This window comes from Sceloporus undulatus, chromosome 3, assembly GCF_019175285.1.
Source record: "Sceloporus undulatus isolate JIND9_A2432 ecotype Alabama chromosome 3, SceUnd_v1.1, whole genome shotgun sequence".
NCBI lineage: Eukaryota > Metazoa > Chordata > Lepidosauria > Squamata > Phrynosomatidae > Sceloporus > Sceloporus undulatus.
Window position 1 is genome coordinate 9,638,380 of NC_056524.1, and position 72,089 is coordinate 9,710,468.

The window sequence follows — 72,089 nt, forward strand, 5'->3', positions numbered from 1 at the left end:
AACCCTAAGGAGATCCTATTATGGGGTTTTCTTGGCACAATTTTTTGAGAGTTTTGCCATTGACTTCCCCTGAGGCTGAGAGCATGTGACTTGCCCAAGGTCACCCAGTGGGTTTCATGGCCAAGCAGGGAATTCAACCCTGGTCTCCAGAGCCACAGTATAACATTCAAACCAGTATGCCACCAAGGTTAGGAAATGTAGACCGTGGCATAGAATCTCACCCACATTTCTTTTGAGAGGACTGGACTATGCGGCTCTCTTCAAACTCTTAAGACTTGTGTTCACTCTGTTATTTCCCCCCAGCCCTTTTAATGAATATTACTGCTTGGGGATACTGACGTGAAAGATGCACTCACTGCTCATGTACAGGTGGTTTTAACTTCATTTCCTCCAACTTGGGTGCCAAAGAAATGTACTTGGTTTTATGATAAATTTGGCCAGTGGAAATGGCTCGGCAGTGATATAGCACACAGGGAAGTTTGATGAATGTGTTTGCATGAAAAGAAACACGACAGCTGCAAGGAAGTAACATCGGGCAGGAAAAAGATGTTCCAGTTTGTAAGACAGAGCAGCCTTCTACTTTTTCTTTCTTTTCTTAACAATTCCCTGCCAATGGATATATCACCATACACCTTAAACATACTGAATATAGCCTCATTTTTAGAAGCCAAACAGATTCAGAACAGGTCTGCATTTGGATGGAAGTCCATCAGGGCACATCAGAGATCTTTAAGGGAGATTTAGGAAAGAATCCAGCTGCCAATCAGAGACCCATCATTAGTGGTTGACAATACTAGGATTAGAGGGACCATAGATCTGACCAAGTATGAAGTGGTTTCCTAGGGGGTGTCTACACTGTAGAAATAATGAAGTTTGACACCACTTTAAGCACTGTAGAATCATCCTATGGAATGCTAGGGTTTGTAGTTTTGCAGGGATTTCAACCTTCTCTGCCTCACAAAACTACAAATCCCAGAAGTCTATAGGATGGAGCTATGACATATAAGTGGTGGGTTCAATATGGTAAAGCATGATGAGTCTTCCCTGATAATTATTACCATATATACTCGACTATAAGTGAAGTTCATATAAAAGTCAAGGGCAGGGTTTGGAGCTAAAATTATGGATTATGATATGACCCATGGATAAGTTGAGAGTAAAACTTAGGGGCATGCAATGAAAGATGTAAAGGACAAAGCAAAGGAAAACAATGCCAAAGAACTTCCAAATTACAGCAGGCATAACTATTTGTACTCATACTAACAGCTGGATGGAGGGGAGAGTAGAAGAGGGTCAATGCTTCCACGGCCAATTAGACTCTTGCCTTTCAGCAGGGGATGGATGGATGGATGGATATACATATACATATATGAGTAAAAGTGCAGTACTTTATTTTAACTTTCTGATTTTTATATTGCTGTCCTTACATTCTTTTGTATTGTTGCCGTTTTCATATTTTATTGCTTTGTAGATTATTTTGTTATTGCCTTGCCTTGCCTTATCACTAACATTCCAAACTGCCCGGCTAGGCCTCTTTAGCAAGCTATCATCTACTAAACTTTTCTACTCTCTACCCAACCCCCTCCCATTATAATACCTTTAGACAGAACAGGAATATAAACAGTTATATGAGGGAATACATATACTGTAAATGAATTACCATTATAACTGAACCCAAATGACTGGTTCTGACCCCTTGCCTCTCTGATTGGTGCAAACTGTAGTGGGAACCACACTCTGCTGCTGAACTGAATCATTGATTTGGTTCAGAAACCAACTCCAAGGTAAGTGGGAATGAGGTCAAAGTTTGGCATCAGTTTAAGAGCTGTAGCTTCATCCTATGGAATCCTGTAATTTGTAGTTTACAAGGTCTTTAGCCTTCTCTGCCAAAGTGTGTCAGTGCCCCTATAGGATTCTGTAGGATGGAGCATGACAGATAAAGTGGTGCTAAACTGCATAATTTCTTCAGTGTAGATGTACACCTACTCACTGTGATGTAGTGGTTTGGATTTTGGACTAGGAATTTAGGAGGACCAGGGTTCACATCCCTCCTCAGCCATGGAAATCCACTGGGGGCCCTTGGACAATTCACACTCTCATCATCCTTATAGGAAGGCAGTGGCAAACCCCCTCTGAACATATCTGGCCAAGCAACCTCCATGATAGGTTTGTCTTAGGTGTGTCATAATTTGGAAATTACTAGAAGACACACAAGGGCAACCAAACTCCTCCTCTTATTGCTCTTCCCATTTCTTGGGTTGCTTGAATATTGGCCTTTATACTTTTTCCAGTATATCTGGTATTCTGAAATACATACCTTTACTTAGGCAGCTGAGATGATACCAACCATCTACACATTGGAGGGTACTCAGGTTTGCAGACATATAAGAAATGTTTCTTTATTTTTCCAGAGAGGGACACCAAACTGCCTGCAAGTGGCTGTAATGGCTGGAAGAGTATGAGAATTGTTCTCCAAAAGAAATATTTTTTTTCTCCCACCCCATGCAGCAAAGATGTTTGTTCAAATGCTGAAAGTGCACAGTGGCAATGATGGAGAACATTTGGGAAAATCAGCATCCAGTTCTCTGCCCTGGTTTCTGCTCATCTCTCCTGTAAAATTAATTCTTAAACTGCCAATTGGAAATGAGAGGTGCTGGAACAGAGGAGCAGGCAGCCTGCCTCCCCTCTCACACATTCATTGTTTGCTTTTATTCCATCAGATGTATTTATATTAGACAGTTGAAGGCCTATCAGAAATGAAGGGCAAGAACCCAAACAGAGCACATGCGAGCATAACGTCTTCCCTCTGCCGACCCCTCTTGGGTTGCATCGTGTGGCATTAAGAGGTGTCACGTCACATCATGCTGTACATCAGAGATATGGTAATGCAGCAAGACAGGCCAGATGTAGATAGCAGGAATCCAATCTGAATTCATTTGCATACTGTGATCAGAGATATTAAGTGGTTGGGAGGGTGATGCAAATCCAGGGCAAGTCATGCCAGTATGCAAAGGGCATAGCTGGGAATTGGTGAAGAACAGGAAGTTTACCGAGGGAAGTGGAACCAAAATTCCAAAAAAATTACAGCAGGATATTGCACCATAGCAAGAAGAGATAACAGGAACTGGTGACAAAAAATAATGAAACCAAAAACCAAAAGAATGACTCAGAGACTGGAATACTGTTGCACACTTTGCACTTGTTCCAGGATTGTGCAGCAGTGGGAAAGGAAAGTGGAGTCATGGAGGAGGCCTCCTTGGATGTAGAAGGGGAGGAAGACTCCCCAGTTGAAGCCAAAGGACATTGGCAGCCCTGTTAGTGCCACTGGCACAGGAAGAGCCTGCTCAATTCCAGAGAAGTATTCCCAGGCATTGCATGATTGTTACTTGCTATTTGATGTTCTTTTGTTGCCTGTTTCATTGAATCATTTCCTGTATTGCTATGTATTTTATATGTATTATCCTATTATTTCTTAGACTGTATGCCATAGGCAGGTTTACTCTTTTATATTTATTGTTTTTATGTACAGCGCTGTGCAAATCTACAGCGCTATATAAATAAGGAATCATCATCATCATCATCATCATCATCATAGAGCTAGAAGAGACCTGAAGGCCCATCAAATCCAACCCCTTGTCTTTCAGGAATAGAGAATCAAAGCACCCTCATATGGTGGCAGCAGTAGCAGACCTTAATACCCTGAAGCATTTGCAATCTTGTGGAAGTCGACAGATGCTGGCAAAATGTCAGGAAGAAAATCTTCTAGAACATGGCCACATAGCCCGAAAAACTCACAAAAAACCAAAAATCTTGTGGAAGCTTTTGGACTGACGAGGTTTCCCCTGCTGGTTCCTGCTGACTGGAGGTGTACTTACCTAGGCACTCACTGACTTTAAACAGGACCGGTGAACAAAAGCTATCAGACTCAAGTAGTCTATTTCTCCATCGTTTTGCCCACATCCTTTTTCTTCACGCTGTCATTGTCTAGGGATGCAATTTTTCACTCTTTTCATTCTTGAAGATAGCAACAAATAATTTCAGAAAATTTCTTCCTGCACAGTTTTAGAAGGCAATTTACAGTTTGGGACTTAGAAGATTTTCATACCTGGCTCCATCACTGCTAAAATATTCTCCAAACGTCCCTAAAAGGTGGGGGAAGTGCCTGTGTCTGAAAGCCAGGTGTGCTTCCTGAATCATCATGGAAATATGGCTCCCCCTAGCACCCTTGAGTGGTTGCAAGGGGAATGGATTTCCTATGAACGCAATCTTTGCGTTCATAGGAAATCCTCTCCCAGCAATGTTTCAGGGACGCAAAAGAGGGAGCCACGTTTCCATGATGATTCAGGAAGCGTGCCTTGATTTCAGACACAGGCGCTTCCCCCACCTTTTAGGGATGATTGGAGGATGTTTCAGCAGCGATGGAACCAGGTATGAAAATCTTCATAATCTTTGCATAATTTGCATGTGCATTCCCCCAAACAGACAGAAAACAGCATTTTCTGTGCACAAAACACAGTTTCTTGTGCACAAAATGCTGCTTCTGCAGAAAATAAACCCCATGTCAATTTTGCACAGAAATGAGTCTTGAACAATTATGATTTTCATCAGTACCAGATTCTCCTGATCAGGGTTTCTCAGCACTAAAGAAAGTATGTTATTAAAAGAAATTGGTATATTTTGAACATTCTTTGGTTCTCTAATATTGCCTGTACTGGCATAGTTATGCACTATTTATTCTTCTTGCCCTTTTAAAACAAGAAATGTACTTGGTTATATATATATATATATATATATATATATATATATATAAATATAAAAGTTAACCTCTTCTAGTTTTTCTATTGCTGGTTTTTTCTCTCTTACCCTCTTGACCTATTTTTGCTATAGCTGCATGTCAATTTATTCAAGAGTGCTCTGAATATCACTGTTCAATTAAACACCCATGCCTACTTTTCAAAAAGCAAATGTGAACCACTCAATGGCCCATTGCGACCAATTTGCATAATAGTTAGCACATAAAATCACTTGTATCCATGCTGATTTGGGTTGGAATTGTAATGGTAGTACTTCTCAGAGGGCTGTGCTTCAGTGGTGAAAGGAGGTATATGGCATTGCTTTGAGCAATTTATTTCTTCCATATATCTTACTTTCTTGATGGCAGCTGAGCTCGAGGCCTCCTCTCTCCTACTATCATTGCATAGTTGTGTCAGCATCATGCATCTACAAAATCCTAAAATGCAAAGGTATAAAACTGAAAGACTGTCAGGGATGCTTTGATTTTGAATTCCTGCATGACAGGGGGTTGGACTGGATGGCTCTTGTGATCTCTTCCACCTCTTTGAATCTATGATGCTATGAAAGTAAGGATAGTCCAAGCTATTGTATTTCCCATCACCATTTATGAATGTGAGTGCTGGATAGTGAAGAAGGGTAAAAGAAAAAAAATCAACTCATTTGAAGTGTGGTACTGGAGAAGAGTACTGAGGATACCATGGACAGTCAAAAGTCAAACAAATGCATCCTAGAACAGATCAAGCCTGAACTCTCTGTAGAGGCCAAGATGACCAAATTGAGGTTGTTGTACTTTGGCCACACAAAGATAAGACCTGACTCACTAGAAAAGGCAATAATGCTAAGGTGGAAAGACAGAAATAGAGAGGAAGGTTTCATATTAGATGGATAGACTCAATGAACAAAACCATGGTCCTGAGCCTGCAAGATCTGAACAGAGCAATTGAGGACAGGAGTTCTTGGAGGCGGCTCATTCGTGGGGTCACCATGAGTTGAATTGAAGGCAACTTACAACAACAACAGTGTACTTACAGGACTCCACTGACTGGACTATATCCAACAACAACAAAAATTCAAAATACATTGACAGAACAACTGAATGAAATATTTATAGATAAGATCACAGTAGCAAATACAAAGAACGACATTTTCTTCTCATATGAAGCAATTAATGATTCTAGCACTTTCTTCTTGCTATGAGAAAGTCTTCAAAACTGCACAATTTTCAAAGATTAATTACAGATCAAGAACTTTTTCTGTGTGAAACAATTGCACAGTGGTTGTTTTGCATTGAAAACAGGATTTTCTGGACAAAATTGGGGTGTTTGTTCTGCGGGTAATAAAATATGCAGAAAAACACTATTTTGCATAATAGTCTTGTGCAGACACTTTATTTTGTGGAGAAAAAAGCCATCTGGCATCCTGTTGGTGACTCCCTACTACTGTAGGCCCATAGAAACAACTGACGAATAGTGAATTGACACAGAGGTAAATCTACTTTAGTTAGGACTAACAACAGGATTTAAATCATTTTTTTCTGCTCAAAACAACCTTGTGCAAAGAATTTTCCCACCACCACCATTTCTTTTTTAATACTTTCAAAAGTTCTCCCAATCTCTACTACTTGGAAAATGTCATTCAGTTTTAATCATTTTTATTTTTGGTAATATGATGAAAAATTAAAAATTAAAAAGAAATAAAAAGGAAAGAAAAACAGCCTGCCTGGGAATAGCAAAGGAGATGGGGGAAGCGAGGAAGAGAAGGAGAATAATGCCCACTGGTGCATGTGAAATTGACTTGGAGGTGACTTGGAAGTCTCTCAGTCATAGGGTCACCATACATCAAAATTGACCTGAAGGCAGTTAACAACAATGGTTGCAAGCTACAGGGAAAGAGATTCTACCTCAACATTAGGAGGAACTTTCTGACAGGAAGGGCTGTTCGACAGTGAGTGGAACAAACTCCCTCAGAGTGTAGTGGAGTCTCCTTCCTTGGAGGTCTTTAAGCAGAGGCTGGATGGCCATCTGTCGGGAATGTTTTGATTGAGAGTTCTTGCATGGCAGAATGGGGTTGGATTGGATGGCCCTTGTGGTCTCTTCCAACTCTGTGATTCTATTATTCTAACAACAAGAGTAGAATAATGAAATCAGTTGGATGTAGGGCTGCCAGGTCACGATTATTTGTGCCCCTGAGGCTTCCAGACCAAAACCTGAGATGTGGGGACAGGCTGTGATGATGTCATTAAGCACAACACATTAAGTACCAACCACAGTGGCTCACCGCTTGGCATTTAAACATATGCACATTCAGATAATATATTTTCCATTTTGGAAATTAAGAAAGAAATCTTAGCTAAAGGGGCTGTTCCGAGATCAAAGAGAAATGAGGGGATTATTCTTTCTCACATCCTTAGGGAGATGGGACATTTAAATCTAACTGGCATACCTCCAGCCAAAATGTGGATGCAGAACAGAAGGTGAGCCCTGGCACCACAAAGACTGGCAGTGGAGAAGGCAGGTAATTAAGTCAATAATAGTCCCCCAGAGAGACTTTGCAAGTTATAGCAACCACTCAACTAGGCCTTGTGAATTGTAGCAGGTTGTTGCTCTACTAGCTGTCTTGGAGATTTGCACAAAGTCTTTTTCTTTTGCCTGGAGTGGAGCCCTTCAAAACCTGGTAATTTGCACCCTTAGGTCCTGCCTAGAGAAGACCCCTGAAAATTGGAGACTCAGGACCAGGACCTGAGATCTGGAATCCTAATTGGATATTATTATTATTATTATTATTATTATTATTATTATTATTATTTCTTGCCTGCCTCTCCCCATGGATTGAGTCGGGAAACAACAACAGTGAACAGATAAACAACATCAGTTAAAAGACATCAGTTAAAATACACATCAGTTTGAAATGACAAATAACATAAAGACATATTTAAAAGATCCATGTTTAAAATTCATCATTTAAACTATTCAACAGTTGATTGAATGAATCTACTTCAGAATCCTCTCCACAAGCATTCTATCCATAGTTCATGCTGCCTGTCTGCCTGTCTCTCTGTCTCTTTATTTTTCTCTCTTTGCAACAGGAGAAATTACTTGCTAGCAAATGTTAAAGTTGATAAAAAGGGCAAGGATGACTGACACAAGGCCTTTCATCCCACTCACAAAAACTGACTCACATGCCTGCCTTTGAATCTTCGAGGAACACCATCACATCAATTTAGCCCCTGATTTGTCAGAGGCATGCTTCTGAGCCAAAACTGAAAGCTTATTTTATTTCCAGCCTAAATTGATAAAACATGGCAGCTCGATCTGGGTGTTTGGTATAATGGGTTTAGGATTTCAAAGACTACATAGACCTCCTGTGTGAGTGTGGGAGGTGGGATGGTGGTGGTTGTTGTCATATTTATTTCTATGACACTTCTCCCTCCCCAAAAATGACAATCAAGATGACATATGAGTCAAATACAATACATTTAAAATACACAAAAATTAAAGTGGAATTAAATTATTAATAGCAATTTAAATTAAATAGTTCAAACCATTTAAATCATAAAGTTACAATAAAAAGTATGGTTATAGAACCCTCCTAGAAGCTCCTCCTTTAAAAACCTCAGTTCTCAAAAACCATCAGAACCAAAGCATATACTAATTGAAATAGAAATGAAAGGGACTGCAATGGCTACCAAGTCTGACTCCCTACAGTGCAGGAATGCACAGCTAAAGTACTCCTGTCAGGTGGCCATCCAACCTCTGTTTAAAGATCACAAGGAAAGCAAGTCCAACATGCTCCAAGGCAGTCTATAATACTGCCACACAGTGGCTACAGGTCTGTTTCTGGGCACAATTGAAAGTAATGTGGGAACCAACATCCTACATCAAAGATATGTAGGATGATCATTTTGCATTAATGATTTGCAATAATGTGCAACAGACTGGACAACCAAATGGGAAATGTGTGATTGGAATGTGCCAGGTACATTAGCACATGCAATACAATATGCAATGACAGCTCAGGTTCTACAGGCTGAGTCTGCCTTATCCAGAATTCCAGATTCCAAAATATTCCAAAATCTAAAATTGTCCATATGGATGGCTGGTAGCTGATCTAGTGACACCTCTTTTGTGATGGTTCAATGTACACAAACTTTGTTTCATGCACAAAATTACACACACACACACACACACACTGTCTATAAAATTACCTTCAGGCTATGTGTATAAGATGGATGTGAAACATAAATGAATTTTAATGTTTAGACTTGATCCCATCTCCAAAATGTCACATTATGTACAGGCCTCCCTAAAGGAACTGAGCCCTTCCCAGAAGGCATCCAACTCCATCCTGGCCTCTGAGGGGAAGAGAGGGTGGGCCAATGACATCAGGCCTATCCTTAAGAAACAGAACCCTCCATCTGTCCATCTGCCTTGGTCCAGGCCTCAGAGGGAGAGATGAACTCCAGGACCTCATCCCCTTCCCCACAACCATTCCCTTCTCCTTTGGTGTCGTGAGTTCTTAGATTGTAAGCCTGAGGGCAGGGAACCGTCTAATTAAAAGATTGTATGTACAGTGCTGTGTAAATTTACAGTGCTATATAAATAAAGCTTAATAATAATAATAATAATAATAATAATAATAATAATGTACATCTATGCAAATAAAGGTATTTCAAAATCCAAAAATATCTATAATCCAAAACATTTCTAATCTCAAAACCCATTGTGGGAGAAAGGCAGGATATAAATCCTGGAAATAAATAAATAAACATTTTGGATAAAGGAGACTCAACCTGTACAACCTTCAACTGAATATGGACTTCCACATCAGACAAAAATGTTCAACTGCTTCTGCAGAGGAACCTAATCATGAGTAAGTCATAAATAGGGTGGCAGCCAAGATTTCATGAATAATGCTTCATGTGGGCCAATTACCTTTAAAAATGTTTCAGATTTCATGGTCAGGAACACTTATTTTTTTTGGCCATATGTTGATATGGGTCTTGGATACTAACTAATTGTGACAGGGTAAACTGTTGTTATTGCTGTTGTGTGCCTTCAAGTCATTTGTGAGTTATGATGTCCCTAAGATAAACCTATTGTAGGGTTTCCTTGATAAGATTTGTTCAGAAGTAGTTTGTCTTTGCTTTCCTCCAAGGCTGAGAATGGCTTGCACAGGGTCACCCAATGGGTTTCCATGGCTGAGTGTGGATTCAAACCCTGATCTCCAATCCAGTGCTTAAACCACCACTCGATGCTGGTTTTTCAGGATGCACCTGCTGAAACCTTAGAAACCACAGTGTGTGTGTGTGGGGGGGGGTGTAGGTGTGTATGAGAAAGCTGTATATGCTTTGGGGAAAGTTTTTTTTTCTTCTCTAATATAAAATTATGCAAAACAGTAACAATGCAAAATTATGCTAATAAAATGCAATCGTGCAGTTTAGCAATACATACATAACAGAGCAGGAATAACACAGCAGAAAGATAGATATCAAATTGTAAATTATTTTGGTCTGAAATACACAGAACAGATGTTCCTTTTCATTCTTGTGACCTTTCAAAAACTGCAAGGAACAGCCATTTCAATATCCAAAAACAGGCACAGAAAGTCATGCAGCACATGATTTTGTGATGGGTTTTGGTGTGCCTCTGAAGCCACCTGTAATATGCACAAAATCTGAACAGCTTGCTCGTCTCATCTGATGTTATGTCTGCACTGGCCAATGGAATAGGTAGGCTATACAATACAGGCATGAAAATGTTTTCCACAAGAGAAATGTTACAGTTGCACCCAGTGTTAATCATATTTAAGGCCACTGAAATCAATGGTCTTAAGTGTGCTTAACTTTTTGGCTGGATTGTGGCCAGCATATGTAGGAAGGATTTAGCTACTAAATGTGTATTATAGTATATGAAAATAAATATGTGTAAACTGCACATCTGTTTCCTTTATGCTTTCTCCACTATGTGCAAAAGTGGGTTCTTTTTGCAATGTGTGTGTGTGTGTATATTCACATAATGCTGTGGACTCTTTCTCTTTCTGTAAAAAGGTGGAAAGTTTGTGCTGAAATTCATATACCGATTCTTTTTATTTTATTTTGGACAGGGTCCAAATTACAGAGACTTCGTGATTGTACATTTTATCTTTCAGTCCTCTGTATAATACCAGGTAGAAGGTTGGTGGATCACCCATCAACAATGAAGGACAGCAATTCAAAAATAAACTGACACATCATGGACTCAGCAATGTTCTCTTAGCATCTAACCGCATGTGCCAGAATATATTGAAAGATGGTAGATTCACCACTTCATCCAATCTGTGTTTGCTCAGAGGGAGGGATGAAAAGGAAACTTGTGTGCATTGAGATTTTTTTTTTTTTGCAAATGTAATTCATGTAATTTTTTTGCAAATGTAATTGCAATTCATTGTTTGTGATGTTATAAATGCAACAATGTTCACTAGTTAAAATAAAAGATGTCTTAGAGAGAGAAGCAATGATGGAAATGAATACGTTTCTGTGACCCAAAGTGTCCAGTTCTCTGTTGTTTTTTGTTGTCTACCTTCAACTCAATTCTGATTTATGGCACCCTAAGGAAAACCTATTATGGGGTTTTCTTGCAAGATTTGTTCAGAGGAGGTTTGCCATTGCCTTTCCCTAGGGTTGAGAGCATGTGACCTCCTTGGGTTTTATGGCTGTGCAGGGAATTAAATTCTGGTCTAGAGATAGTCATAGCCCAACACCCAAACCATTGCTCCACATTGGCAATCCTTCAGTTCTCTACTTATCCCTCCTCTGGTCACACTCCAGCTTCTCAGTATCCTTTTTTAATTGTGGTGCCCAGAAGTAGACACAGTATTTCAAGTCAGGCCTGACCAAGGCAGAATAGAGTGGCACTGTTAGTTCCATTGTTCTAGACACTATACTTCTATTAAGGTCATTTTGAATTTTGATCCTGTCCTCTGGGCTATTAGTTACTCCTCCTAATTTGATTTCAACTACAAATTTGATAAGTATGCCCTCTTTTCCTTCATCCAAGTCATTGATAAAGATGTTGAATAGCACTGGGCCCAGGACAGACCCCTGTGGCACCTCACTGGTAAACTGTCTGCAAGATGAAGAGAAGCCATTGCTGAGCACTCTTTGGGTTTGGCCAGTCATCCAATGACAAACCCACCTAACAGTTGCATTGTCTAGCCCACATTTCACTAGCTTGTTTGCAAGAATATCATGGGGGACTTTGTCAAAATCAAGATATGCTATTTCTACAGCATTCCCTTCATCTACCTAGCTGGTAATTTCTTTTAATAAAAAAGAAAAGAGATAAGATTCGCCTGGCATGACATGTTTTTGAGAAACCCATGTTAACTTCTTGTGATTATGGCATTCCTTTCTAAATGCTTACAGACTCTCTGTTTAATGATCTGCTCTAGAATCTTTCCTGGTATTGATGTCATTCCCATTGTGCATTGGTACCATTGTGCTTTGGGACACTTGTCTAGGAGTGCTGACGTACATTGGGACACTCTTGCTGGCATCCTGTTCTTCATCTTCTCAGTTTACTAATAGGGTTTCTTAGCATCTCTACAACTTAAGTATGCATAAAGTTACATAATGTAGACAGTGGTTGAGGATTCAGACCAACAACACCAATAACAATAACAAAAGAGAAAATGAACTGACAAGTTTTCAAACCAACAAAATTAAATCCTAAAACTGCAGGAAAATCCTAGGAATGGCCCGGTTTGGTTCTGGAATAGATTATGGCCAAGATCACACTACACTATTATAGTGCTATTACAGTCACCCCTCTGTATCCACGGATTCTATATCCACAAGCATCCAAGGATTGAAAATATTGAAAAAATATAGAAATTTCATCACAAGAACCTTGGTTTTACACTTTTATATAAGGAGCTCTATTTTACTATGTCATTCTAATTAATGGAACTTGAGCATCCATGGATTTGGTTCTGGAACCAAACCCCAGTGGATAACAAAGGGCCTCTGTATTCCACTTTAACTGCTAGGGCTGCTGATTTCTCTGGAATCCTGGGGTTTGTAATTGACTCCTAAGAGCCATCTGACTGAGAACTCTAAATGTTCCTCCCTAAACTTCAAATCTCAAGATTACACAGGATGCAGCCATAGCTGTTAAAGTAGCATAATAGCACTATAACAGTGCAATGTGATATTTAGCTTAGTCAAGATAGAATCATAGAAAGATAGAAATGGAAGAGACCCTAAAGGCCATCCACTTGAAGTCCATTCTGCCATGCAGGAAGACACAATCCAAGCATCAACAGAGGACCTTCCAGCCCCTGTCTGAAAACCTCCAAAGAAGGGTTCATGGTGGTCCATGAGAGATAGCTCTCCTTCCACATCTCTGACTTTATGCTACACTAGAGGAAGACAAAATGCTCCTCATTTGCTTCTGTAGATCTCAGCATGCCTGCCACCCCCATGTCACCCTACTGTGCAGAGATTAAAGAAAGCAAATCTCTCCTAATAGTACGGGGGTGGGCGGGATAATATATACTGTATCACAAATGTGCTAGAAGCTTTGTTGTTGTTTTAAAAAAACTAAACAAAATAGCAAGGGCATTTGAGAATGGGATAATTAAAGATCTTTATGGCAGGTATAAACCATCTTCACTGCAAAATGTGTGATGAAAAAGTTAACATGTTAATCCCGAACTTTCATTCAAATGTCACTGGGGCTGTAATCATGCTGGTTAGTCCCAACTAGAATAGTTTTATGGAACCAGTTGTTGGCAGGTGAGTCAACATGGAGGTAAATCCAAAAGATTCAATGGGTCAACTCTAATCAGGACTAACTGTAAGATTTAGGCTTATATCTTTTGAATGCCTGAGGTTGCCTTTGCACCATAGAAATAAAGCAGTTTGTTGCCACTTTATCTGTGATGGCTCAATGCTATGTAGTTTTGTGAGACATTTAGCCTTCTTTGTCAGAGAGTTCTGGTGCCACAACAAACTGCAAATCCCAGAATTCTGTAGCACTGAGCCATGGTAGTTAAAGTGGTGTCAAATTCTTTTATTTCTGTGGCTGAGACAAAGCCTTAGTCCCCCACCAAACTACAAATCAAAGCATACCATCAGATAAAGATATAGCTGTTAAACTGGTATCAAATTGCTAAACGTATGCAGTGTGGATACTGTTCTAGCGACAGTCAGATTACTGTTATTAATGTCAGGTAAAGAAAAGAAGCAACTCACAGTAATATATTTTTATTTATTTTGTTTCACGTACATGCCTTGATATTCTGCCATATACAGAGATATTTTGTATTGGAACATAGAAGGGATGTACTTGATGTGTTAAAGTCTTGAGTATATTAACATGCTCTTTGATAAAGAAGGCACACAAATGATCATCCAGTATTATCTCTCAAGACAAATATGTATTTTTAAACTCAATCACCTTTTTTTTATTAAAAAAAAAACTTGACTCCCCTCCTCATTTTCAATATATGAAAAAAATAAAGTAGGGTTATCTAATTCATGTCTGAAATCACCTATTTTACTGTGACTGGCTGTCTTTGTACTAAATGATTTTTTCATAGTTTTACATCATTGCATGCCCCATGGTCTTTTGATTTGCTTTCAAAGGGGCCTTAATAAGGTGAAGGAAGCTGTTGGTTTTCCATTAGCTCTGCACATTCACCGAGGATGAGAGGGAAGACAGGATAAATTGGAAATGTAACTGGCTACCTCCTCATAGCCAGTTGCACAGTATTTACAGAAGCTCCGAGACCCTCTCTCCATCTTCCTCAGGACCTCTATGGATTTTAGCACTGTGCATTTGGTTATGGGGAAGTAGCCAGATGCTTCTGTGATCCTGCCTCCTCACTGCAAAGCATGGAATGGTCATGCAGGATGGCTTCTAGGGCTTTATATAGTAAGTAAGGTGGGCTTTGGGCACTGCAGTGGGAGAAAGGGAATACCAAATGCTGCAGGGCCTGAAAGAGAACATCTGCATACATAAGGGAGTGTTACTTACGTATACTCCCTAACAGAATTCTGGCCATCATGTTATTGTAACCATTTCTCTGACCTCATTGTACTTCCCCAGCTGCCATTTGCAAAGATGAGAAAGGGAGGAGGCACAAACCATTAGGTTGCGTTACATATTATTGAGAGGAGGGAGGGAATGATCCTGAGGTCTGAGAGCCTTGACTGTGCTTGTGTTGTGTTAATCTGCACCAGTGGTGTAATTAGGGTTGGCATCACCTGGTGTGGTAAGTAATGGTGCCACTCCACCATTGACTTCCTTCCATACAACACCAAATGGAATCCTTACTATTGTGTTTTGTACTAATGTTACTCATAAATAGTGGTTCCCATATGTCAGTGAATGTAATGTAGTTTTGATGTAAATAACTAACAAAATTAAAATTATACCTCCTAAATTACAACCCAAATGTACTGGCATGTACATTGTTTCATGTAGTTTAAGTGAAAATTTGGTAAGATGTTTTTGGTGATGTTATTCAAGAAATTTTTAAAAGAATATATTTTCATTTTTTATTTGATCTATCTATCTATCTATCTATCTATCTATCTATCTAAAATTTAAAAATAATAAAATTTTATTTTTTAAAAACCATGGGGCTTCTTCTTTCTCTTCCTACTGAATCTTGCCCCACTCACAGAATCTCTTCAGCATTTTGTAGGGATACAGGCAATTGCCACAGCCTATTTCTCCCATCAGGCAGATGTTTGGGGAACAGTAGTGTTACCACCCCTTAGGGCAGTGGTCCATAAACTGTGCCCTTTAAGAGATTTTGGACTTCAGCTCCCAGAAGCCTCAGCTATGTTGGCCAATGGTCTGAGATTCTGTGAGCTGAAGTCCAAAATCCCTTAAAGAGCACAGTTTGGGGACCACTGCCTTGGGGTGTCATGTGGGGTGGCCCATACCCCCTGCACTCCTTAGTGATGTCGCTGATCTGCACTCATATAGTTATATTGAGATTATGCTATAGCAGCCTTCTGCTGAATATTGGCAGTGTGAAACGGATGGTGTATCTACCCATGTTTATTGTCTTGTTGTATCATGGAGAATCCACAGGAGCCCAGCTAAACAAATGTGCCTGCTTATTATCCTCTTTAGCAATGGAGAATGTGGAGTGGTTGTTTGTACAATCACAGTGAATCAAGCGGTACACTGAAAGCACTGATGAATCGTTACGTATCATTGAAGAAAGCCCAACTACATGGCTAAAATCCTGTGGGTTACTCCCAACTACAGTGAACCCACTGAACTGTGTCATGGAACTTTCACAGCTATATACCAACAGGCTTCCAGGCTAGATCTTGCCTTGTATTTAGCTTTTGTCTGGCCTGGTACATTCAGGGCTTAACCAACACTGTCCCTTTCACCCACATAGTATTGCTCTAGAGTCATGCTGCTACTGCCAAATGACACTTTTCTGAGTGAAAACAAATTTGGGGAGAAGATCACATGGCCAAGGAATGAACATTGTGGATCAAGAAGATAGCAGGTCAGGGGCATGATTTTAAAAGACAAAAACAAGAGCAAGCAAACAAAAAAATCTCCATGTTTAGATGAGCCACACACTTTGTCATATATGCATGGCACATCAAAATCGTCAAAACAGATTTCATAATCCATATTTTGAAAGCAAATGGATTTTTAAAACACTTTTTTAAATGCAAATTTTTATGTAGGAATTTTTAAAAAATATAATAAAAATTCATCTGAATGTGGAAATGGCATGAAACAGATATAAGAGTGAAGAGACCCTGACAGAAAAAGATGATATTCCCCTTCTTGCTCTGGACTCACACAGTTTAGACAGGCCCAAAATGCAAGCCTATGTTTGCTGTTGCAGTTTCTACTCACTTTGTCCTTTGAGGAAATGATTTCTGGGCAAGTAGCTCCCCAGAAAAGATTTAACTGCTTCCTACTAGTTCCTTTTAGAAATGAAAGGATGTATTTCCTTGAGTGCTTTACCTGCCATAAATAATCTTCAGTTCCATAGACAGGAATTATTATGTTGGTGCATTTGATTTACAGAGCCATTAAAAGCATAGCTTCAGCACTAGGAAGAAGACAAAAAAGCTCACAGGTTTCAGTGCACAGAATACTGAAGCTGGAGGTTACAGGTGCTCCAATGGTTCCTATTTAGTTGGATTATTTTAGATTTTGCAGTGGAGTGTGAATTTGTTTTTGGAAATAATAAAACATGGAACCCAATGGGAGCCATTTGGTTCCATTTTTAAAATTCATTCTTGAAACAAATGCCAAGAATACCAAGGGGCTAGAAATGGAATTCAATGTTTTTTTCATATCCCATTCATCAGAGCTGGGGACTTGTATCATTCAAAGTAAAGAGAACTCAGGTCAGTGGCTGTTTCCTGATGACCAAATTGCACTGAAGGGCAGCAGTTATAGATCCCTTCCACACTCCATTATAACACTATGATTCCATTTGAACTGCCATGGTTGCATCTTATAGAATCTGGGGTTTGTAGTTTGGGAAGGCACTAGAGCTCTTTGTTTTAAAATTCTAAACATCCATCTTTAAACTGCAAATCCTATGATTCCATAGGATGGAATTATGGCAGTTAAAATGGAATCATAGCATTATAACTGTGTCATGTGAAATTACCCTTTAACAAAACTGAAATAGAACAGCTGTCATTCTCTTCAGTAGCTATGAGATTGATAAACCAGATTTACAACCTTGTAACTTTTGGGAGTCATGACTGCAATTGTTAAGAACCGAACATGCCCTCCCCAAACCTTCCTTTTCAGCAAGGCAGTTCCCGCAACTGAAGGGTTTCTGAGCTGCTGCAGACTGCATCACTGGCACACAATGTTTGTAGTAGTTTCCTAGTCGTGGGGCACAGTAACAGAAGCAGTTGTGGCAGGGCCCCATGAGGTCTGTCCAGCTGCCTGTTCTCAATGTGCCTCACGACTCCAGATTAATACATCTTTCCAGATTAGAACATCTTTCCACCTCCTCCCCCCACTTTTCGTGGTACTCTTATTGATATCTTTTTCTGTTTTAATTCTGATTGTATATTAATGGTTTTATACTCTTTCTAGGATTAATTTCTTTTTGGTGTTAACTACTTTTAAGATTGGGACGAGGAATGGGATTTTGCATTTTTAAGCATCTTTCTTTTAACTGTATTTTGCTATTTTTATTGTTGTAATCCACTTGGATTCCTTGAGATTAAGTGGAATATAAATATATTATTATTATTATTGACTCTGAGAGATGTGCCTTCCCAGTTCCCAATCTGTACACTTTTTTCCTGGTACTGTGAATGGCATCTTCTGCACACAAAAATATACTTCCTTTGCACTATGAAAAGAAACCTTCCTATGAAAAGAAAACCCAATAATTTGTATTGCAAATAATGGGCTTTGTGCACAAAACTTGTTTTCTGTGCAGAAAATATGTTTCTTGTGCAAAAAAACCAAAACCCATATATAGAGAGAGGGGAGGTGCAGGATAAGTGCCAAACTACAAAGATTCTCATCCATCTAAGATCCACCTCATTAGGACTTCCCAACCCTTAAGAAATTCTCTTTTGAAACATTTCTGAACACTTTTTGAATATTCCTTCCATCTCTGGAGCTGTACAATAATATCAACAGCAGGTGTCCTGAAGCATTGTGGGAAATCAAGTATGAATGGTCACAGCCACCTCCTGTTGCCACCAGTTAATTCTGGAAGGTCTCCAAAGTGAGAAGGGGTCTGTGGAGGGCAAACCCCTCTCACCAAACCTCTCCCACCACATTGGAAACAACCCTGTCTTCCACCATCTGTTGCATTGAAATTGGAACAGAATCTGGTGGATTTTGCTTTGAAGCAGCAGGCAGCAAATTGCTTCCCAGATTAAAAACAGAAATAAAATAAAATTGCTAAGAGTGAAGCATATTTTTTGTTCTTCTGCTGCTTTGAAAGTGCAGGGGTGTGGACAATCTCAGCATGATTCAAGAGATACAATGCTGCAGGAAAATTCAGTCTTGGGTCTCTAATCAGTCTCTCATATAATGCAATCTCTTTCTGTTAGATTTGGGGTATGTGTGCTTTCCCCTCTGAAAAAAAAGTTGTCAAGACAAACTTTACTGTTGCAAGGTGTGGCTATTGAGGAGGCCATTTAAAGCAAAATGCTTTTTGTATGGGCAAAAATGGAAATCTTCTCAAATACCAACAGAGGAGGAATGGTTGGAAAACGTGTTGGACATGAAAGACTTAGATTTACTGTCAAGGAAATTAAAAGATGAGGATGACATAAAGACACAAGAAGAGTGGAATTTAATCACCAAATACTGGAGAAGAGCAAAGAAAAAAATAACAAAGAAAAATAGATGAAATCGAATTAAAGAGAAATAATAAAATTAAAAATTAAATGACTATAGGTATATGTACAAACATTGGTGTGTGTGTGTGTGTGTGTATAAAACCACCTCTCTCTCTCTCTCTCTCTCTATATATATATATATATATATATAGGTGTGGTTGTGCAGATAGGGGTGTGTGTATATAGGTGTATCCATTACTACATAGCTATCTATTATTAAAATTGTATGTGTAGAATGTTAGAAAGGAATGAATAAGGGAAAAAGAAATACTTAAGGAGGTAATGAATTAGGAGAAAAAAAGGTTAAGTGTCAAGATGTAGTTGAGCTTTAGAGATAAATTAGAAAGCTAAAAAGAAATACTCAGGAAAAGGTAAGGGAAATAAGAAGACTTATCAAATTATGTTGAAGATGGACAAAAGCGAATCCATCTAAGATAGGAAAAACAGGAATTATCAGTTGAGAAAGATATATAGGAAGTGTATGTAAGTTTATTTGTTTAAATGTTTGTGTTTTGTGCTTTAGGTTTCATGTTGTATGTTTATGTCAGATGCCCTAGAGGAGATAGACATAGGATATGGAAGGTAGAGTTTATGTTTTGTATGTGAAATCTGTCAAGTTAAGTGTTTTTCAAGATGTCCAGAGAAGGTCAGTCCACAGGTGGTTTCACAATGTTGGTAATCAGCAGCGGGGTTGTATAACATGAGTGTCCATTTACATTATGTAAGCAGAGACTCATAATGATAATCCCAGGAAAAGCTGAAGGCAGTAGGGAAAGAGAAAGTGGCTCAATAAAGGAAGCAAGTGCCTGAATTTGCAAGACCTGAGGAGGACGATTGATGAGAGGGTCTCTTCATGGTCTCTCATTGACAGAGTTGTTGTGATGACTTGATGATACAAGAAAAAGAGCAGGAAAGATGTAAAATCTTGGTCCAAAACACACTACAGAAATAATCCAGTTTGAGATCGCTTTAACTGTCCTGCTTCAGTGCTAGGGAATCTTAGGAATTGTAGTTTGTTGTGGCACCAAAGCTCTCTGACAGAGAAGGCTAAATGTCTCACAAAACCTTAGTCCCCAGAATTCCCTAGCATTCAGCCGGAGCAGATAAAACAGTCTAAAACTGCATTATTTCTACAGTGTGTTTTGGACTTTGGAGCACAGAGTCTCAAGCTTTGACCTAATGAGTTCAGAAATTGAATGTAAAAAGCATATTTTGTATTACCTAGGAAGGTTTGGTGATCTTATAACAGAACATGCATTGAAATAAACTGGATGCAGACTATCTAAAAGAACATATCTCTCTATATCAGACAGGCTGAGATTTAAGATCTTGTGGGAGGGTGTCCTCTTGGTCCCACCACCATCACAGTCATGTTTTGTGTCAATGTGCAAGAGAGCCTTCTGGGTTGTTGCTCCCAGGTTATGGATCTTACTTCCCCAGGAAACCTCTTATCCTGGCAGACATTTCATTGATTTTAATCATATGGCAGAATAGTGTTGAAAGTGGTGTGCCACTTTTTAATATCTTGTATGGTTTTAATTATATTTATTATTATACTTTATATAGCACTGTAGATTTGAAATTATTTAAACGATGTTTAGCTACCAATCACACCCAACTCTGTGCTGGATAGTGAATTTTGTCCTTACAACAGGCTTGTGAGGGCTATCGCGGGGATAGGGACAGAGACCCTCTCCTTATTAAGTGAAGTGCTTCAATCTCTATTTTCCAAGTATTATTCTTTGAAATGTCTTTCCTACTGTGCAAATAGAGCTCAACAGAGTTCCAGCATCTCACAAAGGGCTCCAATGGCGCATCAGATATAACACAATAAAAAGAGGGGGGGATATGGGCTACCTGATTCAGTGTTTTAGATTCTGCTAATAACATTATCTAACTGCAAACTGATAAACTGGTACAATATCTAGGATACATTGGTATGCATGTTTGTGAGGAATGACTTTATTTATTTATTTATTTATTTATTTATTTATTGAATTTATACCCTGCCTTTCTCCTGAGATGGGAATCAAGGCACCTTACAATATATATTTACAATATATATATATATATATATATATATATATATGCTAAATTATCTGTTTACAAAAGTTTTTTTAAAAAAGAACAACCCCCCAATTAAAACAGTTAAAACACATTTTAAAAACATGGGCTTCTTATTCCATTTTTAAATAACTTTTATAATATAATATTTGAGCCAGTTTCTATTTTAAATTATTATTATTATTATTAAATTATTTTAAATTATTATAAGCTGCCTTGGGTCCCTTGGCAGGATAAAGGCAAGGTATAAATTGAATGTATGTATTTATGTATGAATAAACAAATAAACAAACAAACTTTGTTTCTTTTGGTATTATTTCTTCCACCCAGTTCAGTATTTACTGAAGGCTACCTTAAATCTGGAGGGATTAATATACAAATCCCAAGTTCTGTCCCTCACTGGGTGAGCTTGTCTATCATTGGGTTTTTCTTTCCACAATGTGGCAAAAGATTAGAAAAGAAAAAAGCCAAGCCAGCTGCTCATATAACCTGGCAATGAGCTGAAACTAAAGGCCAAAGTAGAAATAGAGCAGAAGATTTGTGCCTAGCTTCACAACAATGTCTTTGGTGTTTTAATGAAAAGGATCTGTAAGTATATAGAAAGGGAAGGCTTTTTAACTTTTCCCCTTGTAGCTTCTTTCCCCTTTCAAATCTGTTTTGTCATTCACCACAGAAACAATCCAGTTTGACACCACTTTAACTGTCATGGCTCAATGTTATGGAAATCTGGGAATTGTAATTGTGGCACCAGGGCTCCCTAACAAATAAATGTCTCACACAACTACAGTTCCCAGAATTCCATGTCACTGAGTCATGACAGTTAAAGTGGTGCCAAATTGGATTATTTCTGCATTGCAGATGCAGCCCAAGAAAATGTTCTGGCATAGCATCATTTCTGCAGTCATGAGAGAAGACAAAACTAAAATATGTTACAATGGGGGAGAAGTTCCACAGTGGGAAAGGGTTCTACATGTATTGAATACATATGTTGAGATTCTACACTAGAGATCCAAGCAAGTATTCATCTTGTATGGATGTGGCCTATGGTTGTGTGCATCCAGGTACAAAGTGCATGGAATATGATAGCAGTTGGAAGCTACTAAGTTAAAGAGGTGTGGGAAGCAACCCATATCCAGGTTGATCCCACAGTTTCAATCCTTGGACTCCTATCAGTCACCTTTCCCTGTTATGCTCAAGCTATCTCCCTGGAGTTGGTATTTGGGCCTGAAAGGGTCACAGTCTTTACAGAGCCCCACACACACTTCTGAAACTGCCAATAATCCTTTGCCTGTAGATATTAAGTTCTTCGATGGTACAAACCAGGCCAGCCAAGTTGCAAGGCACCAGGGGAGATTAGAGTGCATGGTCTTAAATATCAGGGCCAAAAGCTTATAATGAGCCCTAGCCTAACTGAACTGAACAAATATTGTCAAGAAAACCTGTGATAGGTTTGCATTAGGTTCAACCATAAGTTGAAAGTGACTTGAAGGTACACAAGAAGAAGAAGAAGAAGAACAAAAGGAATTATTTTACAGGAAGTAAACATATCAAGTACAGCTAAAATGTCATGGAAATAGATGTTAGGGCATGGAAAGACGCACTGTGTCCACCACGACCACCTACAGAGTTGAACCACGTCGACAGGACGCCAGGGAGAAGGAATCTGAAGAGATGTCTACAAAGGTATTCAGGCCAAGAAGGAAAATATTCCTTCACCACTGCAAACGGCCTTAAGCTTCCGGCTTGAGAAATAACGACAAGAGCACTTCAAGCCTTCACTCTACACGAGGGCTTTAATAAATAAGTTACTTTGCCAACCAAACAACCATAACAACAAAAACAGAGAGGCAGTTACTCTAACACCAACTGTCATAACTGACACTCTCTCTCAGAAGGACTGACAACATCAACATTCCATAATACAAATGTCAACTGTCAACTGCCACTGGAACTGTAATAGGTTCTGCTACAGCTCTATCTTGTGGTCACATAAATGTCATTTCCTAACAATAGATCCTTGAATAGAGTAATCCTGAAATACTGCTAGAAGCCAAAATGATCCAAACCGAGGCCATCATACTTTGTCCACATCATGAGATGGCATGACTCACTAGAAAAGACAATAATGCTAGGAAAGGTGGAAGGCACTAGAAAGAGAGGAGGACCACATGCCAGATTGATAGACTCCATCAGGGCAGTCATGGGCCTGAACCTGCAGGACCTGAGCAGAGCAGTAGAAGACTTGGAGATGTCTCACCCACAGGGTTGCCATGAGCCAAGGTTGACTTGAGGACAGTTAACAACAACAAAGTGAACATCTGGCCTTAGACTGATTCCAGACAGAGTACAAAATAACACTTCAGTTTCAATCAAACCAACACTTCCCACCCAAACTCCTTCCACATCCTCAGCTCCCCCAATCCTATTCAGATCTAATCAATTCCTTTCTTCCTGTCTGTCACAATCCTCTTTCTAACTGGCCCTATCTAACTCTTTAACAGACCAGCTTCCATGTACTGTAGCTTTCCTGTAGCATTCCAGCTTTCCTGTAGCCCACCCTTTACAGTAATTCATGAGCAGAGGCTGGCTGATTCTACCCAGGCTTCTCCCAACTTCTTCATAAGGTACTAGTTTGAAGGTTCAGTGAGCTATCAGGCTGAGCCATTTGTCCCAAATATGTTGACCACCTTGGATAGTTCCTTGAAAGATTAGGCTAAAGCCTGGAATAGATTCACTACCCAATTGATCTGAAAGCCTCTGGCTGATGCCATTTTAGTGCTCCCTCAATCCACACCCACTCAAGGGCACAACTAGTGGCCATTTAATTGTTTCACGGTTAACTCACTTCTATTGTTGTGTCTCTTCAGGTCATTTCTAATTTATGGTGACTCTAAGACAAAGCTATCCTGGGGTTTTCTTGGCAAGATTTGTTTAGAGAAGGTTTGCCATTGGCTTCCCCTGAGCATGGGACTTGCCCAAGGGTTCCATGGCCAAGTGAGGAATCGAATCCTGATCTCCAGAGGTGTGGTCCAATGCGGCAGGTAACCAGTAGTAGCTAGGTAAAGTAGCTTCTATTGCCTTCTGTTAAACACACACACACCTATAGGGAATGGTTGTGTGTGTGTGAATGGCAGAATGAGAATGGCAGAAATGGAAAAAATGAGCCAACTCAATTAAAGCGAATGCTATAGATTTTTTAAAAAGGCATTTGGAGGCCCTTTACAGAACATATGAAAAGCTATCAAGGAGATGTAACTATTTATGGATTCAAGAATTAGCAGGTGAGGCATGTACTTTATAATTTATATATAGAAAGGAATTTAAATTAAGCAAGGCAAGGTTGCATGATAATGGAGATTTGTTTAAAGTGAAAATTAGAAAATTGTACAAGGGATATGTATTAATGAACAGTTTATGAAGACACATTCTGAAACAAGAGGGAAGTCAGTATTTTAATCAAAAGGGGAGTATTGAGTTTAGGCATGGAAGCCAGTTTTATAAAGGGGGTGGGTGAGTGGTAGGGGTTGATGTTTAAATCTGTGCTTCCATGTTTTAGGTCCATTAGGTAGAGGTGTGTGTGTGTGTGTGTGTGTGTGTGTGTGTGTGTGTGTATATAATCTTAAAATTTCAATAAATATTCAATTTATAAGACCTAGGGATTGAAACTAAAATTATTACCAGCATTCCTAGTACAAACGTTATATTAACAATGTTAGACATATCTTTAACTACATCTTTAAGTCCTTTCTAAAACCATTCCATAATTCAGTCATCAATTGGGGACTGCATAGGTTCTCTTCATTTTGTACCAAAATGCATTGTTTAGGAAGACAATCATTGATATAATAGTTGTCAGGGAAGTTTTTATATGGAACCTGTGCTCTATTTATGTGCATAACTTGTGTGTCACGTGTGATTTGAAATGGTTATAGCATGATGATTTTAATTGTTTTAAAAATTTTATTGTAAAGTTTTAAAACTATTTTAACTGTGAGCCATCTTGGATTCCTTTCCAAGAGAAAGGCGACATGTAAATTAACTACCTAATTAATTGAAAATACAATAGTAATAGCAACACATAAAGGGAGATGAATCAAGGTTTCATCTAAAATTAAAAGGAAGTATGCTTGGGGATGAACCCAAAATAGTTTCCTCACTTTGTAGAACTGCTTTTAAGTTTGGACTAAAAATCACAGTGGATTTTCCACTCTACTTACATGAACCAGGGAGAACATTCTGAGCAATGCCCAGATTTGTATTGAAAAAAACCTGGAAATCAAATGTTTCTCCTTGTCTTTATCTCAGCAGTCTTAAGGATGGCTCCAGATAAAACCTGAAGCCATTAAATTGCTTTTGAGAATTATTTGAATGTCTGGGGGCTGCTCTGTCCTCATTTATTCTCAAGATTATGTAGATGGGAAACACATTTGGCTGGAATCCTGTTGCTGAGCCTCATCCAGATTACACCCATTCTGTCAACTTTTAAGGTGGTTTAGGCCATTTGTTGTGTTTCTGTTTCTGAAACAAAATATTAAATTTGCACTCACCACACAACTGGCAATGGGATGAAGCACATAATGCCTCAGATATCTATACATTTCAGAAACTTCATAGATTTGAAAGTGTACATGATTAAAAATCCATATACTGTATATGAAAAATGGCATACCTTCTCTGAACAACTCTTGCCAAGAAAACCCCATGATGGGTTTGCCTTGGAAGGCACACAACAACAACAACAACAACAACAACAACAACAGAAATTCATATGAACAAGTTTTAGAGGAAGGAAAAATGAGTAAAGAACAAAGTATATGCCAGGGAAAATGTACAGAAAGATGCATGCATGAATATGGATTTCCATGTGGGAAGAGTTTTTAAAAAAGGACTTGCAACTCAATACAAAACTGAAATGGAATGAGAATGCTAACTGGTTTCTGAGAAATACAATGCAACTGAAACTGACAGATTTTATGTCTCTTTTCAAGACTGTGATTCGGCAATCACTATAATGTCAAACTCAGCTTCTTTCCATTCCTTCCCCAACACTGTTTTTCTAATATCTTGTCTCATGAAATCATATATACAGCTTTGAAGCTCATCCATGTTCATTGACCTAATAAAGGCATCACACCAATACAGTTTCTCAATATAGGCTGAGACTATACTTGCATAACATTCGTCTATACTCATGTATACAAAGGAACCTTGTACCATGTTTGAGACTAACTTAAAGGGAGAAGTAAGTAACTTGAGTTTATGTAGACTTGAGGCCCTGTACACATTGGCACTTTGCGCCAGTCTGGGGACAGAATTAGGGTTTTGTAGGGCTGGGAGTCTGCATGCACCCAGCCCTACAATCAGTGTGCAGGCGCCATGATTCCAGGCGCCTGGCCATATGGGGCATGCAACGATGACGTCCACAAGGCAAAGTGCTCAAACAGTGCCATGATGTACAGATGTCATCGTGGCGTACGAGCATACCAATGGCACCCCGCGCATGGCACAAAAATAATGCACCAGGAGTGGGTTCTTTTTAGGCCTTACGGAGGCCACCGTGTTTGTCTGCTGCAGCCTCCATTCATTGGAGAAAAGGGTGGCCTCTGGCTGCCCCTTTCTCCCAAACTGTACAGCCTCTTGAGTCTACTTCCTCAGATACTCATGAAGCCACTAAATGGTGGCTGTTAAACCACCCTTCGACTAACTGCCAGCATTGTGTCTCAAACTGTGAACCTGCCTGTTCTCCTGCTGATTATCTAATTGTACAATGGGCTATTCTTGCAATTCCAGTGAATCAAGTGGTACAGTGAAGGCAATGGAGAATAGTTATGCACCATCCAAGAATATGGAACTGAATATCTAGAATGCCCTTGGTTTGTCACAAATAGAATTGACCCATGCAATCAATTGATGGATAATGAGTCAACACATAAGTAATTGTTTCAGTTATTCTACTCTAGTTGGGACCAAATGTGGGAATTTGGACCATGCAAAATAGTTATATCTGAAGAAATCTACTTATTGCAACCTGTTTTCTTCTTGGTGTTTTCTAGGCAAAAGATATTTGGAGATTTGCAATTGCCTTCTTCAGATACACTGAAATGCTAGGGAAGTAAATCTTCATTTATTTCATCCTCACTTGAAAGAATAAGTAATTTCACAAGGTTTTTGCTCCTTCCTGGGCAACATTACAAGAGCTTTGTCACATATTTAAATGATTTTAATACTTCAGGACTTCTTTTGCAAAAAAAAAAAAAGAGAGAGAGAGAGAGAGAGAGAGAGAGAGAGAGAGAGAGAAGAAGTTATGGAACAAATCTTGTTATACCCACCAAAAGAAGAGGGAACAAAAGAAAAAAATGCTGATTATTGTGCAAACGGGCATTTGCTGAAATGACTTTTTTCCACCAAAAAAAAAAAAAAAGACTCAATGTGAAATATTTCACAATAATCAATTATTTTCTTGAGTATTGCCTCAATGTAGTGAGACATCGTTTCTCTTCAAGAACAAATAAATTTGCAAGAGTTCTCTATATTATTATCATATACACAAAGAGATGGTTCCTGGGAATCTGTTTCATTTGTGCTCCCAACAGCATTCTGAACCAAAGTCCAATAATTAATCCATCAACTAAATTAGGTCTATTAAATCAATAAGAGTGTGGTAAATCAACAATAATGTAACTTCCATTGATTCAATGGGTATACTTTGTTTGGGGCTAAAATGGGACTTAGCTCCCCACATACTGTCTTCCATAAGGAACCTATGGTGGCAGCAGTGGTATGTGCAAGACAGAAATTTAGTAGAAGACCCACGGAGAGCAGCTTGGGATCTCCAACAAAGTCAGATGATGTTGTTGTTGGTCTGTGATCATGGATTTTCCATAGCTTTCTTACTTAAAATCTAGGTAATGAAATGGCCTCTTCCCCCCCAGAGAGAGAGAATCAGAAGCTATTTTCAATTAAACACTGAATTTAGGATGTAATATTTTCTCTCTACAACTTAACATATAAGTACACTAGCCGGCATGGGAGAATGGTTTGAACATTAAACGACAACTCTAGAGATCAGGGTTTGATTCCCTACAGGTTCATAGAAATCCTTGGCCTTGGATAATTCACACACTCTCCGCTTCAGAAAACCCCATGATTGGTTGAACCGCCTTAAGATCGCCATAAGTAAGAAATGACTTGAAGGCACACAACATCAACACCATCATCAGCATCAGCATCAACAACATATTTCAAAATACTTATTTCTGAATTGCTGAAAAATTATATTCACAGGTATAAGGGAATTTATACATGTTCATGACACCAACAGGTTTATAGCTCTGATCTCATCAATCCGTAGAAGAAGCTACATTCACCCAGAGAAAGCAGTAATCAAGGACAGGCTTATTGGAAAATATCTTCCCCTCAAGGCAAATATGGACCAAATATACAGAATTACAATCTCATGGGATCAAATTCCTTTTCAGCTAAAATGGGTGAGTTGCCACCATCTGTAATTTGTTTACTATAGTGCTAGAGCCTTAAAAATAACAATGAGATGCTATTAAGAAAAACAAATAATAAAGGAACTTTTTAAAGGAATTCCTTTTTGACAAGCTGTAGTATGTTTCCCAGTCAAGCGAGAGCACAGAGCATGTTCACTGATTTTTAAACTATTACCCCCAATAAAATGTAATTATAGTGATTAATTGCATAATGATGACTGTAATCACAGCCTATTCTTAGTTGATTAAGAAAGACAGAAGAAGCTTGTTAAGGGGGGGGGGGGAGGTTCCTAGGAAGAAAAGAAAAGAAAAAGACTTGTCTATTTTTATGTTATACCGCAGTTGTAATTATTAAATCTCTGACATTCTTAAACATATGAATTTCAAAAGTAAGTGTCACACATGCTCTTTTATATGTCCTCTAAGCCATCTGAGATTCCAGTTTATTCATACATGGTTGCTCTTGTTGTGTGACTTTAAGTCATTTTAGACTTATGACAATTGGAAGGTGACCCAATGGGTTTTCTTGACTGAATGGGAATTCAAACTCTTTTCTCCAGAGCTGTAGTTCAGTACTCAAACCTCTATGCCATGCTGGTTCTCTCATTGCAACAACTATTGCCTGGTAAATCAGGATGGAGGGAAGGGGACAGTTGGTCAGACCAAGATCCCATACTTGGTTAAGTATACATTACTATACTTACTTAATTAAATATACAGTCAACCCTCTACATTTGCTGCAATGATTTTTGCAGATTTTATTATTCATGGTTTGAGTAATATGTTCTCTCTAGAAACCACTAGGTTTTTCAGCATGACTCTGCCAGACGTTGACCACAGAGTCACAATGGAGGACCTAGAGATTCCTAGGGAAAACAATTCTGTAGTCATTTGTAGGTCTTCCTGAAGGATTCTATGGTCAGCCTCTGGTAGTTGTTGACTATAGAGTTGCACTTGAGGACCAAGAGCAGTGATGGTGAACCTTCCCACCCCCTGGAAGGTCTGCCCGCCCCCCAGCACCAGGTGACACCCAGCGTGGGAACGCCACTGAGTCTGGGCACTCGGTCTCTAAAAGGTTCATCATCACTGCTCTTAGTCCTCAAGTGCCACTCTTTGTCACTCCTTTTTTGGGTGGCTTCAATGCAGATTGGGACCATGGCGTGCGGTTGCCATGGCCCCAATCCACCTTCATAAGGGGCAGTTTCAAGCTACCCCTTCCACCATCTATTTCAGCCCTAAGTTAAGTAAGACCTGACCCAATTTAGCTCCCAGGATCAGATAGGATCTGATGCCTTCATGGTATTGAGTCAGTCATGGTCAATGTAGTGAAAGAAATATTATTTAAATCTTATCAGACTAGTCTTCTTGAAGCCCCAAAGCAATTTGTGATCAAATTTTCAAACCAAATTTTCAAACCAAAATAAAAGCAAGAGTCAAACACTTAACCCCCCTCCCCTCCTGCCCTGCCTCTGATTTAGGGACAGAAATCAGGAAGCTGATGTTAAATTCCAGTAGCCCCAACCAGAAGAAGATTTGATGGCCACCTCTCTGGGGTGCTTTAGCGGTGGATTTCTGTATTGGATGAAGATTGGACTAGGTTGCATCTGAGGGTTTATTTCAACCCTATAACTCAGTGATTCTGTAGAACCCATTTCAAACATAAATAAACATTGTCATTTTTCTTTGCAATTGTCAGAGGTAAAATTAAGTGAAAATATAGAATGGTGTGTGTGTGTGGAGGGGTTTTCCAAGCTCAGTCATGCATAGGAGAGACCTACTGAAAAGAATGACAATTAATTTAGTCATGACTTAATTAGGTTCCATGGATTTTAATGGGTCTACCCAATAAAGCATGGCAAAGTCTAGAACCAATTCACAATGTATTAAATCTCTCTTGCTCACTCTCTTTCTCAGTTTTGCAGATCTCTATTCTTTCCTGTTTTTAGAGTCAACATACACTAGAAACAAGACAAATGTCCTCAAGAAATCAAACTGGAAGAATTTAAGGTTGTAAAGCAATCATAATTTGGATAGACATTCTGTTGATTATACACAATAGTCATATATGTTGCTGTGTCAAGGGCTTTCAGTTTGTTTGCATCCTCTTCCACCTCCACACTTACAGTCTACATTTGTGGTTTCATAAAACATTGCAAAAATCCTAGGATTCTATATGGAGGAGCCATGACAATTAAAACAGTGTCAAACTGAATTAATTCTGTAATGTGGCAGCAGATGTAGAGGAGATGTAGAGGAAACGTAGGGTCTGAAAGCTGTGGCAAAAGTGCCTATGTAATATGCTGTATGCAACCTTCAGAAAGTAACAACAGAAGAATGGAAAATGTGTCTATTCTAATAATAACACACAATGGCTGAAATCCCAGACTAAAAAGGCAGAGTGTAACTTTACATTCGCCTCATTAATGAAGTGTGATCTTGCATAACCAAATGCATGTTCACATTTGGATGTGCACCACTGGAAGTGCACATCATGCACATACATGCAAATCACAAATATATTCCAAGATGCAGTTGATGCTCCATGTATAATAACCCTGCTTCTCTTCTACAATCTTGAACTGAACACAGCTGTTTCAGCATTGGATGAAAATGATGAAACACTTCCATAGTGGAACCTAGGCATGTGTGAGACACTGACAGGTTTCTGGACAATAATAATCTAGAACTTAAAATACTGTAACTTAGAATAATCAACAATCCAGAATTTTTTAAAATATCTGGGGAAACTATTTCCACAGAAATGGTGCATTTCAAAGAGACGCTGGAAGACAAAGGGTCCCATGTGAATGTCCAGATTGAAAGAGAGGGAGGGAGTATTTCCTTTTATGAAATAATACTTAATACAAAGAAGGGGTAAGTTGCAATGCATATGCTCCATTATCCTGTTTTATAGGTCCCTTGAGTTCAGAGCAAATGCAATCACTGTAGCAGTAGCTGTTTGTGTTATTATAAACACACATGGGCATTAGACAGGCACAGTTCTCTCGTCCCTGCTCCCTCCCCTCTCTCATTCTCTTCCTTTCTTTCTCCTATAGACCTTCAGTTTACTCCCTTTTACTTATGATTCTGCCAAATATATCCCTTTCTAGGAAGGATATATTGAACCTGTCAACTTTATTTAAAATAAAGCTAAAGCAGGGGAAATGCAGAAGTGTGTCAGGCAGCCAGGTACATGGTAAGGCATTCCAGACAAGGCTTTGCTCCACTTAGCTGGCTACAAATCCTCCAGATGTCAAGGAAGGCACTGGGGAAAAAGGTGGATGATATATGGCAAGTGCAAAAAAAATGATGCAGTGATAGATGAGGCTGCAAAAAGGCAGCCTGCAAACCCCTTTCGTTGTTGCTCACAACTGCTTTGGAATTGCAAACTCCTATTTATACAGTCAAAGCTGCCAGTAATCTGTCAACATGGAAGTGAAGCCTTACTATTCATACAACTTTGGGGGAAGGGGGCTAATGTTGTGAGAGCAGAGTTTGGAGAATTAGCTTTTTTGTTTAAGTAGTGAGTTGCCATTATAGTTCATTCTATATATCTTAGCTTTCGAGTATAGTCAGTTAAGTTGCCATTTTTGAAATGTACTTCTTTTCTGTTTCTTAAATGTTCTCCGAACAGTTATTTAACCGAACTCTGAATGCCATAACCTGATGGCCTGTGGCTTAATACAATCCTCTCCCTTCCACATACCTTTTAGCATTTCACAGATGAAATCTGGAACAGGTGTGACTAAGCAACATCAGAGTGTGGTCAAGAGGGCTAAAGTTATTAATGAGGTAGAACACACAAACTAGATGAGGCTGCAGTGTTTTGCTTTTGCCTGAGTCTACTGGGAAGGTCAAAATTCCACTCCTTCCTGAGAAGTTAATGGAATGCAAACTTCCTTTGCATTTTGAGCTAAGTTTGCAGAAATTGGAGCAAGCTGATGACAAAAGGGGATGTGACAGGAGAAGAGAAACCAGAATATTTTAAAAGCTGCTGAAAAAGTGGGGCAACATAGGATTAGTTGGGACTGTTTCAGCCAAATAGTGACAGCCATTCTGCAGCTAAATACTATTTTTTCATAGAGATTCCAGGCTTCCCTACATTGTTTTTTAGCCTGACATTAAAAACGGAAGTATATTCCCTGGCCCCACACTTTGGAATAATTTCATGTACAAAAGAAGCCTCAGAAGTAAATATCATATGCTAATAGGAGGGCCAACATGAAATTGCATTGCATTGATTTGCATTGCATTTGTTCCATAAGTTCCAATAATAGGAAAGTTGTATCTTGTAAGTGCTCATTTTGATTGGCAAGAGACTCATAACCTGGTTCTGAATAAGTCATTACGGTGCTCAGGCAAAGCTCAACATTTCCCACTTACAGATATTGGATCAAAAGACTCAGCGAAACGAGTGACAGTTCATCGAAACACTCTGTTTCAAAACCGTGTATCATGTAATCACTAATGCAACTGAAAAATAGTACAAAAGCAATGCCTGAGCTAGAAATTATAGTGCTCTGTCTGCTGTGATTACAGTTTCTTCTGAATATATTGATGAAAGCTCTATTGTATTTAGACATCATAGACCATTTGGGGCTGGGGGGCAATCACAAACCTTACAAAAGATCTCTACAAAAGTGCTGCTCACCTTGAAGCTGAGAATATAACAGAGGCCAACGAATTAATACTCCCCACGCAACAAGACCACACACAAGGAAAGCGTTCTTGACAGCTGCTGTTCATCTTTATTCCTGTGGTGCAGCAGAACTTTGGAGAAACTCTGTCCAGATCTTAGAAGTGAGAGGGGAGGGAATTGATTATGGCAAGTGTAAGCAGAAGAGAAGACAACCAACTGTTGCATTTCCAGATCACGTTTGAGTTGTGTCTGGATAAGTATGATAGATGTCAAAGGGGAGTAATGGTTTCGGTAGACCCCCTTGGTTAGCTTCCCTTCATTTCTTCTCAACTCTTTCATTTCCTCTCAAGTCCTTCTGTCTTTCTTTTAGAGAGTGCAGTTGCTGCAATTAACATAAGGGCAGGGATGGAAAAAACAATCAAAAATATATACCAATGGGTTTAAAAGCCACATGGCTGGTAGTCTATTTAGGAGGGTACAGTTGGCCCTCCATATCCATGAATTCTTCATCCACAGATTCAAGCATCCATGACTTGAAAATATTTTTAAAATAAAATAAATAATAAAATAATAAAACTTTTATTTATATCCTGTCTCTTTGTCAATGACAATCGAGGAGGCTTACTATACAAGTTAAAAATTCATATACAATCCCATATCCCTATAATCCACCCTCCCCTAAAATTAAAAAATAAATAAATAAATTCCAAAAAGCAAACGTTGAGTTTGCCAAGGGTCACCATTTTACTCTGCTTTTTATTTAATGGGACTTGCACATTCATGGATTTTGGTAGCCATAAGAGGTTCTGGAAACAAACCCAAGGGGATACCAAGGGCCCACTGTCATAATACAAATTGAAGTTTATATTAGTGAGGGTGCTAGCAATGAAGCTAGGCTAATTCCCTCTCTGTTTTCTTTTTGTCAAAAGGCAAATCCCTTTTTATTTGCGTAGGCTTTTAATAGCAAATTGGATCTAAATAGATATGTTGGACTTTTAATGTCTTCATGTCTTTATTAAGATGATGTTTGAAAGTGTTTCAGTGTCTGTAATGCATAATTGTATAGTCATAATTTATTAACCTGAATCTCTTTGTTAGTCTCAACTACAGTAGAACTACTGAATCAATGGGATTCAACTATATGTTGACTCACCACTCAGTAGTTGGTTCAATAGGTTTGCTCTAGTTGGGATTAACAAGAAATTTTAAGACAGTGTACTTCCTTTTGTTGTTGTTTGCAGTCAAATTGGCTTAGATTTATAGTGACCCTATGAATGAGAGACCTCTAAGATCCCAGTTCAGGTCTTCCAAACTCAGGCCCATAGCTTCCTTAGTTAAATCAATCCACCTGAAATAAAGTCTCTCTCTTTTCATATCGCATTCTATTTTCTCAAATAGTATTGCCTTTCTGATGAGTCATGCCATCTCATGATATGTCCAAAGTATGATAGTCCCAGTTTAGTCATCTTGGCTTCTAGGGAAAGTTTCAGCTTGACTTGCTCATTCGTATGCCTTTTGGGAAGTCCATAGTATCTGTAGAGCACAACATTTCAACAGAGTTGATTTTCTTCCTTCAGGTTTCTTCACTGTCCAGCTTTCACATCCATGTGTAGAATCAAACTACAGTCAGCCCCTCCATATCCATGGATTAAAGCATCAATGACTTGAAAATATTTTTAAAATATGTGATCAGAATCCTGTTTGTGTCATACACCTATGCAAGATCTTATACACATTGTGTGTGTGTGTGTGTGCGCGCGCGCATTTGTGGAGCTTTACAAATGCAATAATTTCTCATAAACCCATCTCCTGTTGTGAGACATAACTAGAGTAGAATCATTGAATCAATTCGGTTTAACTTTGTATTGTTTTCCCATTCAACAACCCGATTCAATGGGTCTATTCTAGTCAGGCCTGACAATAGGAAGTGGGTTTTTGTGAAATGATTGCATTTGTGAAACCATGCAGTTGCACATTCTTGAATGCAGTTGGATCCAGTCATGCAGTTGTACATTCTGGGATGATAGATAGCTATTCATCAAAACCTCCAGTGTATTACAGTCAGCCCTTGGTATCAATGGATTCATCTATCCACAGTTTGAAAATATTTAAATATATATATAAATTCCAAAAAGCAAATGTTGATTTTGCAGTTTTATATAAGGATCACCATTTTACTATGTCATTGCATGTAATGGGACTTCAGCATTCATGGATTTTGGTATCCACAGGGGATCCTGGAACCAAATCTTAGTGGATAACAATGGCCCATGGTATACTATGGCATGGATGATTCTGACTTTGGCAGTCAGTCTGCTGTTTTATTTACATATTTATTCATTGTGATTAAAGAATTTATATATCATATCCCAACCCACAAAGGCTCCCAGGGCAGTCCCACAAGGATTAAATATTTTACTAGGCCAAGTGAGATTTGTTAATATGCTATAACCTGCCTAGCATTCCAACTTTGGAATACTAATGAAATGAATAATTTAATAAATATACTTTGTTGGACAAAGGCAGCCTCCACACTGCAGAATTATTGGAGTTTGACACTATTTTAAATGTCAGGGCTCCAACCTTTGAAATCCTGAGACTTGTAGTTAGTTGTGGCACCAGAGCTCTCTAACAGAGAAGGCCAAGTAGCTCACCAAACTACACATCCCAGAACTGAATAGTTCATGGCAGTTAAAAGTGTTAAGCTACAGTGCTAATTCTTCAGTGAAGATGCAGCCAAATTGTCATATCAGCTATACAATGTCCTATAAGATTACACCAAAACCTGGAACCAGCACTACTCTAATTTTCATTTATTTAATAGCAATGCACCAAGAACATGTGTAGTAGAATCTCTCAGTGGCTGGTGAATCTTCTATTGCATTCTCTCTCTCTCTCTCTCTCTCTCTCTCTCTCTCTCTCTCTGTGTGTGTGTGTGTGTGTGTGTGTGTTTGTCTCATTTATTTTCAGCTGAATTGTATCCCTTAGGTTCTCTTTTTTGGAAGAATTGGAGCCCTCCAAAGATAGCTTTCTGAATAGCTCCTTGTTATAATTGAGAAAAGAAGAAGGTTTTTGTTTTGTCTTGTTTTGTTTTTTTAAAATAACCCTTTGCAAACCCAGCTTCTGTATTTAAAATGCTGTTGATGCCCTGTACTAATTCTCATTATTCACCCTTTAGTTGGAGGTAATGCATTGACAATTGTAAAATGAAGAAAACAGGGTGATATGAATGGAAGCTGCTGCTAACACACACACACACACACACACCACTTGCTGCATTTGTTTGTGTTTATGTAAGCAAAAAAAAAAAATTGGCATGTATTATCTTTTTATGAGCCTTGCGATTTATTCCGTTTTTGTTGTCAGACCTCTGGGAATGCATTCTATAAACTTTATTGAGACAAGATATCTAGAGGCGTTTGCATATATGTGAGCTCAGCACAATATTACTTTTTAATGCACTTTCGACTTTGCAGGGAGGCAATAGTCGCATGTGAGGGTGGGGGGGGGGATAGATAAAAATGTCAAACAGTAATATTTGATTATGTTTAGCATCTGTAGCCGTTTCAGTTCATGAGGTCAGAAGGGGGGGGGGGAGTCCCAAATAATGGCAAGATCATCACCACATATTAAACCAATCACCATTAAAACAGATTGACATGTTACAGCCAAGTAAATGTAATATGCAGAAGAAGAGGTAGTGGTTGGGATATCTGTATTCAAATTCCCATCAAAGAAAAAGTAGGGTAAGACACATCAGAAGGGATAATAATGGATCAAACCCATGGAACTATATGGCATGGATGAATTACAATATACTTTCTCACCCAATGATGAGGGTTGATAAAGATGATCCCCTCTGAACTAGTCATCCACTGCAAGAACATAGACGGCTGGTTTATACTGAGTGAGACCACTGGTCCATTTAATCCAGTATTGTCAACTCTGTCTGCAGCCCTGGTTCTACAGGGCTTCAGGCAGGATTTTTTCCTGGCATGAACCTGGAACCCTTTGTGGTCCTTGATGGTCCCCAGCCCATGTACTAACCAAGCTTGAAAATATTTAGCAACTAAAATTAAAAGACTTGAGGTGTATTCAGGGTGGATAGTGAACACTATGGAGAATATACAATGCTATTGTGCTCTCTTAGATCACATTGGCTTTTGGATAACCAACTAGTATCTGTGGGTATCTTCTGAAGCTTTCCCAGTATACCAGCTATGTCCCTTCCTGGAGAAGGGTGATCAGGGCATGGTTTTATGTTCTCTAGGAACAACCAACCTTATCCCTGTTATTTGAGGAAGTAGGCCAAGTCTACTAAAGTTCATGCTACAACTTCTTTCACACAGTTAGTCTCAAAGGTGCTTCAAGAGCCCTTTGCATCCTGCTAGAATGGTGCAACTAGTTGAGGTTATTGAGAATGTGTTGATGGTTAGAGCCCTATTAGGAAAAACTTACTGATAGGGTCAATGTTATGCCTCCCTCTCACAAAGTAGTGGACACAGACAATCCACATGCACAAGTGTTTGGGGAGCAACTAGCAATAAGGCAAACAGCAAACAGTTGCAGCCCTAGCTGTTCCTCCTTGGTCATCAGTCTTTGTCAAAAAAATGGCCTAGTGCACAGGGCTAGTTACTGGATACATTATTTACACCATTCATGGAAAACACCCCCCATCCCAGCTCTGATAACTTGGCTTTCATTCTTGTCACTCCAGGCAATGGCTTCTCTGAACTATCCTTCTGTGCATCTCTTCACCTGGTTTGTTTCACTCGGATTGAATTTATCAACTTTTTGACCTTGGGACTGTTTCAATTCACACTAGCTGCATTCCTCACAGAGTTATTGATGACAGTCAATATATTTACTGTCACTTCTTCCTTCCCTGGTTTTAAATGGAATTTCTTGTGGTTTGGGAAGGGGATTGTGGTGGAATCATACTTGCAGGGTCAAAGCCAGTGCACATGATTTCCTTCCTTCCTTCTTTCTTTTTTGCCACATTTTAGCAATGCACACATGAGCACAGGTGAGGAGAGGGTAGGAGAGGACACAGAAGAAAAGAGGGGATTTATACTTCTGCAAACTGTGCATATACTGTGTTTTATGCAACATGTGAAAACATGGAAAAGCTGAGAATTTCTAAAATCCTGGCTCCAGTATGGAAATGAGATAAGATAACTTGAAAGTCCAAAATTAAACCAAATTTAGCCAGGTGGAATGGAAATCCATCATGGCATGGCAGGGAGTTGGACTGGATGGCCCTTGTGGTCTCTTCTAACTCTATGATTCTATGATTCTATGAAATGTCTCTGGATTCTCCACTCCAAACATGCATCTGAGGAAGCACACTGACACCTATGAAAGTTCATGCTACCAGCTTCTTTCTTTCAGTTAGTCTCAAAGGTGCTACAAGATCCCTTTGCAGACTGATTTTCTAGACTAACACAGCTACATCTTTGAATTCTCCTAAATTATGGAATACTTGCAATACAAGTAAAGGCTATAATGAATAACCAAGAAGACCGGATGAATTCTATGGTTTTAATTTCTGCTCTAGAAATTGGAGTGAGGATGCCATTTACTCAAGCTATGTGGTATATTGTTCATGAGTGTCTTTCATCACTCAGGCATGGCATGACAACTGACCACACATATGAACATATTTATTTATAAGACCTATGAACTACTTTTCTAACTCATCTAAGAGAGCAGCCTTCCAAACAAAAAGAACAGAACAGAAAAAGCACAAAATCCCATTTATAACTGAAGCAAATGCTAAACTGAAATAACACGTTTTTTTAAAAATCTGATAAAGCAAGGAGTAAAGTCAAATGAAGGCTAGTGAGATCAGAAGTTAATAGCAGATGTCTTTAAAAAGAAACTGGGTTTCAAGTGGCTACAGACATTATAGAGGAAATGGTCTAACATAATCTCTTGAGTGACAGTCTTCCATAGTTTTGGTGCCACCAGCTTCCAAGGCCAGATCTCACATTAAGGTAGTGCATTTCCCTGTGATGATAGACAATGCTGGCCTGTTGTTAAGATGACATTCCACTGTTGAATTCAAAGACATAGCTGTGTTAGTCTGGAATATCAGTATGAAAAGGGATCTTGTAGCATCTTTGAGACTACTAGTTGTGTGAATGAAGTTGTAGCATATGTTTTCATAGACTTGGACTACTTTCTCGGATGCATGGAGTGAACGTGTGCTCTAGAAGGACCTTTATAAGACTGTGCAAAAGCCATAGAAATGCAAAACCTGTGGGTATGGTGATGAGGTGACAAATTCAGCTTTAACAATGAGGAACAAAGGCTGGAGGAAAGATGTTGCTTGTTTTAGTATAGTAGCATATTATTTTACTATTTTAGCATAGTACGGTGTTGTGTTTTATTGTTTATTTTTGATTATATATGTTGACGTTCCATTCTTCGGTGAAAAGCATGTTATAAATAAGGATTATTATTATTATTATTATTATATTATTGGCCAGGGTGAGTGGATGTCCATTCATGCAGCTAGGCTGCCTTAGTGCCAGTTTGCCAGTTCTGAGTGATCTCTGCCATGGGGAATACGGACCTTGTGAGTTTTATCTTTTTAATGCTGTACGTTTAAATCTAGCTTTGATTTATCTTCTTAATTTATGTTTTATATGGTTTTAAGTCTATAGACGCTTAATATTATAGAACTTTCACTTTTTGTCTTTTAAAGCCATATGTGATTTTACTTGTATTTCTTGCACATATGGCATCATGACCATGTGGTTGTGATCCTATGCATTGCATGTGAATGGATGTTGAAGCTTATAGGAGCACTATTGATGCCACTCTGACACAGCTAGAAAGTGCCAGAGCAAAACAGGATCCCAATTCATTAGAATCATAGAACCATAGAATCCTAGTGTTGGAAGAGCCACAAGGGCCATCCAGTCCACCCCCCTGCCAGGCAAGAAATGCACTCAAAAGAGCCCAGACAGAAGAGTCTGGTTGCATCGGAGCATCTGTGTGCCTGGATACATATCTTCATAATAACTACAACATTTCATTGGATTTCTGCATGTAGCTACAGATGTGAAAAATTTCAAATATAGACCATGATGCTGATCTTGGGCATTATGCCCCTCAACATACTGGTCCATATCCTCCACAATGAAATTAGTATGCTAGATTCTGGGCAATACTGCCTAGTGAAATCAATGGTCCATCATCCCTTCTCTGGGAGAGGAGGTAGTCTATAAAGTGGTCTCATAGTCCCTTTTCACAAAGCTATGCTGGTTCAATTTATGGCAAATGTGTGAATTACTAATGAGAGGAATATACCATAATTGTTGTCAGTCAGCCAAATTATAACTTGTGTATGTAGAACATGTGGGCTGCGATTTCATGTTGACATACTCTTAAATAATTTTGCATGTTGCATTTTTCCAAATTACTAGCTCACGTTTTTGTGAAGCTCCGCCTGGTGCTCCATCTGTTACCCACAGGTGGAATTCCACGCAATTTGCTATATTGGCACCCTGAGACTACACACATTTGCTTGTACACAGGCCTTCCGATTTCAGCTAACCTGCCTTGACGAGATCAGACTGAGGCTCACAAACTGTCTAGAGCTGACACTGAATAAATGTTTGGCATGGCTGGGGGGAAGGATAAAAGTATTCAGAAAACTTTTGCAAAATGCCTAGCAATAATATTTGATTAAATATATACGTAGGCATTCCATGAAAAGGATGATCAACGCTTATGTTCAAAGTTTCAACATGTGTCACAAGAGATTCCCCATAACCGCTAAGTTATCCAAGAACACAGAGCATAATCTTGTTGGTATTTATTCTCTTTCTTCCATATACAACATGTCCTTACTAATCTACTTGTACTTTTTGTCATTGTACAGTCCAATTGTAAAGACTTCACATGGAGCTGGACATTCTGTGAGATGCGTGTAAAAACTTATATGTCAGTGCCTTCAAGCACCATCTCATCACATGAGATTCTGGAAACAGGCATCCCACCTTCCTCATTGCACAATGGACAATGCTCAAGCACACTGTTGATATAAATCTGATTGCATAGCACTTGTATGCAGTATTTAACCAGTAAAGATTTCCAGTACCTTGGGTCAAACATTTCATCAGAATGGAAAAACTGCAGTCAAGAAATCAGCAAACACTAGAAACTGAAGGGCAGCTATGAAAGATAGACACAGATCTAAAGAGTCAAGAGATACAACTGAGCATTAAAGTTAGAACCATCCAAGCCATGTTTCCCCCATCACCATGTGGATGTGAGAGCTAGACAATGAAGAAAGCAGATGAGGAAGATCAATTCCTAGTAGTTTAATTCCTTTTAATGCCGTCTTTTGTATGTTTTAACTGTGTTGTTTTTTAACTTGTAATCCGCTTTGTCTCTCATTTTGGGGCAATGGGATGCTGATTGATGATGATGATGATGATGATGATGATGATGATAATGATAATTTGAGATGTGGTGCTGGAGAAGAGGGCTGCAGATACCTTGGACAGTCAAAAAGACAAACAAATGAGATTAACTGTTTATTGTTGCTGTCTACCTTCAATTCATTTCTGACTTATGAAGACCTTAAGGCAAACCTGTCATGGGATTCTCTTGGCAAGATTTCTTCATGGGTGGTTGCCTTTGCCTCCCTTTGAGGCTAACAGAGCGTGATTTCCCCCAGGTCACCCAATGGGTTTCCATGGTCAACTGGAGATTTGAATCCTCATCTCCAGGGTTGTAGTCCAGCACTCAAACAACTACACCACAGTGCCTGTCATTAGCAGTTTATGGAAGTGTATTTACAGTTCTTAGCCCAAGACATCTACAAATCCCAGGATTCCTCAGAAAGCAACCATGGCAGTTAGTGGAATTATAACACTATATTGTGTAGTATGAACAGACCTTAGGCTAGATTTTGAAGCCAGTACTTCTACAGTACCTATGTCCAATTAAGTTTGGAAAATTGGGGCCTGAGAAATTAAGAACATGAAGAAGAAGCAACTAACCAACTTCCATGATCTTTGGCATTGGACAATCATTCGTGTTCTCATTCATTGTTTTACAGGTATGGAGTTTTGCTGGCAAATTATGTATTCACAGTGATATGTTTGCAATGTTGCAGAGATTAGATTAGTGCTTATTTATTGAAAACACTCTTCCAGTCTTTCACAAGCCATTGTGATACAATCTGGATAATGAAATTCACAGCTTCCAGTTCCACTTGTAGGAAGCTTGCTTACCAGCCAAGACTATTTTTTCTCTTCTTCTTTTGGTGAATCAACTGATATTAAAGGGAATCTCTTCCTTCACATTTCACTCAAGAAACTGTCATGGTGTATGGAGGCACTGGAATAGCAAGGCCATGAAAATTTAAACATGTGGAGGGTCAGTGGAAAAAAAGAAGACCACATTGCAAGTGAATAGATTCAGTCATGGAAGCCATGGTCCTAAGTCTTGAAGATCTGAGCTGTTGATGACAGGGCGACCTGGGGGTCTCTCATTCACAAGGATGCTATTAAGTAAAAGTAGACTTCGTGGTAGTTAACAAGAACAATCACAACAATGAGATTCTAATCCTCCCTGGTAAAAAGAATTGGTTGCAAGCAACAAAGTCATTAGGGAGCTACTGGAAGATTTATAGGCAGCTGCCTCTAGATACCAGGTGCTTGGTGAGTAAATGTCTCCTATTTAACAGATTCTGGGACCTATGAAGCGTCTCCTTATATTTTCTGTGATATTTGGTGGAAGAAGGTATGTCCTTGGTGTTTGTCACATCCTGCTGGGGAGTGGGGTCCTCAGCTGTTTCAGGACCCAGCTCCAGTTAGAGATTGCTGTTTTCTGGAGCCATACATTCCTGACAATTTGATTCCTGTGTGTCCAATTCTTCCTATTCCTAAGGATGATTTATAATACAGTGGATCCTTGTTATACGCTGGGGTTTGGTTCCAAGATCCCCCGTGTATAACAAAATCCGTGTATGCTCAAGTCCCATTAAGTATAATGACATAGCAAAATGGTGTCCCTAATAAAAAATGGAACATCAAGGTAAATTTATACTTTTTTGGAACATTTTCAAACCGTGTATGCTTAAATCTGTGTATAAAAAATCCGTGTATAAGAAGGGCCGACTGTACTAGGAAGTACATAAACCTTTATCTCTGTAATTTCACCACAGCAGTAGTGTACAGAACTGTGGGTTCCTAGAATGACTCTCAGTATGTCCTGGCATAGTGTTATGATAGTTCATCCCATGATAAGTTTTATCAGAGACAACAAAAAACAAGTCACGAAGGGTGCCATTTCTTCAGGCAGCTCCTTACAGTTTATAATTTATAATGTATAATTCATACCTCCAAGTTGGAGGATTGGGTGATGACATTCTTCAGCCTGCAAACACATTGCAAGTGCATTGCTCTGCAAATGTGCCTATGAGATTGTGCCTAATTACATCCCAATATTAGCTCCTTTGAAGTCCAGTTATTAGAATCCTTAATAGATTATTTTAAAATTTAATGGATTTGATAAATGAGGGGAGAAAAATACACTCCACTTTTTTATATATAGTAACATGTGCAAAAAAATAAGTAAATTGGAAAGATCTGCATAATATCATCTGCATTTCACTTTTCAAGAAGAGTGCCCAGGAGGGCTAATTCTATAACCTTTAACTCACACATCACCTTTCAGACTATGGACAGAAATGAGACATTTAACATAAATCTTGCTTTGTTCTTGAAAATGATGGGATTTTGAACAATACAGAAAGGGCCCCATTTGGCCATAATGGCTACTCCCTGCCTACTATGTATCAGCCAAGAAGCAATAATTAAAAATAGTTATGGGAAAGTCCAGATCATTTAAAAATGGAACGAGGAGGAACCAATCAAAATATTTTTTTTATTTCCATGACAAGCATCTGGCAGTAAAAGGATTTGAGTTAAAATTCAACAGAAAGGGTTTTCACCCACTTGGGTCTGAGTTTCTGCTTGTGGTTTGGGGGGTAAAAATCACAGATAATCCTAAGGAGATATGCTAAAGTGCAGTTATAACCACTCATCTTGGAAGCATCTCAAAGCTTCCATACTTCTCCCTAAGCTGGATATCCTCACTGGGCAATTGTCTCTTGGGATCTATGTTACTCCTACTTGATCCTGACTATCAATAAATGTAATCTAAAACCATCACATCATTAACCCTTTGTTCATCCAAAGTGACTATACCCTTCAGCTGTGCTGTTCAGATAATGTGAGAGCGTATTATCATAACCCCTTATACTTGTTTTCATTATAGGGGGGAAACCGATAAATAAGGGGCATAGGGAGAGAAGAATATTTTTGTATAGGCAACTGAGTGGAATGTAACTCTTCCTAAACAGAATAATGCACCTTCATTGCCTGTCTTTCTGATCTTCTGGATGATTAAACTTACAGAAGAAACAGTAAATCTAACCCATATCTTTCTCTTTTCTTTTAGAAACCAGGAACAGTGGACAACAGAAAAGCATAAATAAGTTAAATCATTTCTGTTTGAAGAAATTGTGCCACCAGGAAGGCAGACAGGAAGACGGGAAGGGAGGGAGGGAGGAAAAGAAGGGAAAAGAAAGAGAAGCAAGTAAACAAGTGGATGGACTCTATAGAAAAAAAATACTCACTGGCAATAAATCTTAGTGACATCAATAGAGTGTACAAAACAACCAGCACTATCAGGTTAGGTGGAAAGATATTTCAGATACCTTGTTCAGAGCAGAATCTGGAAGTATCCCATTCAATGCATGTGCTTGGTTTTACACAATCAGCTACTGGGGCATGTTGAATTTTACTCCTTCTGGTTTAGTCCTCTCTTTAAGGTCACTCAGACTATGTAATAAACTGGTTTACAAATTGGCTTAAAAGGGGGTCATTCACACTTGCATTGTTTTTTCCTTACGCAAATTCAAGGTGGGGCAAATCATGTGTATTTTCAAAAGAGCAAGTTCTGACAAGGATCCCCTCCTTCAGCATCTAACTCCTTTAGTACACAAAATGCAAAAGAAACCTCACTGAATATAAACATGTTTTAGGAAGAAATGTGTACATGAAGTAAATTAAGTAAGGTCAAAAAATTTTGGTATGAATTTTAGTGCAGGAATTGAAACATATTCTTGCAACCTAATATGAAACAAAACATGCAGGTGCAAGTTTAAAAAAGAAATTGAATTAAATTCCAATGCAGAGATTTTCACAACCACAGTGTATATTCATTTGTAAGCTTTTATTTTATTTTTTGAACAAAGGATTCCAATGAGAAATTTGGAGAAGTGTGATAACTGACAGTTTCAATACAGATATGAATTCAAACACAAAATTGGAAAACATTCCAATTCCAATTAAAATCAGGACAAAATGAATTTCCCCATGCCCTGTTTTTAGTACAGTTATTGCATACACTTCTCTATCCTGATCAATTGATTCACTCAAATGGGCTTTGTTTGATATTCATCAAATTTGCCTCAGTGCAAGAGAGTCTAAATTTAAGATAACATCCTGCTGAGCAAATCAGTTGTCATTTAGATTTGCTGAGATGATGGATATATGTCTCCTTGCATTATGATTAATGCACAGAGCCAAAAGGAAAATTTCCCACCAGAATCAAAAATAACTGCAACAATCTAAAGAGATTATGAGAAAACAAGACAGCTCACATTAATAAAATGTTATCTTTGGAGTCCTGGAAGTCTTTGATTAGAAAATCTGCTGCCTTTTAAAGGGAAGAAGGGTGTTTTCTGGTTTACTAGGCCTGTATTCCAAAGGCAGAGACAGATAAGCTGGAATTCAGAGAACCACAGAATGAATCCTGGGTTCCCAGGAGAGCAGGGGAATAACTTCTGAATAATATAGTCAGGAGAGTGCTTTAAATGGCTACTACTGAGAAATGTTGTTGTGTGTCTTCAAGTCATTTCCAACTTAAGATGACTGTAAGGTGAACCTATCACTGGGCTTTTTTTTGGGGGGGCAAGTTTCATTTAGAGGGGGCTGACTTTGCCTTTCTCTGAGGCTGTGACAATATAAACTTTATCACACGGGCCCTAGAACGGGCCCATCATGTTCCAAAAAGGGGGCATGATGAGAAAGGGATGGAACAAGGAACGCATCTTACAGCACAGGGGAATGTCACCTCTGCCACCGGGCGTTCCCATCGCGTTCTACATCTGTCCCAGAGGGAGCAATTTTTGAGAATGTTTTTGAACAGTTCTCAAAAATGGCCCCCTCTGGGACACATGTAGAATGTGATGGGAACGCCAGTGGCAGCGGTGGCATTCCCCTATGCCGTAAGATGTGTTCTTCATCCTATCCCATTCTCATCACGTCCCCTTTTTGGAACGTGACGGGCCTATTCTAGGGCCCGTGCGATAAAGCCCTATGACTTGCCCAGGGTCTCCCAGTGAGTTTCCTTAGCCAAGCAGGAATGTGTACTCTGTTTCTGAGAGTAATGGTGAAATCCTCAAATCACTATGTCAACGGCCACAATATTTTTTTTAATTGTAATGACAATCTTTATTTAATACTATAGATTATTGAAAACACACACACACACAACATTTTTAATATAAATAAAAAATCACTCTTCTTCCCCCTCATTTCACAAGTGAATTTCGTGACTCCTTGAATCTTTCTTCTATTTAACTACAAAAGGGGAAGGGAGTGGAGGATGGAGCCAGATGCCTTCTGGGAAGGGCACAGTTCCTTTGGGGGAGGCCTGGTGGGATTGGCCTACCTCCTCTCTCCCTCAGAAGCCAGGATGTAAGGGGGACTGGGGTTTCCTCACCAAGTGTGTCAGGTTCTCTTTAAATGTTGAGGAAATTATCTTTGCAAGAGGTTGGGTAACCTTTAGGACTGTTGGCACCTGTTTATACCAGTAACAACTGAGAAGGACTCCAGGATTGGGTGAATAAAGAAGGTTTTATTTAGAAAAAAGCAGCGTGCAATTAGACACACAATAGCAATTCACACAGGCACAGCATTCGGAGCTAACCAAAATGGAAGTATGGAAATGGGACAGCAGAGTTTGAGGGGTTTAGAAAGGACTATATTTACCTGTCTGAAGATTAGACCATGGAAAGTGGGAATGGCTCAGATTCAGGTATGAGGGAGACACAGAACGTACACGGAACACAGCAAGGGACAACTGTATGCATACTGTCTGCACAGAGGCTAAGATGCTGAGACCAATATTTTTACCTAAAATCTGGCCTCAAGTGGTGGGTCATCTTGCAAGGTAACAAAGATTTGATGTCCTTTTCCAGGAACTGACAATGGGATAAAGCCTGGTTGATGGCTTTAACTTTAGGATTATAGAAATAATAATAATAATAATAATAATAATAATAATAATAATAATAAATTTATTTTTACCCCACCCCCCCTGTGCAATGCAACCGGGATGGCTTACAACATTAAAACATACAATCCATATCCCACAACCCCCCCATAAAATACAATTAAACAATTTACAACATAAAACATAGCTTAAAACAATAACATTGGCAAGCAATGGCTACAACAAAAAATCAGGGATAAATAGGTTAGGCTTACTTCTCGTGGCCAGGTATGTATTCAGGAAAGGCCTGCTGGAAGAGATCCATCTTAACAGCTTTTTAGGGTGGTAATGTGATTGGATCTCATCCATCAGGCCATTCCATAATTTGGGAGCAGTTGCCGAAACGGTCCTCTGGATGGTTGCAGATAGTCTAGTTTTTGTTGGTTGCAACAAGTTCCTTCCAGAGGACCTGAGTGTGCAGGGAGGATTATACGGAAGGAGGCAGACCTGAAGATAGGTCGGAACAAAGCCATTTAGGGCTTTAAAGGTGATAACCAACACCTTGTATCCAACAGCTATTGGATCAGGACAACCAAAGGGTGAATGAAGAGGGGGGGTGGCTGGAAATGTGGCAGGGGATAGACAGAGATAACTGGCTTTTTACTTCAGGGCAATGAAACTTCCTTTCTCCCTTGGTGCAAAAGGAAATGCAGAGAGCTTGGGGAAAGGTACACCTATTTAGCATTGGTTGCAGTATTTTCCTGAACCGTGCACATGTCTTTGGGTCTTTGATCTTTTTCTCATGGAAACCTCACCTGGTGTTCTAAAAAGCCATTGTGACTTCTTAAGAACATGCTCACTCATTTCACATTTCATATGAAATGTGAATATATGGAGAGCCCAAATACAGTGCAGGGTATGCAGGGTGTGCTAAACGTATTACTCACAAGTGATGAAACTGGATTGTTTTTCTTTCCTTCCTAGAATCCATGGTTTCTATTTTTGTATTCCTATTATTCAGACTCTTCATTATTTTAAGAAACCATATTTAGATTTTAGTTATTTACTACCACTATGTCTATTAGCCTATGGTTGCCGAATCACTCCATTTATCTCTCCAGTGTCTTATGATACTTTCCCAATCATTTTCATATTCCTTTAATGATTTTGGCCACCATATTTTCAATTATTTCTGCTGAATGAGGCAAATGTTCCCTTGGTGCATTCTGTTTGGAGTTACACTTTTTCCAAGTTCTCAGACAAAATCCTCTGGCTCATATCAACTTTTTTTTCCAATGGCCTACTTCATTAATGTTGTAAAAACTAAATGTGGATTTCTGGGAGCTATACTCAAGGTGACAAAGCCAGTAACAAACTCAGTTCTGAAAGAATTGATTTCTGTGTAGACAACTGTAAAGGGCGAAGGACCTCAAAGCAGGCCATTGAGCATGGTCAATGGCCAAGAAACACTGATTGTTGATAGGAAAAAGAAACTGGGAATGCTGGAGAAGAAAGGGGGAATGAAACAGAATATTCTGGAAATGTGTATGCCTGGCTAGATGGAATACCAGAGAAAACTAATATTTTGCTGCAGGTTACACATTAGAAATATATTTCACACCTCATAGGTGTAATTGGGGAACAAAAAATCATAGTGCTGTATCATTTTATGCAAACTGAATGGTCACTGCATTTATTTTAATTTATTTTATATCCCACCTTTATCCTAGTGCAGAACCCAAGCTAAGAACAAAGCCATTAAAGATGGAAAGAATATTTGAAAACATTTGCTAAATGTTTTTTAAATGTTTTTTTCAAGTGTTGAGAAATTCTGATGTGATAAATCTTGCACTGATGAGAATCTTTGCTGTTAAAGACATAGCCTACAAAAAATGTACGTGAATTTTCTGCAGAGAAAATAGCTTTTCTGTGCAGAAAGCCATATTTCTATGTAGATAAATTTCTGTGCAGAAAATGCTGTTTCCTGTAAAGAAAATGAGTTCATTGGGGGTTTATTTTGTGTAAAATTCACACATGTTTGATTTGCAACATTTTCTGCACAGGAAGCAGAATTTTCTTTGCAGCAAATATTTCTGCATGGAAATATTATTTTATGCACAGAAAATGCTGTTTCCTGTGTAAAAAGTTTTCTGTGCAACACAACCTAATAATAATAATAATAATAATAATAATAATAATAATAATAATAATGTATTGATATCCTGCCTCTCCCTACAGATCGTGTAAATTCTGCACATAATAAGTCTTTTTTACAGAGGGTAGAAAACTGCTATCTTTGAGAAGAAATTTAGTGAGGAATTCCTTTCTTAAAAGTCATCTGAGTGAATTACTAGAAGACAACTCTCAAATATTATTCTGCTTGCCCCTTTGTGTGAGGAAAACCTCTTCCACTTATTTTCCCCCTTTTTTATTCAGGAGATATAAAATCTTTCCCTTTACATCTAAAAAACAGGTTGATGAGAATAACAAAATCCATGCAAATTAAACAAAAGATTGCTTCCTTCAGCTTTATAGATTATTATTATTATTATTATTATTATTATTAACCTTTATTTATGAAGCGCTGTAAATTTACACAGCGCTTTACATACAATCTTTTTAGTTAGACGGATCCCTGCCCTCGGGCTTACAATCTAAAAAGACATGACAAAAAAGGAGAAGGGAGTGGTGGAGGGAAAGGGTAAGAGGTCCAGCAGTTCCTCTCTACCTCCAAAGCCTGGACCAAGGCAGATGGACTGGAGGGAGGGCTTGGCTTCATAATGGATGGTTAATCTTCTTCCAGGAAAAATACATATTCTCAAGTAGGATAATGCATATACAGTACATAGCAATACAGGAAATGGTTTGATAAACAGTCACCAAAAGAACATCAAATAGTAAGCGACAATTATGCAATGCCTGGGAAGGCTTCTCTGAACAGGATGGTTTTCAACTCCGTTTTGAAGCTGGTTAAAGAAGTGATGGCTCTTGCTTGTGGGGGAAGAAGGTTCCAGGAGTGAGGGGCAGCAAGTGAAAAGGGGCAAATCCGGGATGGGGCAGAGGAAATCCTGGGCTGAGACAGCAGACCTTGACTACCAGAACGGAGGGCCCTGGTGGGAAGGTGAGGAGAAAGAAGGTCTGATAAGTAAGGAGGGGCCAGCCCATGGAGGGCTTTAAATGTCGACAGCAGGAGCTTATCCTGAATGCGGAAAGGCAGTGGGAGCCAGTGAAGGGATGCCAACACAGGAGAGATGTGGTCAGAGTGGTGGGTGGAAGTGATAATGCGTGCAGCTGAATGCTGGACAGAAATTAAAGGACGGAGGTGAGAAAGAGGAAGCCCAGCCAGGAGGACGTTACAGTAATCAAGTTGTGAGATCACTAGGGCATGGACCAGGATCTTGGCAGTAGAAGCGGAGAGATATGGTCGGATTTTGGCAATATTGTACAAGAATCTACAAGCCTTGGCTGTGGTCTGAATCTGAGGGATACACGTCAGAGAAGAATCAAAGATGAAACCAAGACTGCAGGCTTGCTGGACTGGTTGAATAGAAATGTTGTCCACAGAGACAGAAAAGGAGTGTTGGAGGGTGGGCTTAGGAGGAAAGACAAGAAGCTCTGTCTTGGACATGTTGAGCTTCAAACGCCGATGGCGCATCCACTGTGAGACATGATGAAACTTGCTGTTCAAGCCTTGGAGAAAGGTCAGGGGTGGAAAGATACAGCTGGGTGTCATCGGCATACAGATGGTAGGAAAAACCAAAAGAGCTAATGAGATATATTTACAATATGGAGACTGGAATTTGGCTATAAAAGAGATAGAAGGTTTAGGTAAAAGGAAGAACGTGCCAAGTGTCTGGAGAGGCATACAAATGATACAGGTAGATAGCACCTTAGAATTGCCCACTTCAGTGCTCTGTACTTGGCAAGGTGTTTGGTGTTTACTGCCCGGTGTTTAATACTGGTGATATAGCAACTATTGAATTTATTGGAGCACTCTCTGTTTTTATTAGATGTGAATTAATTAATTGATTACACTTGTAATCAGCCTTTAAAAAAACACCTTGATAGGTTATAAAAACATAAAATCTGCAATAGAAAATAGCCCATACATAGAATAAGCAAAAGCATATAGTATAAGAACTTGACAGGAACATATTAAGAGGATGATGATGGTGGTGATAGTGGTGATGATGATGATGATTTCTAGAGTGTCTTGTTCCTAAAAAAAGATTTAATAGCTTGAAACCAATAATAATAAAATAATAATTTATTTATATGCGTCTCCTGTAGGATCGAGGCCGCTTACAGCATCAGGTAAACACAATATAAAATACAACATACAATTAAAATATATCCCATTAATTTCCCCCCTCCATACTACAATAAAATCGCATTAAGAATTAAAAGAATTCAAAATTAAAAGAATTACAGTAGTCAATAATTAAGCCAGTAAGAGACAAGGGGATGGGCAGTTTAGGCGTTCTCTATGATGGTTTGTGTCCATGGAAGACCTTGTGGATTATTCAGGGAAGGCCTGTTGGAAGAGATCCATCTTGACAGCCCTCCTCCAAAAGCCATTCCACAATCTGGGTGTGGCCGATGAGAAGACCCTCTGGGAAACCATGGTCCACCTGGTCTTTATTGGTTGAAGAAGATTCTTCCCAGAGGACTTAAGTGTGCAGGGCAGATTGTATGGAAGGAGGTGATCCCACAAGTACGTTGGACCCAAGCCATGTAGGGCTTTAAAGGTCATAACCAACACCTTGTACTGTGCCCAGAAACTAACAGGCAGCCAGTGAAGAGATTTTAAAATAGGAATAATGTGGTCACATTAGTTATAGTTATTGTTGACTAGGAGAGGTCAATTGAATCAATGGAACATAAATAATTGTTGATTTACCAAGCTCCCATTCAGTCAATGGATTTATTATAGTTGGGGTAACAATCAGGTTTAGGCTTAGGTTTCTCAGTGTCAAAGTAATAATAATAATAAGAAAGAATGAAGCTGGCCGACATCCTAGATTGGCTCCATCATTTTAGTTACGACAGATGATGCTCTCTAAGGTTTACCTTTGGAACCTGGTAGTGCCCCAAATGAAGTATTTCTGAAGTGCTGAAGATTGGAGTGCTTAAAGATGATGCTCACAGTACCACTCCTGCATCTCGGGTGCCTTGACAACAGGGAACTGGAGAGATGTCTCAGAGGACCTGCCACAACTGCATGTCTCAAGGCACCCCATGTGTAGCAGAAATCATTTCCCAGTGCTCCCATCTCTAGTGTTTGGTTGGGGTGCTGTCAGGCTGTGAAAGTAGGTTCATTGCCATAAATATGAATCCCCAGCAACTACAATATCATAAATCCTAACTGTTGAACAGGTTGCTGTTGTTGTGTGCCTTCAAGTCATTTCCAATTTACAGCAGCCCTCAGACAAATCTATCATGGGGTTTGCTTGGCAAGATTTGTTCAGAGCGGGTTTGCCTTTGCTTTCCTCTGAGGCTGAGAGAATGTGACTTGGCCAGGGTCACCCAGTGAGTTTCCATGGCTCTCCAGCATCATAGTCCAATACTCCTGAACAGGACCAAAACAAGAGCACATTAGAGAAAAACAAACCAGGTCCGTGGGTCAAATGTCTTCTCTGGATAAAATAAGAAATGTTTCTGTTAGTAGAAATTCATCTCTGAGTGAGCTAAATGAGTCTCCCTTGGTAGAATGTTCCTATATTTGGATGCTACTATCAAGAAGGTCCTTTCTCAGCCCCCCACCACACTCCAATCTATCTCTTGTTTCAATGAGTTGTTCACTGAGGGAGAAAAATGATTGGCCTTGAGTAAAAGTACAAAAGATTCAAGCTTTGACAGATGTCTGTCAAATCTGGGGAGAATTTCATCCACTGGTCTCAGCTGAGCTAACGCATTAGAGTTATTAGCATGCCGGCCTGAAAGGTGACAGTGAATTGGCATGACATTGGTGTCCTGTCATCCCTGTCTTTGCCTTTGAGCACTATCTGGTGCTTTCCAAACCCAGAAGAGTAAAGAATCATTAAGGAAGAAAGGTATTCAAGTTAATCAGTCTGTCAGCTTGTGTTGTTGGGGTGCCTGCCAAATGAAAAGCAAACCAGACATGTACTAGAACAAGGGAGACATGCTTCCCCTTGTAATAAAGATGCAACCCAATAAGAATCTACTGAATGTCATCTCCTCTTGAGGTCAGAATGACATCTCTATTCTGCACACTTTTAATCCAGTAGAAAATGTCAAGCTGGTGCTAATTCAAAAAAGGCCCTGGAGGTGAGGCTGTTCTTGACAACTTATTGCAACCGACCAACTGAACAAAGCAAACTTCTTTTTCTTCTTTTTTTTTTTACTGGATGTTTTTGGTGTGTGCTGCAACACTTTGGCCCAGGCCTATAGAAAGCAAGCCAAAGGTCCTTTAATAAGCAGCATTTAAATATTTAGGATTTATATAAGCTGTTCAGTGTTCCATAGGTTTCACCCTATATTTTGCTGGGTGTTTCCCTGGGTGTTCATAGTTACTTGGAACATGCTCAGGTGCCTACCTCCACAGTCAATCGGAGACAGAGAAGCAGAGGTGCACCACAGAACTCTCACAGCTGTTGTTGTTAACACCTGGGATAATGGCAATACGAAGGGAAATACCAGAAATGTCCCTATTCAGTGTCCTCCAAAGTGCACATACTTGGATATAACCAGCATATGTCACCAGGAAGTTTCCAGCTATAGTAACATAGTGAGCTGCTTCCAAAAACAAGATAGAAACAATAACCAGACACTTGTTGAGGAGGATCCTAAATAATGCATCAAATTACTTTTAAAAGTAACTATCCAAGCTTGGGGCAGACAGTTGTTGAGGATGGCTGTAACAGACTCTCCAGTTTCTAGTTCTTGGTACAGTCATAAGTATTCAGTATCTGAGCTTATATATAGATTAATCCTCTGTTAAAATCTTTAGTGAAAATGGGGGTCTGCAGGCACCCATTTTAACTCCGGAGGGACACCGCAGCCGCCAAACCATGCAACTTCCCTCTGAAGTAAAAAGAACCCGGTTCTTTTAGCGGCACCTGAGTTATGTCATGAGTACACCATTGGCTTACTCATGATGTAACAGACACACAGTGATGTGTGGATGCTGTGCATCCCTTACATCAAGATGGTGGTGCCCTTGTGGATGGGACACCGCCATCAGGCCGCCACCATTACATATTAGGGTTCCAGACTGTGCGGTTGCTGTGAGGTCCGAAACCCTAGTATCACTACCACCACGCCCCTTTCTGAGACATTCAAGTTAGTACCAAAAAGACTGACATTTTTAATTGTGCCACACACTTTATGGATTTCATTGCAATGGAATATTTATTTATATTGTACTTGCTGGCACAAATCTTTTTATAAAATTGGTTCTACTTGATTTGGAGTTTTGCAACAAATGAATTCATGGTTAGATAAGTGGAATTCTATGAATGTCACCATTTCACATGCAAGTTATGCATTCTTGCATGTTTTACAACAATTTGTCAATGTGCCATTTGGACCATAAGCAGATACACCACTGGTTGCACTAATCAGGAAAAGGTATTGTAACATAATCAGTGTGTAACTACATGAGTATAGATTCATACTACACAGACATAATATAGTATCTCAACTGGCATATTATTGTTATTCATGACATGCTATAAAGTCAATTTTCTAAGTGCTTTACAGCCATATTAAAACAGAACAATAACACAGTAAGAATATCCAGCTAAATCACAAAAAGAGTGACGTTATTCATCATTACAGTGCAATCATAATGCAGTATAGTTTTATCTTTGTTACTGAAAAAAAAGGAATGCATCCCAAGTAACTCATTATTTGAAGTGGCTTGTAGTGAACACAGTCATGCTTAATCATAGTACTCTTCAGAGAATTTAGAATTGTGTAGAATAAAAGCATGTGTGTGTGTGTGTGTGTGTGTGTGTTATGAGGTCGTATTTGAAAATGTTTGAGTTATGAATTGTATATTAGAATATAAAGTCAGATTTGCATAACATTCATAAATGACAGCTGGCGAATAAAAGTGGTGAGTTCAGTTCAGAGACATAGTTTGTTAATCTGGAATATCAGTATGCAAAGGGATCTTGTAACACCTTTGAGACTAACTGAGAGAAATATGTTGTTGTAACAAGCTTTCATAGAATTGGATGCAAAACACACTGCAGAAATAATTCAGTTTGAGACCACTTAAACTGCCCTGGTTCAGTGCTAGGGAATCCTGGGAATTGTAGTTAATAGTAGCACCAGATCTCCCTGACAGAGAAGACTAAGTGTCTCATAAAACTACAGTTCCCAGAATTCCCTAGCATTGAGCCATGATAGTTAATGGATTATTTCTGCAGTGTGTTTTGGACTTTGGTCTATTTCATCAGATACTTCCTTGCTCAGTTAGCATAAAAGCTCCTGCAAGATCCCTGTGCATATAGTCGGGAATTCAGTTTAACCAAAGAGTTCAGTTAGCCTAGAGTTTGAGAAGAGTGCAGCTAGAAAAGAGTTTGGAAAGAGTTTGAATTGAGTGGTTGATAAGGGTCTAACATTAGAAGAGTGCTTGCGTGAGAGAGATGTTTTCAATGTACTAAATAAATAATCTGCTCTGTCATGTTTAACTTCAGTAAATAGAGTTTTGTTTTTGTTTTTATACACTTTTGGCCTCTAGAAACTGTTATCTGCCTCAGATCATGGATTCAAACAAGATGTCTGTAGTGTCAGTACTGAATACAAAGGGGAGATGATCCTCATAGGTACTTTGAGGGCAGTTAGATAGTCTCTTCAAGAGTGTCACATAGGTTGAACAGGAGGAAGTCCTTACATTGTGGTAGAGGTAGTGATCAGAAAAAGCCCTCACTCTTGGAATTGCAGTGAGCATCATGGAAGTTGTCAGTTGGTGAGTTAAATAGGTTTGGTGGAAACGAAGCCCACATTTGGCCACAGTAGTAGGATTGGCTGAGAGTAATTCCCACAGCTGATGGCAACATGGTGGAATGAAAGCTGAAATTGCCACATTTGGTGACCACAGCACCAGCAGTTGGGTAAAGGATGTAACCTTCATATAAAGGAGGAAACTTCCCACAGATGGGATATGTACCTTTGCATCTTTCTGCCGACCACTGATTCCTGTGGCCAAGAGTGTGCGACTCACCCAAGGTCACCTACTTGGTTTCCATGGCCAAGTGGGGAACTGAACCCTGATCTCCAGAGTTGTAGTGCAATGCTCAAACCACTACACCACACTGTCTCTACTTCTAACTGAATTAGATCTACTGAATCAGTGGTTGAATATCAAGTCAACATGTGAGTAAACTGCCTAGATTCAGTGGTCTGTTCTTGTTACTGCTAACAATACAATTTGGGCCTTGTGGCTCTCATATCAGTGGATTGGTAAATCCATTTTTGGCTTTAGTGTGAAAAAAGTTTTACACTTAGTTTTACTCTTCCAAAGAACTGTCCAAGGCTCTGAATCAGTTTAAGGGATAGAGATACGCACTTTGGTCATCTCCTTTAAAATGTTGATAAAAGCCACCAGCTTCCACTGCATGACTTACAACAGTCATTCAGATCTACTTATCAAGAATCATGTAGCATCTTGAGCAAGATACACTGGCATGTGTGGAGAAACTGAACACAGACACATGGGTACCCATGCCCCATATCCTATTTTGGTTCTAGAATGGGGGGCGTTCCAAATGCAATAAATGGTCAGAAACATCAAATTGGGTGCTTTGATACTCACCTCCCATCTATAATCATGTGGTTCCCTCACATCCTTTGGAGGAGGAAAAAAAACTTCATCATGTCCATTACTCAATAGGAGAAGGGTTGAAGCAAGTACTTGAAATAATTACATATGCTAATTTAGCACACTTAATTAGCACAATTAGCACACCAATTTGCATAAAATGAAAATCCTGCTGCTAACATTGTGGGGAGAGAGGATGAAATACGGTGCCTCTTTGGAGAGAGAGCGTGCATGAAGAGTTTGGAGGAGACCATGGGGAGAGATCCCTGTTGCTTTCTCACATGCAGTACTACAGCCCTTGAGCACATTATAATAACCTGGTGAAATGCAATTTGCCATGCCATCCTCTCCATTAGGATGTGCAAGTTTGCAACTTTAGTAAAAGCCAATTATATTTTTCTGGGATTCAATACAACATTAACCATTATCAGAACCTATTGTGGTGGGAGCGTGGATGAAGTATATGCCTCCCAGCTTTTGAGTCTCAGGTTACACTTCTGCTATTTAAAAAAAAAAAAAAATCACTGGATTTTGCTTCTCTTTCAATCTTGAATAAATATGAAAACCTTCATATTAGACAGAAAATCCTCACTTGCAGTAGAAGAAGACAACACCTTGGGAAGCTGCTCTATTAATTCAGAAAGTCCCTAGGAAAACCAGAAGAGCTTCCAGCAGAATTTGCTTAAGCTATGGCCACAGAGGAGAAAGTGTGTATTTACTCAAGAAAAGTTGCAGTTACAAGGGGAAATGTCAGGCTTTGAGTTTTGCTGTGTTCATTGTGATAGTTGGAAGGTGAAAGGTCAAATATTGGCTTCCCTGGGCCATGCATTTGTTGAGTAAAAACAACAACATCTAAAAAAAATTGGATTGTATTGGTTAGTTTCAACTAGAGTTAGACTCACTGAAATCAGTTACCCAATAATAAATCAATACATAAATAAATCCCACATAGGTAAATTGGTCTCTTCTAATTGTGAGTAACAATTGGATTTAGGCTCTGCCTTCCAGCATGACAATACAGTTGTAGCCATTTACATGTGCTTTGTTCCACATGAGCTGTGTCCCTAGATAGCCTAGGCTGGGCCTTTGATAAATATATAGATTTGGAAACAAGAGAACCAATGTGACTTGCTTTTGGTTTCTTGGAGGTGAGCTTCACCCTGGGCTGTAGCTATGGAGAGGGCAAATTGAAGATACTGTCTCTTCAAAATAAGAAGGTTGCCCACCCAGTGAAGTCTTCCTGTGGTGCCCAAATTTCTAGCACAAGAAATTCAGGAAAGGAAGGGAGGTGGCAGCAGAATCCATATTTGGGGAGCAATGCATTCATTTACTTCTGCCCCATAGCTACATCCCTGTTTCACACATGTGTTGGACTGCTTGGCAGAAGCATGCTAAATGGCCATTGGAAGCAACACATCTTAATCATAGAATCATAGAGTTGGAAGAAAGCCCACTCGCACCCCCAAGGGCCATCCAGTCCAACCCACTGCCATACATGAGTATACAATCACAGCATTCCCAAAAATGCCCTGTTTAAAAACCTCCAAAGAAGGAGACTACCACTCTCCCATGTAGTGTATTCCATTGTCGATCAGGTCTTACCATCAGGAGGTTCTTCCTAATGTTCAGGTGGAATCTCTTTTCCTGTAGTTGCTCCACATCCTAGTCTCTGGAGTAGCAGAAAACAAGCTTGCACCATCCTCAATATGACATCCTTTTAAACTTATGTTTGTTCTTTCCTAGGTTCACACAGAAATGGGCTAAAATGAATCTCAGCTGAAGACCCTATCCCTCCAAGACCAAGTACCTCCTGGGATAGCAGGTTCACTCCAGTAGTGCTTTCTGGTGCTTCAGATTTTCTTTCTCCTCAGATTAAAAAAAAAAAAAAATCTCCATGGAAAAGAATAGGAAAAGATAATTCAAATCACAAATAGATAACTTCAGAATTAGTTCATTCAGATTAGGCAGGCTTCATCTAAGCAATATGGGCCCGTTACAGACGGGCCTTAAAGTGTGTGCTCCATGCGTGCTAGGGTTAGAAAGGGGCGTCCTTTCCGGACATTTTAACCCTAGCACGCGCGGAGCGCGCACAAAATGGCAGCGGCCATTCCACATGGCCGCCGCCATTACGACGTCATGACCGTGCCGTCTCTATACGGGGTGGCGCGGACGTGACATCGTCACGCCGCGCCAGGGCGAATAGTGCGCCCCTTCCCCAGCTGCAAAAGGAGCTCCGAAATGGAGTTCCTTTTCCGTTTGCGTTGCTGGGCGCAGCCTTCAGATGGCTGCGGCCAGCGACGCAGAGGAGAAAGGGGCCAAGCGGCCCCTTTCTCCTCCTCCCCGCCGCCGCAGGGTGTCCTTGGGGCTTGAAGCCCCAAGGACACCCCTTTCCAGGCTGCAGGGAAGGGGCCTTTTGCCGCTTCCCCGCAGCCTGGAAAGTGGCGGATCGGGGCCTCAGCGGCTGCCGCTCTGGCCGCTGAGGCCCTGATCCGGCTGGAAAAGGGGCGTGTGCGGGCCGCCGCTTTTCAGCGGTCTGTAACATGCCTTACATTCCTTTCTTGAAGCAGTTGAACATTATTTCTCAGTGCAGAAGTCCATATTCATTTTGAATGTTATGGAAGTGGAGTCACAGTCCAATACCACTGCAGATGTGGGACAACTGCACATTATGCATGCAGAGGCTCATTGTGCATTGCACATGCAGATGCACTTTATACATTGAAATTGTGCATTTCACACTTTGCACACTTTGCAAAACTCCATGAGTGTGAAGTTACACTCCTTCATATAGCATCTCAGCTTAAATTTACTTTGTCTTTATGAAATCTGCTGTAAATATGAAAGCTTCCTCTTTTCTTCTTTCCCCATTTCAATACTCATTCCTACTAGATACAGCTTTCTAGGGTCTCTTAGGCAGATGTCTTTCCTTTCATCTTTTAAACAGAAATCTACATATTATGTATCGAGAGTAAAATGTTTTGCATGCAAAGTACGTACTCTAAGTTAAAGTCTCATCATATCTAGGAGAAGCTAGATCCTACTGAGCACTGTAAAGATTTGTCACCAAATGTATTCTGGAAGATCTGTGCTGCTCCTTTCCTGGCTGCATGGAAGCCAGAGATATACATAGCAAATCAGTGGCTGGGGCCAAATGTGCACTTAGGCCCTCTTTGGCTGCAGCTGTGTAAACAAGAAATGTGCAGTTCTGCCTCTCCCAACATGGGGGCATGCTGTGATCCTGCCATTGCACAGTTGAGAAAGAATATTACACAAGATGGTAGTAGACACCTCCTTACTCAATGTCCTCAAAAGTATTTAAGCTTATGGAACTGGAAATTGCCTCCAATTATGTATCTAAGAGGATTCTGGTGACCCTATTGTTGTTGTGGGCCTTCAAGTCATTTCCAACATATGGCAACCCTAAGGTAAACCAATGAATGGGTTTTCTTGGCAGGTTTCTTCAGAGAGGGTTTGACACTGCCATCCTCTGTGGCCGAGAGACAGCCACAGAGGGTGGCAATGTCAAACCCTCTCATCCTCTGTGACAGGCCCAAAGTCACCCAGTGGGTTTACATGGCCGAGTCAGGATTTGAAACCTGGTTTCCAGAATCATATTCCAATGCTGAAACCATTACATCAGACTGGCTCCCTACTGCACCAGGTGACCCTACTGTACCTAACATTCCCTAGCTAGGGATGTGATTATGAGATAAATTCATTCCTTCAGGGTGAAACCAAAATTTTATTCTCTTGTCTCTCCACTGCTAAAATCTCTTCACATTCTGTGCAGGAGGTCTGAGAGGATGCAATTGTTGTTGTGTATCTGGTTATCAGAATGTATCTGATAGCTCTTTGTCCTTCCTCAGACACTATAGAAAAACTGTGGAGGGGAGAGGGGAGACTCCATGCCTGATATTAGCCAGAGTTTCTCACTGGGGTCAGGGCTTAGCACAAAATTCTCCTACCCGAAGTTTCCCAGCTTTTGAGAAACTCCCTAATTTCATCCAACTACCAATCAGGCCCAGCTCTGCTTAGCTTCTGGAATCAGATTTATTCAGGATGCTGAAGCTGAAGGCATCTGAACTGTCATGGATCTGTTGTAGCCCATGATATATGGAGGGAACCATTTTGGGAACATCTAATTCATGGGGTTCTTTGCTTTCCTGTTCTTCTATAGTAATCTGAACTGTAAAATTCCAGTTATTCCACAGTTTAGCCTCTTTTTTTGTGTGTGGTCTCTAAGCTACATTATTATTGTAACCTTATCTTCCCCTAACCTACATAACTTAGTTGGCAATACTAATTTTTTTCTCATGTGTATTTGAAAAGTGCAACCTTATTCCCTCTTCGAATTCAAATTCTGTAATATATTTTAAGGGATTTTTTTTTGGTACATCCTTTTTTTGTTTATCTCATGAGAATGCTAGTCAGATTCCTTTGACAGCCCTCCAGTTAAGATTTTAGAATTTTCTCATGCAGCAAACTATTATAGCAAATAATTAATTATCCCCACTTTTTATTATGACACATACCCCCAGATAATTTAAACTTGGCTTTGGGGGCTTTCATTTCAGTTTAACTTTCAAAAACTCTTGTCAATAATGCTATTTGAGAGGCAATGTCTTTAAGCTGTAACAAGATAGATTAAAATTGAATATTGTGGAAGAATCATTGAGGTATCATGAGAGTTAAGCAATGGAATAAATAGCTCAGTTGATAATTCAGTTCCTAACATGAGTTCCAGCTTGAGCATACAGAATGAAGATTCTCCAGCTCCGTAGTTAAAGTTAAAATCCACAATCATGCAAAAGGTTAGTCACTACTAGGTTACACTATATGAAGAATTGGGAAAGTATGTAGACTTGTTCCTTCAGATTACATTAAAATCAGGGGATTTCTGTATGAATTTTTGGATTGTCACTTCCAGTTCATTGGTGACACACTGTACAGGGCTGTACAGTGGGGTAGACATCAGCCACTGCTCTCCCTTGTGCAATTTCCCATCCCTGCTCTATATGCTGTTGTTATTTTGTTGTTGCTGCATGCCTTCAAGTCATTTTCAATTTATGGCAACCTTAGGTGGGCCTATTATGGGGTTTTCTGAGGCTGAGAAAGTACGACCTGCCCATGGTCACCCAGCAGGTTTACATGGCTGAATGAGGAATGAAAACCTGATCTCCAGAGTCCTAGTCCTACACTCAAACCATTATGCCCTTCTGGTTACATGCATGCATGGACTCATATGCTCATTCACTGCTTTGATTGTCACTTTCCAGTGCTGTCACTGAAGCATCCATGGATTGAATGCCCATATGGTGTCATACAAGAATGAAAGTGGCATGATGCATTGGGATGTGCGTGGGCTGGATCACAGAAATGATTTGATAGTTAAAATTCCAGAATGAATGGGAAAGTGTGTCAGATTAATGCTTTTATGACTGAATTTATGTGAGCTGTACTTCCAGTGATGTTTGTCATGAAAGAGGACACCTGTGTGAGCATAATGTATTCTCAGTTGTACTTCAATTAACAGCAAGGGACTGACTGAATTAAGAATTAGACAAGGGTTCTCGATTTGTAGGTACTGGTCATATGCCATCTGTCCAGTGTATGATATCAGTTAAACAGTGTATGATGTCAGAATCGCCCAAGCCATTGTATTCCTCATCACCATGTATGGATGTGAGACTGGACATTGAATAAAGCAGACAAGGGGAAAAATCAATTAATTTGAGATGTGGTTCTGGAGAAGAGTGCTGAAGATACTGTGAACAGACAAGAAGACAAACAAATGGGTCCTAAAACATATCAAGTTTGAAATCTCCTTGGAAGCCAAGATGCTCAAACTGAGGCTGTCATACTTCGGCCACATCATGAAAAGACATGAAAAGCTCATTAGAAAAGACAATAATGATAGTAAAAGCAGAAAGAGGGGATGACTGCCTGCCAGATGGATAGATTCCGTCAGGGAGGTTATGGCCTAAACCTTCAGGAGCTGAGTAGAGCGGTTGAGGATAGGAGGCTTGGAGATGTCTCATCCACATGGTTGCCATGAGTTGAGGTCAACTCAATGAAAGCTAACAATAACAACACCAAATGATTTCTTCCCTTTACAAAGTTTTATTTCATCATCTCACTGCAGTGTGGGGTAGACTGTGTCAGAAAAGCATAAGCAGGTTCTATCAGGTTGATAACACTTCAGATATAGCCCCAGTGGTGGACTGTATACCTGCCATCTGGGGACCAGCCTACCTATGTATGGAGAGACTTGTCACCAGAAAATGCCCACCAGTGATGAAATTGGTCAGAAGAACAATGCATGAAATAGTCATGATCTGCAGTGCAGGCTGATTGCCTCACCACCCAGCAAAACAATAAATCTATTTTGTGTTTTAAATGATTTTAAAGATGACAAAATCTCCCTGTCCCAACAGGGCCTTTGAACAGCTTCATTAAAATATGGATAAGATTAAGATTTTGTTCTTGAAGTAAGCAACAAGTAACATGAGCAATTTTTTCCTACCACAAGAAAGTCTTAGAAAACTTTTAGTTATCTTAATTTAATTAATTTAATTTAATTCAATTTCTTAATTCCCACCCTTTCCCCTCCTTTTTATGGAGCATTGTATCAGTTCATTGAAATAAAGAGGATAAGGATGTTGAACGTCTCCCTTTGATTCCAATAGTGGAACAAGTTGAACCCTTCCCACAAGGCATCTGACTCCATCTTGGCCTCTGAGGGGGAGAGAGGGTGGACCAATGCCATCAGGCCTATCCTTAAGATACAGAGCCCTCCATCTGTCCATCTGCCTTGGTCCAGGCCTCAGAGGGAGAGAAGAATGCTGGACCTGATCCCCTTCCCCTCAACCATTCCCTTCTCCTTTTGTGTCATGTCTTCTTAGATTGTAAGCATGAAGGCAGGGAACCGTTTAATTAAATGATTTTATGTACAGTGCTGTGTAAATTTACAGCACTATATAAATAAAGCTTAATAATAATAATAATAATAATAATAATAATAATAATAATAAGTTCAAGAGTTGTTTGCAATCAGTCTTGTGTTTGTTTTGTTTCAAAGCAGGAGGAGGAGAACCACTCTGTTCTGCCTTCAAATTGGGCAACTGGAGAGAAGGATTGCCCTGCACTGATTTTTTTTTTAAAAAACGAAGAAACCCATATGGTATATCAAACGCACATTTAAAGAAATATACTCTAGAGCCTGACAAGGCACTTTTGCATAATCATGGGATCGCTGACATGCCAACATTTACATGCAGTTTAACTCCCATTTTAGCTGCCAGTACCATAAAATTCTTTGATTGAGTATCATTCTTGAATTTCAATGGGAAGCAGAATCCCTCAGGAAGACTATAGTCGCTTATGAAATATTTCTCACAGAACTAGCAGAATCAGATGTCACACCATACCTGGAATTTTAATTCCTTGACAACACGGAACTCAGTATATGTGTTGGTTTATTTATGTTATTCTTTGCTAGAGCATCTATGTGGATACACACACAAACCCACAGCAATGAGTACAGATACTTTCTTCCCTTCTTTTTGACAAATGTGTGTTTGTGTTTGTGCATGCAGAGGTGCATAAATTCTCCACTTCCAAGAGAACAACATGGCTTAGAGAACCCCCTGTTTACAAATAGCTTGTTGTTCCTGTCTATTTCATGTTATCAGTCCCTCCCCAAATGCCACTTTTCCTAATCTGCTCTTTCTAGCTATTTTGTATGCTGACATAAGCTGTAGAAAAACAGGGAAATAGTTGTGTTTTAGTACAGAACGTCAAATGAAGAATGTTAAATATCCCTACTCCTTTTCTCTGTCTCCTCCTGCTAATAGGTAGTCCATTTATATGAGGATGATTGAGCTGGTGGCACCTCATGAAATTTTATTTTGGGAAGGGGGAAGCACATTTATTTATGTGGCCTAAGTTGCTCCCCTTTTCAGCTCTTTCCACCAGCAGGCAATCTCTTGAACTATGCTGCACAGAACTGGACACAGTATTCCAGAGGAAGTCTGATCAAAACAGAATACAGTGACACTAATAATGCCCTTGATGAGGGCAATATACTCCTGTTGATTCACCCTAGAATTGCACTGGCTTTTTTGACAGCTGCATCACATTGTTGACTCATTTTTAGCACATGGTCTACTAAGGTCCATAGGCCCTTTTTCACATGTACTGTTTTCAGGCTAAGTATCTCATATTCTATATTTGTGCATTTCTTTTTTTCATGCCTAGATGTAGTACCTTACATTTATCACTTTTGAAATTCAGTTTGTAAGTTCTGGTCCACATGTCCAACTTCTCAAGATCATTTTGAATTCTGCTTCCGTCCTCTACAATATTTTCTATCCACCCCCTAATTTGGTGTCATCCACAGATTAGACAGGCATGACTTCTGTTTCATCATCTAAGCCATTTAGATGTTAAACAATGCTGGGCACAAATGTCCACAGCCTGCATCCTATTGCTAGTTGTAACTAGAGTACTGAATGAATAATAGAATTAATGGGTTCACTTTAGTCGGGATTAGCCTATTAGAGTCACACTCATATTTTTTAGGATAAAATACATTTTTAATTCTGTGATTTGAGATACAATATTTATATAAATGAGTACTTTTTGAGCAAATTTATCACAAATATCTATATAGATGCAATTTTAAATGTATACTTTTAAAGTCTCAGGTCAAGATGGAAACAGAACATGACCAAAGTTATGAATTAATGTGTGTGTGTGTGTGTTTTAAGAAATTGGGGAGTGGACGACTCCTAGAAAAAGAAAGGAAAGGAAAAGTTTGATCTCTACTGACCTAAAGCAGCTTGTGTTCTCATAATATAACCACTGGATTTTGCTGGAGTTTCCTGGTTGTCATTGTTGTCTCTATGTCTATTTTTTCCATTCTCTTTGTGTCTCTTTGTAGCAACTTCTTGTGTCTGTACTAGGGCTTTGTATGCCATTGTGCAATACACAGTGTGTATATTGCAATGCCCAACTGGAACATGCAATGCACAACTGTAGTGTGAAATGACCATGTGCAATGTGGAGTGCACAACTGCAATCTGCAATCGGAAACCACAATGTGAATATGGAATGCACAACTACAACGCACAGAGCAATGCCTGCACCAGCAATGTCACTTTTATTTCTGTCAGCAGAATATGCTATAGAATAATAGTAACACAGAGTTGGCCACGAAGTCCAACCTCTTGCTCTGTGCATGAACACCAGTTATTCTTCATTCAACTAAATCTTCAGGTTAAATTAAAAATTACTGCAATTTGGATACTAAAGGTCTATTTCATGGGAGGTAGAATTCTTATTGGGGAGCAATGCCTTCATTTTGCCTCCCTATAACCACCTCCATGAGCATAGTTATCCTTCTGGTTACACTCTTCTCCAGTTTCGATGCCCTTTCAAATTTTAAAACAGAACAGTTGTTGTTGTTGTTTTAAAAAAATCCCTTTTAAAAGAGCTGTGTTAAGAGAAGCTGCATAATATCACAATGCAGCAGAAGACATATACAATGATGCACACCAATTTTCCTCAGCATGGATTTTCATGAAGACTTTTATGATGTCTCTCATTCATAATACAAACCCAACTTGATAGCAGATAACAACAAGAAGCCCAATGGCTTGGTCTGGGTGGACAATTGTGTCAATTTTAGGATTTTTTCCTCACAGTTGTTTTTGTTTGTTTGCTTTAATTCAAGTTGTCTTCATCCAGAATATGAAGAAGTCTACAGATTTTAAAAAAAAACCTTATGAAAAATAAAGTGAAATGAAATTCTCACCAACCGCTAATTTCTGCGCTTGACACATGTCCTCCACTATATCATGGGTGCAAACAGTAAATGCATTTTAACCACAGTGATTAAAATCATGACAAGGAAGAAGGAACCAATCAGGGCCAAGACATTTTCATAAAAACGGTTGTCACTGACTCACAAAAGGCTGTTGGGAAGGTAGATGATACAAGAGGTATTACAGATAATACAGTAACCATATCCCATGTACATTCTACCTATTTTTTTAAACTTACTTTCACTTTAAGATAATGGGGGTGAGTTGGACAAAGTTTCAAGCTGTATTTTGCTTGATCCAAAATTACATTTGCATGCAACACAAAGAAATCCCCTTTCACCCAAGACTTCCTTAATATACTTTCTTGAAAATATTCTATTCATTATAAATGAGTTATTATAGCAGTCTCCTATGCTCAATGTCTCTTTCCATAGCAAAATTTAATACAATTATTTCTAACTCATAAAGAGATGCATTTTTCATCAGTCTACTGTGACCTGTATTTTTCCCTTCTCTGCATAATGTAAAGGGCCTTGAGTATTGCAAGTAAGGTTTTGTGTAAATACATAAGCCATTATAGTCTATCTCTGCGTATGTGTTCGTATTTCACACACATAGGTTCCCTCTCTTTCTCCCTCTTCTTGTTTGGATGACAGTTCCCAGTATACACAATTGTCATGCTTGATTAGGGAGCTGCACTCCAAAACAACAACGACCACAACTTTTCCTCATATCTGCCCTCAGGCAGCAAAGTAACTCTGATGATTCACAAGGGCCGAACAGTGGCCAAAACATTTTTCACCCTGAGACAACATGTCCCTTCTTTGAAGATGTATATCTATTTTTACTTTGGTTATCATCTTAGAATCTAAAGGGCATTTTTGGGGTCTTCAGGAGTCCCAACAACAACACTGTTTTGCAGATTTTAAAAATATTTTTCTCCAAAATGTCCTCTAGATTATATGGAAGGGATTTTGCTCTCCATGGGCCAATTTATGCCCATGAGATACCCTTTTAGAAACTGAAAGTAAACAGGAAATTAGTTCTGCTCACTTCCTGATGTATTAAAAAGTCCTCCCCTGGCCCCAAAATGGGCTAGAAAGGACCCAAAACATGGTAAGAATGACCCCATGTTCTCTAGAAAGTATTTTTGGGGCATGAAATTGATATTTTTTTTTTAATGGGAGTGGCTGCAATGGGAGATGACCATCCAAGATCTCCTGGGACAGGGCTAATGTGGCCTCTAGACTTCTACAGTTCCCCACCCTGTCCTATATCTTTGGTCAAGCAAAATGTGTCATTTCATGGTATTGGGGACACAGCATCATGTGGTGAATGTTATTAGTTGCCCCAAACTACAGTTGGATTGGGTGCATTGTATTTAAACAGACTAGAAGCTTGCACCCAACTAACTTAAAACCAACTAACTCTACCTTTCATTTCCTATCTTCTGTTGCTTAGTGCTCTCCGTCTGAAGATTTGTTGTAATGTTCAGCTATTATCATTTTAATACCTGTACCGATACTCTCTCACTGAAATTACTGCAGTAGCCAGTTTCCAAAGGGTAATTACTTGATAGTAATATATATATATATATATATATATATATATATATATATATATATATATATATCAGTAAGTAGGCTTATGCAATGTTTCAGATTAATAGCCTGGAAGATCACCTAGTAAAATGAGCCAGGCTTCTAAAATTATGTTTAGAATTGCATAATGATATTGCATGCAACACCCCTCAATATTGGGTGTTACTACATCTGATGAAACACAAGGAGATGAAATTAAGATTTCAGTGTTGAGAGAGTTTACCCTACCATGCCATTAAAAAAAAAAGTAAAACATATATTTAGATGTCATAAATTCCACACAGGATCCCAAATGTTTTTAAAATTCTTGTTACAGGAAAGTGGTAAAAATTAATTTCTCAGACAAAATAGGATGGAAGAGCATGCTACAAAGGAAATGAGACTGCTGCCGTTGCTTTGAGCATCTACCACTCCCTTTGACCTTCAAATGAGTGTGCCAAATACCCTCATGTTATTAATATGAGAATCCCTGCAGCCTGCATCATTGGTAGCTTCTGGTAGTGATAGAGATGGGCAGAGCATATAATATTGATAGCAAAGCCATGGCAAAGATGAGGAATATAAGCCCCTCCAGGAGGAGCTGGATCACAACTCCCATCAACCCTCATCATTGGTCTTGTATTCCACTAACTTTTGGAGAGCTAGATGTTCCCCACTTTTGCTTTACAGAGAAAGGCTTAGAACCTTGAGAGCTGCTGCCATAAGCCAGGAGTGGCCAGCTGCATAGAAGTAGGGGGCAATTTCCACCTCCTTGCCTTCTGCTACAGACCACAATGTCATATCCAAATACACCAGAAGTGATGTTACTTCCAACAGCATGAGAGGTCTGTGATATTTATATTCGGTTCACTATGGGTAACAATATGCTTGTGTATCTTTGGTCTGATCCAGTTGGGATGCTTCTGGAGCATATACAAAGGGTGACCAAAATGATGGAAGGACCAGAAACCATGCCGCGTGAAGCTAGGAAGCTGGATATGTTTAGCCTGGAGAAGAGATGCTTAAGAAGTGATATGATAGCCATGTTTAAAAATTTGAAGAGATGTCATATTAAGGAGGGAGAAAACTTGTTTTCTGCCACTCCAGAGAGAAGGATAGAGAGCAATTGATTCCACCTGAACATTAGGATGAACATCCTGACAGTAAGTTGTTTGATAGCAGAACACACTCCATTGGAGTGTGGTGGAGTCTCCTTCTTTGGAGGTTTTTAAACAGAGCCTGGTTGGGCATCAGGGGTGCTTTGTCTATTTCAGCATGGCAGGGGGTTGGCCTGAATGATACTTGAGGTCCCTTCCATCTCTATGATCCTACATTGACAGTGTTATTGCTGTTTCCATTGTGAAATGAATTAAGGCTCACAATGGTGCTGGAATACAATAGGTAATCACACTGTGCTTATAACTCTGCTGCTTGTAGTTATGATCCTAATGATAATGTCTTACTCTCCATGATTTCCTGTATTTCTAATTAGGATCAAATAAGCATAAAGAGGACCTGCCTTTGTTTGTAAATAGCATGCTGTAATATATTTAAGCATTAGAGTCATAATGTTGTACCTGCCTGTTAAAGACGAGGATCTTGCAAAAGGGAAAAATGAGATGGTGGTATTATTATTATTACACATCTTTCCCCCCAAACTGGGACTCAGGGTGGCTTACAATATTTAAAAAAAACCAATACAGTTAAAAGCAAAACAAAATGATACATTAAAATAGAATTAAATTATTACAATATTGAAACAAATTACATGTCAAAAGAATAAAATACAGTAAAAAAGGCTCATACATGGATATACAGACCTGAGCCATATAGAGCTGTATAGGTCCTGACCAGCACCTTGAATTGTGCCTGGAAATAAACTTTCAGAGAAACTGGTTTGTCTTTCCTTAAATCTAGATGGTCACTGAGCTATAACAACAGAAACCAATAATAATCCCATTCATTTTTCAGTCAATTTTCTGTATTAAGGCTGCAAGCACAGATAGCTGCCATAAACCCATGTTAGGAGTAGTGGTGATGGAGGAGGAAGGAAACCCGGTTTACTAAAACAAATACACTAAGAGGCCTTTAACTAGGACTGCACAAGTGGGTGCAGTTCTAATATTAATGAGGCTTGGGAATTGATGATTTTACAATCCCTGCCCTTCCAGCTTTAATCCATTAGTAGGTATAGATTCAGCAATAGTTAGCACAGTTGGTCAAAACTGCCTGAGTGGAAAATTGATCTCAGGAAAACGCTAGCAGATTTGGTTGATGTGTTTTTAATGCTTTGAACTTTTGCTCCCTGATACCGCACAACCAGCTCTGCTCTTCCCTGTTTGGATAGACCTGAATTCACAAGGTACAGCAAGATATTAAAAAAGCTTGGGACAGGATCTATACTGAACCCATATTTTCATTTTAATTAGAGTATGTGCACTGAAACAAATTGCCATAACTGTGGGCCTAAATTTTATTGTTAGTCTTGACAAGAGAAGAATAATTGAATCAGCTGGATTTAACAGCCTCTAGTTATGGAGACCTCTACTAACAGCTGCAGTATTTTCCTTTGGTTGAGTCATCATACAGCAAGTCTGGACCAGTCCTCCTACCTGAGTAAACCTTGGCTATGTCACCGTTAACTCATAGTATTCACAAAAATAGCAAGCAATATCAAGTACATTTCTATACCACTTATCAGAGCACTGAAACATTCCCTAAGCATTTTACAATGTGTATGCCAGGGGTAGGCAACCTGCGGCCCGTGGGCCGGATGCGGCCCGGCAAGGCCTTGGGACCGGCCCCAGCCCGGTCCTGCCGCCGATTGCCACCGGGGCCTTTGGGGGGCAATTGTCTATAGAAGCCTCAGAAACATGCATTTATATTAACATTTTTTTAAAAATCAGCAAATTTTTTCACGTGTCCTCCATTTTTTTTAAAAAGTGTCTTCCATTTGAAAATTTTGTCCTACATTTGTCCTGGTTTATTTATATATTTAATTTTTTTTAAAAAAATTATTTAATTATTTATTTTTTGGCTTCGGCCCCCCAGTTGTCTGAGGGACAGCAACCCGGCCCCCGGCTCAAAAAGGTTGCCTACCCCTGGTGTAAGCCAACTGCCCCCAACAAGCTGGGTACTGATTTTACTGATCTTGAAAGGATGCCGAGTTCACTGTGAGTCCCTGGCTGGTACTGAACTCACAACACTGTGGTTTATGAGTGAGTGGCTGCAGTACAGGC